General features: G+C 44.1%; 1 protein-coding gene across 1 annotated transcript; it reads left to right on the forward strand.

Annotated features, from left to right (window-relative positions):
* Nucleotides 1-27,137: 27,137 nt before the first annotated feature.
* On the forward strand, nt 27,138-39,572 carry LOC146770972 (E3 ubiquitin-protein ligase TRIM69-like). The gene is made up of 2 exons (XM_085640384.1): nt 27,138-27,228; nt 39,043-39,572. Exons 1-2 carry the CDS (start codon nt 27,138-27,140, stop codon nt 39,570-39,572), a joined length of 621 nt encoding a protein of 206 aa, XP_085496510.1.
* The last annotated feature ends 32,517 nt before the right edge of the window (nt 39,573-72,089 follow it).

Here is a 72,089-nt window from a genome sequence, read left to right on the forward strand (position 1 = left end):
TGCCATGCATTGGACGCAGAGTCGCAGACTGAATGATTTTGTCGTGTTTGTTGTGCATGAATGTATGTAATTGTGCACTGCTACTAATCAACTTTCTACAGAACACACTAAACTTAACTCAAGGTGAATTCAATTTTCCCCTTCTTGCAAATAAGAAATTTGTACTTCTCCTACAGCTTGGTGATACATTGCTTTTAATTCAATACAGGAAGGGGACTCACTCAATCTGCGCAATGAGTATGATTGACAAAACAGCGCCGTCCATCATGATGATGGCGAAATAGACGGCCTTAACTTAAGATGAGAAGTAACAGGTAATGACAATCAATGGCATGCATTGGACACCTGAATTTGAGCGATTGGTCTTTGTTTTTTCGTTGTTTGTTTGTGGTGCACAAAGTGAAGTCAAAGTGTACTAGTAATCTATCTTTCTGTACACACTAAAGACTGACTAAAGTCAATAATATTTCTACTCTTGTTGTGTAATAACAATTTTACCTCAACTGCAGGCCGATCTTCACAGTCAGACAGTAAAAGTATCAGAGATGATGATGAAGTCAGGAGGACTTTTCATGAGTGACATAAAACTGTAAAGCCTAAAGGTAAACACGTCAACAACAACCACAGCAGACCCAAATGTCTGTGTAGAAGTGGAGTGTAGCGGTGGGATGACTGTGGTGCATTGATTTACTAACTTAAACTGTAAAATGCAGTGTTTGGAATGGATAATGTGCTTTTCCTTTGTCCAACTCTTTAAAAAAAAAAAAAAGTACTCTAAAGTCTTAACGTAGGATGTGCTACTGCTAGGCACTGTGGGCCTGCTCTCTCCTGTTATTGTTGAAGGTCAATGCTGGAAACGGACTAGAGTAGAGATGATGCGTACATGCCACCTCGGAAAGTGTTAACACCATAACTTGTGCATTTATTTCAACTTTGTTTCTCAATATCCCCTTTGTTTTCCCATCTACAATTACAGGCCGGGCCTTGCCCTATACTTTGGGAAACATTACAATGCACACTTACCTTACCAATCAAACGTTCACAACAACTCATACTTACTTACGACATCGGATGGCAGGCGGACTTTGTCCGCCCGCCATCCTCACGCTAAAAAGGGTGGGGGTCCAGTAGGGACAATTAATTAGGATGATGCGCCCGGCACAGTGGCGGGCGCATCCTGTTTTTTTTACATTCTGGTTGGCGGTGCCGAAAGCAATGCTAAAAATACATGTTGTGCTGCTTTTCCAAGCACAACATGACGGGCCCCGCACGGAGCCAGTCACGTTTTGCTTTGAAAGGCAGGGGGGGTACCATAGCATAGGTAGTTACCCTCCATGGGGACCCCCAAGCATACTCTGCAATGTCTGCATGCCTTTCCGTGGTGGACGGCAATGCCGCCATACAAAGGCATTCCAAAATGCAGATTATATGGCTGGCGGTGTGTTCAGAGAGACACCACCGCCATATTGAACCCTTTTCGGCCTGGTCGACATGTGGGTGGTCTGACTCTTTTCTACATGGATGGCGGTAGGTTTGCCTCTGCGGTGTCGGCGGTGAATACTGCCGGCCCGGCGGGGGCAATATGCCCGCCATCCTAATGGGGCCCTAAGTCTCAACAGTACAGTATACATATACATACAGTACACCCTTGCAATGAGTGTACTGTCAAGTTCAACAATAGTTAAGGATTATGAATCTAACTTACCACCGCCCGCCACTGGTGCTGCCACTCCCCCTACCACTCCGTTGGTATCTGCAGCAACTGCTGCATCCTCTCCCTCCGCGTCACCTTCGCTGGCCCCGGCAATGGTGGTCGGTAGTGCGCCTAGAAAACATTACACATTTATTAGGCGTCATATACACCTCCCCCCTATTGATCAGTAGCAAGGTTGAAAAATGAGTTAATACTAACATACATCACTAGTACAAATCAGGTAGTAGTAGAGTAGAAAGTAATAGTTATATATGGTCATTCTAGCCTTTGCTTAGTTAGCCTGAGCCATGCAACCATTTTACCTTTGCGTCTTTTATTTTTGCACATGTGACGTTACCTTGCAGCTTTTTGTATAAGACACCTTTGAGCCCACATGAGCTGCCTCACACTGCTACTGTCTTGTCAACGCACTGCGTACAAGCGGTCAACAAAAACATTAACAAGCCACTTTTTTAGGAAGTACTGGTGTTCTGTCCATATTGCTTATCCATAAATGCTACACTTTTTGGCACGGCTGATAAATGCTTGCAAGTTGCAATATACTAACACGCACCATTTCATTTTTCGCATTACAGACGGAAGATTCCCTTCTACGAACCAGAGCTTTGCAGAGCTTCTGAATGATGCAACAACTACCAGTACTAGGTTCTTCTAAGGTGAAGGGTCCCTTCACTCACATCTTCATTTATAAATTTATATAAACTAAATTCCTGGGGGATGGTGGTGCTGCCTTCCACCACTGTTCAATTATCATGATTTAATTCCCAACTATAAGTAAGTGTAACAATGTTTATTGTTTTAATGTTATTGATTTTCCGGTTGGTGCTGCATTTTATAATAAAACAATGTACAGAGCTTCTCAATTTGAAATAAACATTTTGAACTTACATAGACTTGGTGGTATTTGGTGTGGACTAACTTACACGAGTGAGCACATTAAAGGAAGGGTGTGCATGTGCATTGCTTCCACGACTGAGAGGTTGGGTGTGTTATGTTCTGGGTTGTCTACTTGTTGGGTATCTTGGGGGGGAGGGTTCAGAGACCTAATAGTTATGACAAGACAGTACTATAGTCGAGCAGGGGATAGTGGTGGGTTCTGAATTTCTGATTGAGGTGTGTGAGGAAGGTCCAACCTACCATCACCAACATCCTATTTTCTTGTGCAAAGTCTGTGTATGTGCAAAATCCCTACAACAGTAGTAGTATGTCCTATAGGCTATCCTATCAAAATAGTAATAAATCTGGCTGGGCTTTTGTTGCTGTGCAAATTTTGGGTTGATTGATTGATGCTGATGTTCTGCTAGTGTTAAGACAATTACCACCACTCATTGAACAAACTAGAAAAGGTTCTAATAAAGACTGCCGTACTAGCAGCGCGTCATGTAACTGATGGGGCATCATGCATACCACTAACAAATTAGAAACTCATACAAAGTACCTAAACCTAAGTATCAATCCGCCCCTATCTATTAGTGACAGGACAAAGTAAGGAGTGGACTAGAGTCACTGTAGCATTCCGTAACTTAATTTCTCTAAAATAAACTCGTACAGAATCACGCTAAGCGAGCGCAAACGCAAAGTTGCCAACAAGTAAGATTAGTAGTAGCGCAGAAGAGCACCTGTGTCATAATCATAGAAGACTTTTAAACGTAATTAACCTGGAATGTAAGCAGCAACATTCTAGCTGGTTGGAAGAAAAAAAAGATATTCGAATATATAACACAGAGCAGACAACAGACACAAAGTAGTAATAATTAAAAAGTTACTCACCATTCCCCGGGACTTCCACTCCTAGCAGGTCCAGCAGGTCCTGCTCACGGTCCAGGATGTCGGACCACCGGTGCGTCAGCTGCGCCGGACCCCAGAGAAGCGCGACACTGCCTGGCGCACCTTCCCCCACCGCTGCTGACGATCCCGGAGGCCGTACCCGGACCCAGGCCTGCCACCTGCTGCCAGGGTTGAGGGAGGTGGCGCTGCACAAAGAAAAAGAGTGCAGCAAACTCCACCTCCCCAAATAAGGACCGTGCCTGCACCCCTTGTGGGCGCCACCTTCTGCAAGGAAGGCGATCGCGGCTCTGGCTGCGACGGCGACCAACCCTACCCTTAGACATGGTTCTGGGGTAAGAAAAGGTAATAAAATTATAGAAGTAAATGAAATAAATAATAGCAGGCAATAGAAAGAGAAAAAGCAGCTAAAACACAAAAAAAGGTGACAAAAACCAAAAATATAGAAGCAGGAAAATAGTTAGAGAAATAATAAATAAAAAAGATTAAAAAAAAGTGGGTTTAAACAAAGTATTGAAAAGATGTAGGGAGGATTCAAAATCAGGCCCCATAAACATGTAATAGAGTGAAAAACCAGATGGCCGCACCCATTGAGACAACGTGCGCAAGTTCGCGCAATATTTTCTCCCCGAGCAAGCAAAAAGCAACGTGATCAAGTAAAAGCGGTCGCGAACAGGAAATATCTACCGCGAACGGGCGCGAACATGCATTGCGCGACGCGGAACAGGAAGTAAGCATCGCGAGATGGCGGGAAAAGTGAAAACAAGATGGCCGTGCCCGTGAGCAACCGCATAGGTAAGTTGGCGACCCGCGATCACGCACAAAATACCGCGAACAGGCGGGAAAAAAACTTTTGCGTCTTCGCGATATTTCCGGCGTGTTTGCGGAGATTTTTAGCATTTTTGAGATAATTTGCGAAAGTTAATTTCGCAAATTCCGCCCACCCCTAATTGAGTCCTCTTCCGTCTGTGCTAATGCAGGAGCCATCTACAAATAGTTCATTAACTGGCTCTTTCAGGGGCTCTTCCTTTATATCGGGGTGGTGAGGTTCTGGACTTTTAAGAGTCCAGAGGTGTCAGGGAAACAACACCCAAAGACCCCTGAGTTCCTTCCTGTCTCGGTGCACAAAATAAACAGAGACGCGGGTTTCTCGATGGTGGCGTCAAAGACCAAGGTTTATTTACTGCAGGGACACAGAAGTCATAGGAACCACACAGAGGCAGAATCTACGAGACTGTTCAAATTGCATTAAGTGGGTTGCGCCTTAAATACACGAAATATGTCTTTAGGCAACATTAGACGAATATTTCTCATGCCCAACCCGGTATCCCAAACAGACAATAAATATACATCAAACAATAATTAGTCGTAGGTTTTCGGTATTCGATCAGGTCCCCTTGTCAGTTTTCCATTCTTTGCCCGATCCTCCCCATCATAAAAATCGTAACCTCACCATTGTAAAAGCCCAGAAGGAGAGGAGTAGAGCCAGGTGCAAAGGATTGAAAAGTAGGATAAGAGGTGTTTATGGATCATAAACGGGCATGGCTACCGTCTTCGGCCTCTCAGTCAGGACAATGGTCACGAGAACCAGTATAGCAGGACTGGCCTCAGGCAAGGGAGGCGGCTTGATTCTGCCTAGTCATGCAGCGTCAGCCTTTCTCGGGGCTCGAGCTTACGTGTCCTTAACAAGGTGATTCTGCCGGGGTCATCGCCCGTTCATTGACTATGTGAGGGCAAGAAACAAAATGGATGCTGTATCTAAAATGGATGACATGACTTAACAACAGAATGCCCTATTTCTCAGTGAATTCATGTTAGTTGCGCAGCGAAAACACTGTCATGTATATAATGGATCATTTGCGGTTCATTGGTACCAAAATCGTGTCAGTACTACGATACCGAATACACGGGTTCGTATTGCTACAGAACCTCAGAGGGGCTTAGTACACATCTCAGTCACATCCAAACAATCATGATCCACTTCATCTTTCACTTCTTCACAACATGGGTCTGGCAATAATGTGGCAGGATTCATCATTGTACATATAATCACTGTCACATTTTCTGCTCCCACAATCACTCTTTCATACTTAGTGATCCGACTAGGGGTAAGGTGCTGTGTTTAAGTTCTTGTTAAAAGAATCTCAACTGAATGTGGGACGTATACTTTGACTGAATGTTCCATTACAATCAATTCACTTTGCTCCAGACTCATACAAGTAGCAGCTACTGCTTTTAAGCAGCCAGGTAAAGCTGAAGCCACAGGATCCAAAGTAGCAGAAAAGTATGCTACTGGACGTCGGCTTAATCCATGTCTTTGAGTCAACACTGAAAATGCACAACTTTCTCTCTCACAACAAAACAGTGCAAATTCTTTTGTATAATCAGGCAGGCCTAAGGCTGGGGCCTTACACAGACAATCTTGAAATTTTAAGAGCGCTTCCACACACTCATCATTCCAGGAATTGGGTCCTTTGCTCTTTTCTGTGTTAACTGAATCAGGGGTTTTGCCAGCAGGGAGAACCGAATAATCGACTGCCTACAGTACCCAACTACTCCGAGAAACATTCTCATCTCCCTTTGCATCTGAGGTAGTTGCATTTCTTTGATTAATTTTATTCTTTCCAGGGTCACTTTTCTAACTCCTCTTCTATTTTGTGGCCTAAATATCTAACTTCTTGTTGACAAAACTGTAATTTTTTCCAGAGACAGCTTCTGTCCTCCATCGGCCAAATGATTCAGTAATGCAATTGTGTCAGTGACACAATCTTCTCGTGATTTTGATGCCACAAGTACGTCATCAATATACTGTACCAGGACTGAATTTCTGGGCATGACCAATGTTTGTAGAATTTTTTTCAGGATTTGAATAAAAATCGACAGGCTCTCTGTATAACCTTGGCGAACTAGGCACCATGCCAAGACACGGTCTTCGAACCTAAATGCAAATAAATTTTGGCTGTCTGGGTGCAAAGGAATGGAGAAAAAGGTTTGGCCTAACTCAATTACTGTAAACCAGCCTGCATTCCAGGGCATCTGATAGAGAATCACTGCTGGATTTGGCACTATGGGGCAACAAGGCACTACAATTTTGTTGATCTTTCTCAGATTCTGCACTATCCTGTATTTTCCGCTAGGCTTTTTAAGTACTATTATAGGCGAATTACAAGGACTACCCCTTATTTTGTTTTAAATGCCTTGTTTAATCATTCAGTCAATTTCTGGAGCAACTCCTGCTTTTACTTCTAGACTCATTTTTTACTGTAGGGTGTTTGGATAAACTGCACCCTCTTTTACCATTACCTTCACTGGATCAACATTTGACATCATCCCAATAACTTTTCCTGTAAAATCCAACACTTCTGGGTTTACTGTTGTTCTCAACTCTTCTGGTAATTCATTTTCAGTCATCAATTAATAAATTTCATTTACTTCAGTGTCTTGCTTAGCAAGCATCATCTTATATATTACATCTTCGTCAGGGGTTTGGAAAGCAACACCATCCGGTGCACTATATTGTGCAGTTCATTTTGCACAATAGATCTCTACCTAACAGATTTACTGGACTGGAGTCACAGACTACAAATTGATGCATGTTTTTAAAATTTCCGATATGCACTTCCATTGGCTTGTGAGTGGGGTTCTAATCTGCTGATTTGATACTCCAACAAATTGGATTGACTCTCCCTAGAGGAGAAGGTTTTGGATGTCTGCTGTTCTCACAGTAGACCTGGTAGCACCAGTATCCAATAGAAAGGTGATATCACTACCTTCCACTTTCCCATCAATAAATGGACCTGGCTGATCTACCAGCAAGGATGCGCCAAGTACGCACTCCTCTACCTCCCCCATCAGGCACCGTCATTGTACATAGTCTGTCTCATAAGCATTGTTCTAGAAAAATATTGTGTAACCACTGAATTTTTCTTACCACTTTCACCTTGAAATCCGGTGTTCACACTGTATCTTTGAGGGTTCACAAAGTTGGGCATAGGAGCTTGTGGCACCTGATACTGTGAAGTGACCAGCTGCCGCTGCTGATTAATAATCACCTCATTCTGCGTCTGTGGATTAAAATTTTGATTTGGCCAATTATTATTCTGAATACACTTGTTCTTCCAATGTCCAAGCTTTCCGCAAGCATGACAAGGACACTTCTTCTTCGCTTCCTCTCTATTTTTTCGTCCTCTTAATTTACCACCATTCGCCGCATTATCATTTTGATCCTGCTCTTTCACCTGACTATCACTGACTGTTCAACTTATTTTCCTGCTGTTCTGCCAATTTCACTTGTGCCCACATCATTTTCTCTTTTAGTTTTCTATGCCTTGCCTCAATGTCGTCTCCGCAATATTTAGCATATTTCAAAATTTCCTCTATTGTCTTGCACTGTCAACACAACATGTGCGGCTGAATCATCTGACTAATCTCCGGTTTCAGACCATACAAAAACCGATACACAAAATGTCCCATATCCTTATCACCAATATTCTCAAAACCACTGCACTGCTTAAACACCTGTAACAACTGCTAATAATATACATGCACAGGCTCCTTTGGCTCTCGAGTTATTCTCTCTATCTTTACCCAATCTGTCTCTTTAGGAGGAATTTTCAATTTCAGAAAAGTAATTACTTGATGATATTTCTTCATCACCTCCTCTGATGGTGCTCCTGTTTTGGAATCTCCCAGATACTCTTTATTTGGCCATTCAACTTTGATCTTAACCTCCGTCCATAATTCAGCTGGTACCACAATATCAAACAACCCATCCAGATCCTTCAACAGAACCTTTGAAACTTTCACAAACCTCTCAACCTGTTTGCACCATTCAACGGGCTTCTCTCTTAACCTGGGAAAATCGTTGGTAAATGACAAAATATCCTGTCTACTCCATGGAACATGAACATAACCACCTCCAGCAACCTCTCTCATGGGACACAATCTTTGTGCGGTTTCTGATTCTTTTAGCAAGAATGCAGATGGGGTTTCCTTTGCTTGTGCTTCCTCCTTCTTTCTTGTCCTCCTAGTTCTCCACTTGTCCATGTCTCCGCATTTTTGCAAAATATTCATTAACTCTTTAACCTGTAACTTCTTACCAGATGCATTCATATTCTCTAAATCCTTGTCAGTAAACTCCACTCGATATGGTTTCTGTAACAATTTCGATCTCCCTATATCTACTCCAATCTCTGCAGCAAGTTCTGTCAATTTCTCATGAAATAATTTTGCATTTCTGGTTATACTCCTACATATAAACATCAATTCTTCTTCATTGTAATGGTTCAACCTTTCTATTCCAACATTTCCAGCTATCATCTCTTCCAATTCCACTTTCAGTAGGTAAATATCTAAAATCTTTGGAGTTGAGCTTCGCTTTTCTATTCCCTGTGCCCACCTTTCTAAATCTTCTGGAGTGACCTTTGTTGTGCTTCTGGTTCCTGTAGGTACCATAGACCCCTTTTGTTTTGAACTGCTGGGTGTGGTTCTTTTTGAGGTTTCAAGTACGGGTTCTCTTAGTGGAAGGCTCATTAATTAAATGACTGAATCACACTGACTGGCCTGATCATCAGATATTAATATCTCCTTTCTAGGATTACTCAAAGGAGTTGTTACAGCTTGGGGTTTTGGGCAACTAATTGTATCTCCATACAATGGACATATAGTCACTGCTACCGTAAATGTTTCAGGGTTTAAATTCAATTGACTTTGTATTAATTCCTTTCTATTTTTAGTTAATGCTTCTCTTTCTTTATCTTGAAGCTTCCTATTAACTGATGTATCATGTAATATTTGTGGCATTAAAGGCGTTCCCATTACTGGTGCACTTGGGGTGACTTTACTGGGTCCTTATTGATACAGTGAAGGCTTTTTTGTTAAAATGTCCTCCAACAATTCATCATCTGACTCACCATATCCTGTTACATTCATACCTTTTGTTTCCCCCTTACACTTGCTTCCTGACTGTTCCTAAACCATTAACACTGGGTATAAACCTTCCGATACCATAGCTCTTCTCCATTGCTTCATCTGACCTTCATGTGACTCACGCAAATATCGGGGAAAAAAATACTTTATATATCCCACCTCTGCATTTCTCTTGTTCATACGATTCAGTTTCAGTGGTGTAGCAAAACTTGACGGGGCGCCCCTGCAGAATACATGGAGGGGACCCCCATTCTCCACGTCAGTTAAGAGCTCTAAGGCCAGCGACCCACCATACTGCAGGGACTCACCCCAGCCATAAAAAAAGGATTCTGGTTCCTCCATTGGTCACATCCACCCTTTCATCAGGCGATTTACATACATCAGTAAATACTGCTGCTGCGCCCTCCAGCAAAGTTACATAACACTGCCTCCAGCCGGCCCACCAAACACATTCTCCTACTTGATGACTCACCTTCAAGCGAAGACCGCTCAGTTAACCACCTCCAAACACAGACCACTGCCTTCGTGCCGGCTACTAACGCATCCATTAACTCTACTCTCACCCCTACGAAACCCGCAGTTATGCTTTTCCACCTGCCTTTAAAACCACCCCTCGGATGTCACTGTGAACCCGTGACCACCGCCCACTGCTCCCCTGTCCACCACCGACAGAAAGACTGATGGCCTGTCCCCATATAACCACTGCCTACCAGTAAAGACAAAGCCTTTCAGCTGCTGCACTCCCCAATGCCACTGTAGTAGTTTAAAACATGTTAAACAATCTCTTCAACTGACCACCCCAAAACAGTTCTTCCTGCTAGCCTCTACGGCATCAAACCTGTTCCTGCTACTTTTCATCATCTGCATGATGCACACAATAATATTAAATGTACAAAGGGTCCGAGTTTTTGTTTCCTCACACCAACATTAATTTACACTATGCACCCCACTAAGCCATACCTCCTGTCAAAGGCAAACCTGATCCCATGTGAAACACCAGTCAGCAAGTACCCCAAGGACAAACACCAGAGAGAATACGCGATTCATATAATTAAACCTATAGTGACAACGTAGCATTTCCCCACCCACTGTCAGCCCAGTGAAGTCTGCAACCGCACAGTAGCCTCAATACCGGCAACATCTAAAGCGCATTTCCACTTCCTTTCAATGGCACCTCCTGATACATATGCCTATGACTTCTGGGCGGCATCTACCGCAGACCAAAGCATTCTTTGTCTCCGTAAGACTAACTGAATGCTGTCGGTGAACGCTTCTCTTCCCCCTTTCTTACTAATAACTAATGGAGGATAATGAAAAAAAAATATAGTATTTTCTTATGCAAATAGCGTATCAAGCACTTGCTGCCCGCAGTCCTCAGCAGATCCACATGTATCAATATTCTGCTATCGCACCTTCCTGTCAACCCTATTATTATCTGGAGATGTGTTTATCCCTTCCGTGAACTGGGAAAAGCAATACCTTGCACGAAAACAAGTCCCTTTAAAACCTTTGCTACTTATCCAGGCTCGCAAAGCACTTAGGTGCATATCATCAAGGGCTGGTGACATAATTATCGCCACTTTTGCGGCTGTTTTCGGTCGAAAAGCAGCGATAATTATATCGCATTATTTCCAAGGACACGCTAGCGCTTGTTTCCTTGTTTCAGCTCCCGTTTTGTTCACGCCTCGCTTTGCATCTCTAATGAGATGCAAAGGAGGCGTGCCTGACAAAACACCATGGGAAAATATCGCTACCTCAGCTTCATGATATCATCAACGAGGGGTAGCGATATTTTAAATCCCGTTAACTATGCTTTAACGCAGGAATTTAACGCCTGTTAAATTCCTGACCAAGGCATAGCTAACATGGGAGGTGGATTATGGTGATACGACCACAGGGTCGTATCACCACGGCTATCTCCGTTTTGGGTGCAACATTGCTGGTTTTCCAGCTATGTTGGCCCCTTTCCCTGGAATATTATCGCCCTGGTGTAACGCGTTGTTAATAACGCGTTACCAGGGCGATAAATTCCTGCGATAGATGGCGATAAATAAACAAGCGCAAAGCGCGCTTTGGGTTTATTTATTGCCGTCCTAGTAAATATGCCCCTTACATGTTTTACTAACTGTCGTTTTAAAGCAAACAAGTAACTCATTCTAGGATGGGAATTTCCTTAGCTGTTTGTTTCTAGACACTGATAAGAACTATACTGAAAAGGGTTCTGCGAATCACTGCCATTAGCTCTCGGTTATGCCAGCATTGTTGGGCTTTGGAAGTTAATTCTGAGACCTAGGATGATTTTTTGGATGTCTGCCAGACACTTGTTCTTTGCTGCATGTGCACAAAGTGCAACAATACAATTTAGCTTAACAAATTGTTCAGAAATGTACCGGAAGGTAAAGAAACAGCCCATATTATTTTTACAAAGAAAAATAAACAAAAGTCCACTTTATACCCCATGACATAAAACCCGTAGCGTGCACAGCTTGTCTAAATCCACGCCACCTAATTCAGCCCTGCCAAGTACCACGCATCTGCCGATAGACTATCGCATTCCAGTGTGGGGACTCGCATCACCGCACTGAAATGCAAAATCACGCATAACAGGCATCGTGCCTCCTCGAGTACCTGTGCTGCTAATCAATGCTGGTGTAGTATTATTTCCATGTGGCCGCCATCTGTTTTCTGGTGCTTCCTGTAGGAAACTGGCTCTACATATACTACACCAAAATGAGGTATAGTGTGTATAGAGTCCAGGTGACCCCAGAGGTAGGCAGAGGTTAAAGTTAGATAGAACCTTACTCTCTATTTGTGGTAGAGTAGTCGAGCAGTAAGGCAGTATCAGAGGACAGTGTTAAGCATTTGATGTACACACTCAGTCAGTTAATGAATTCACACACTTAAGAACTGAACTCTAGGCCAATTGTTTTTGTATAAAAATATACTGTTGTTTTATTTTTTGAACAAAGCAAGCCTGGCACAGGTAAACATTAAGGGGCATATTATCAAGGTCCGGCGTTAAAATTATCGCCGCTTTATCGGCAGTGAGCTGCCGCTAAAACGGCGATAATGTGCTTGATAATATGCCACAGAGAATTCCCATAGAAGCCCATGTTGACACCAGATCATGGGCTTCTATGGGAATTCTCAAGGGCATATTATCAAGCCCATTATCGTTGCTTTAGCGGCAGTTTTCTGCCTATAAAGCGGCGATAATTTTAACGCCGGTCCTTGATAATATGCCCCTAAATACTTTACAGTAATACGTTGCTGATTGTAGAACGGTTTGAAAATGCAATAGGAATTGTACTTCATTCGAATTACAGTTGGTTGCAATACTTAGTAAATACAGTACATTGAAATGAATGGGCTTGTTCAGTAAATCACAGGTAAGTTACTTTTCACATTACTTTTCTAACTCAGTGCTGGATACCTAGATTCAGCACTGGGACATTTCCTGCAAACAGGTAAGTAAATGCGTTTTGGTTATTCATGTGACTTTTAAATATTATTTTTAGATTTCAAAACTCCACACTTAGAAACTTTTTGGAAGAAAATTGTCAATGTTATCCTATGGAGGAAAAACAGGTTATCGGTTCACAGGTAAGTTATCGACTGTGGGAGTTCAGGTTCTGGGGTTAGACTCAGGGGTCCCCCAGGGTCAGTGATGCACTCTTGTTACACTGTAAGCGGCACTAGGGCGGCCGCGTGCAGAGTGTTGAGGCTCAATGTTATCCCAAGGGGGATAGGGGGCTTCCGTTTGGTGGCTGCTGGCAAGCAGGCCACTGGGTTGTTGGAGCAAAGCTCCTAGGGTTTAGGTCAGGGCAAATGGGGAAACAAAGTAGCACAAAAGATGCACCCTCAGCGGCACTGAGGTAGCCGAGTGCAGAGTGCTGTTTCGACGTCGGGCGCCCTGTTGTTTTCAATGGAGAACCTCCAGTTTGCAAAAGCACTGCAGGCAGGAAGACGAAGGACTTCTGGGTGTGACCACCACTTCGATAGGTAAGTTGGGAAGTTAGGGGTTGGTTAGGCACCGTCGGTTTGGGCACACAAAGCTGTGGGGCGTCGGGTGCAGGGTTGCCTTTTGGGGTCGGATCTTCTTACCAGCTCCTGGCCGCGGTTAGGCGGGCCTTCTGTATTTAGACTGCAAATGTCAGCTGGAGGCTTGAGGCAGGTCAGGGGTCACCGGATCTCGGTTCAGGATCGACGGGGTGACCTCCTCGTGGTGTTTTCCCACTCGAGCATGGGCCGGGTTCGGTGGTTGCATAGTGGGCTGGATTTGCGGTCTCCTACTGCTGCCAGAGGTTGCAGTTGAACAAATCCGGTATTCACGGGAGAAGCAGTCTTTGGAAGTGAAGGCAGGCAGGTCCTCCGGGTTTTTGAGGTTGCTGGCTGCAGGACACACCGGGATTTGGCAGGAGCAAGTTCGAGGGCAGACCGGCCTGTAGGGCTGGGACCAAGTCAGTGGGCGTCTTCCTCTTGTTAGCTGGCAGCACTGCTGTTCCGTCCTTCTTCTTCTTTTCTTCTTGTCGTTTCTGGATCTGAGGAAGCAAGGGTTCAGGGTGCCCCCTAAATACTAGATTTAGGGGCTTTACAGGTAGGTAGAGGGCAGGGAACAATGGGTCCCTTCCCTAGGGTGGGTACACCCCCTATTGTGCCACCCTCCAGTGGTAGGCGGGCACAAGCCTGTCCCTGGTTGGCTGGGTCCCATCCTGGGGGAGGAGGCTTGGCACCTCGTCCCAGGATGTGTGTTGTTTCACACCCCCGAGAGCAGCAAGCTCTCGACCCGGGGTCCAGAAACATGTCTGTTGATAGCAACTTAAGCAGCCACTCAGTCGGGACACTAGAGGTGGGTTTGTTTTCAGGGGGCATCTCTGAGATGCCCTCTGTGTACATTTTTCATTAAATCCCACTCTGGCATCAGTGTGGGTTTAATGTGCTGAAAAGTTTGATACCAAAGTTCTCAGTTTTCAGTGTAGCCATTATGGTGCTGTGGGGTTTGTAATGTCAAATTCCCAGCACCACATACTCTTAATGGCAGCACTGCACTTACAATGTCTAAGAATGGACTTAGACACTATAGGGGTACAGGGCTCATGCACCTGTACCCTCACCACTGGTAGAGTGCACCCAACTAGAGGGGTGAGTGATCTATGCCAGGGCAGTGGGTTGTAGGCATGGCACACAGGGATGTGTGCCATGTCAACCCTTCACTTTGTTCTGCACCAAAACATGCAGCCTGCAAGGGCAGTGTGTGAGTGTGGGGTACAGGACCTCTAAGGGTGGCACAATAAGTGCAGGAGCCCTTAGAGGTCTTCCCTGGTCACAGTGCCCTGGGTACCTGTGGTACCGTTTACCAGGGGCTGACCTGTGTTCAGAGATGCCTATTGGGTTTGTTTTGGGGAAAGAACACAGGCCCTGGGAACCTGATTTGCAGGGACCCAGGGCACACCAAGCAAAAGTGCATCAGTAGTCTGGCAAACAGTGGGGGGGGGTTACTGCAACAGAAACCCACTTTCCTACACTTCCCCTGTCTCCTAAACGTAATGCGGTACATTTCGTTATACAATACAGCTGCCTGTGTGGTAGTCCTGTAATGAATGTTCCTTTTCTATGCCCACAACATTTTGCCGTATTTCCGTAGTATATCCATAAGTTAGGTCTCACGAGGATTTGTTGCAGGCGCGCGCCATGCACCGGCAGCCCTAAGATGTCAGCTGTTTCAAGTGCAACATATGCAAGGACTGGTTCTTGATGGGAGCTAGGGGCTTGAGAAGGACACCGGAGCTCTGGAGTGGGTTATGTGAACCGGGATAACCTCCGCCTCCCTACTGGGAGCCATGTGCAAAAACAGCCGCTCTGCATGGAGAAGCCGGGCTCTAAGATTCCAACATGATGACACCACAGCTCTTAAGTGCCCAATTTCTTTGCTGTTTTGTTGTTGGGGGAACGGAAATAACGATGAGTAAGTATTAAAGGAATAACATGCGGGAGTATGTTTCCAGGCTGATTCCTACTTGTTTTCTTCTAAACTTTCACATGGCGGTAAAAGCTACTTTCAGCAGCAGACATACCGGAATGAAAAACAAAAACGTTAATTGTGAAGGTTCCGTAACTCCTGTGACCTAGGTGTATTGGTTACTCTTACCTGTGTCGGAGCGTTGATTTCTTCAGATGCAAGATAGATATATAGCTGCACTGATTATATTATGGTTTTTGAATTTATCAGGTGCAACAGCTACCAAAGAGGGTTTCCCGACGCCTGCCTGTAAGGAACAGAAGGGAAGGAAAAGAAATTATTGGTTAAATAACTAGGTTTTTAGGCATTTACGGAAGTTGCTGTACAGAGTTTCAGTGCACAGCGACACAGGGAGAGAGTTCCATAAGGAAGGCCCCAAGCAGGCAAAAGAGCGGCCGCCCATGCGTAATCGTCAAACTCTTGGGACCGAAAATTTTGCCTGATTGGCAGAGCGGAGCGTGCGAGAGGGCAGGTAGGGATGAGCCAGAGCCCGCAAATATTGGGAGTGTTACACTGAGTAATTGCTAAATGAGTGATAAAGGTTTCCAAAAGCTTTACTGTACCCAGGTGACATTGTATTGATACCGCACAATACACTCTCTGAGTGCATAGACATAACCTCCCCTCCCCTTACTGCCATGAATTATTGCTCCTCAGAGGGTAAGCACCTCCAGTCATCTCTTGTAGTTCCACCTGTTACTGTGGTCAGTCACCTCGCAGCCATCTAACGTCTGTTGGCCCTCCCGCGTTCCTCAATGCTCCTCTTTTGACTAGAGTCCATCGAGAGGCATGCTCTAACAGTTACTATATTGCCTCATCCAGCCTCTCAAGTTCGGGCCTCTGCCTGCTGGTCACAGGCCCGTGAGGCCCAATTTACACACACACAGAAGAGGCCTCAGGTCCCCCTGCGTCCAGCAGGTGTTGTATTAATGCACCTACAGACCGTGCTCCACAGACGAGCTGACTGCACCGAGGGTCTAGGTGCCTACCGTGGCGCAGGGAGCTGTGGCCTAACTCTAGTCTGGGAGCATCAGAGGCTCCACTGCTCGTACTGCTTCAAGCTCGGATCTCCCCTCCTCACACTCCTGGCTAAATGGATGAAACACTTCGGCCCAGGGCAGTCTAGACCACATAGTACCAAAACATGTTAGATCCAATTTCCAGCCTACCTCAGACAGAAGATCACTGAGGAAGCACTAGAGGGTAGGTCACTGGGTCTTACTGTGATTTTAGCATCCCAGAAACGGACTGATTACTCATAGATGAAAGCAGCTCTTTTTGGAAGGTTTAATCTGACCACAGATTAGCATTTAAAAAAAAAATTGCAGCATTTCTACGCAGAGTAACCACACATTATGGGAGGCCGGATTGGACCTTGAATGAAGTGCCACTTTTAAAGTGCTGGAGTAAGTGTAACCTGGTGCAGGCAAACCTCTGATTTCTGCAGAGAACATCTTATGTTTTTATTTTGAATAGTTACATTAACATGTAACTGATGGAAAACTGCTTGGCGCTCGCAAGTTTGCAAAGACACCTGGCAGGCTGGTCACCGTGATGGTGCAGCAGAATACACCTCGATTAGGGCACATTTTCATACTGATTCACTCATAATTGTCAAGGTTTCAGATTGGTAAGTGTGACGTTTTCATAATTTAATTGTAATAATGGGTGACATTCACACAGTCTGACTCTGCTCAGTTTTCAGTAGCCTGCTGTTAGCGCACTTTAGTTCAGTGACTTTCTTAGAGTTTCTAGTTGCTCAAATGGGCGTAATATTTATTATTTATATGATTCCCTCCTCTTCATTGCTTGATTTTGCTCACAAGAAAGTGTCACTCATATTTGTTGAAATGTCACTCATAATTACACTGAAATTATGAAAATGTCACACATCGCAATCTGAAACCTTGGCAGCTATGCTAAGTCTACCACACACAGCACATTTGGACATCTCATAATTCCATGACACACAATTCTATTATAAATAATTTAACCCTACAACATTCCATACCACATAATTACAATCCTAGAAATTACAAAACACATATTTACACTTCACTCCATACCACAAAATTCCACATCATATAATAACATTCCACACAATTTAATACCACTCCAAACCACATAATTACACTTCACACAACACAATTCAACTACACATAATTCCACTTCAAACTATATAATTATACTTCACACAACATATTTACACTCCACTCCAAAAAACATAATTGCCTTCCACAAAATACAACTCTGCAACATGCTGCATAATTCCACTCCGCACAATTATATACCACACCATGCCACATAATTCCACACGTCACACAATTCCACAATTCATCCCCACACAATTCATCACACAACATAATTACACTTCACATAATACCACTCATCACCACATAATTTACCTCCACATAATTATGCTCTACTCCATATTGTATAAATACACTCCACATAAATCCAGTCTATGCCACGTGGCAACATTCCACATAACTACACTTCACACCATGCCTTATAATACCACTCAATATCATTTTCACTCAACAGTGCACACGTCCATGTCACACAAATTCAACTATACACATTTCCATTCCACACCATATAATTCAACAACAAACTACATAATTCAAACCAACAACACAATTACACAACACACCACATGCATCCAATTTACACCACAAAATTCCACATCATGCTACAATATTTAACAGCACACCACATAAGTAAACTCCACTACATACCACTCCACAACACAAAATACCATTTCAGATAATCTCACTCCAAGACACACAATCCCACTCCATGACACACAATCACACGCCACATAATTCCAGTACACTAAACACCACACAATTACTATCCACATAATTACACTGCACATCATGCCACATTATTTCACTACACAGGTCCAATCCACACAACACAATTCCACAACTAACAATTCCAATCCAAACCATATATGACTTGAATATATGCAAATGCATATATTGCAATACCATATATTGCAAATGCTTGTTTACCTTCAGTGCGTCCCAGCAGATCCTGTTCATGGAGGAAGCTGCAATCCTTCTCCTGCTCTGTCAGCTCTGTGCTGCCTCAGAGGAGCAGAGCCCTGCTGTGGAGAATGCTGTCTCTGGGGCCCCCACCCCCATCCTTGTTGGGGTCTGGCTTTGACTGAAGAGAAACAATGTAAGTTGATTCCTTGTTTCTCCTCAGTCCTGGGTCAGCGCGTGCAGGCTGCTATAGAGGCACCTTTAGAGAGAGAGAGGCTTGTTTAGGAGCAATCCTCTCTCTCACAGCTCTCACCAAAGAGCTGAGGGGGCACCCTTCACTCACTGAAGACTGGGGGCCCCCCGCACCGCGGGGGCTGCGGGGCTATTTGTTACGCCCCTGTTCAGTCTCCCATTCTTCTAAAGCCTCATAATGGGTTAATCTAGGTCTTAGTTCCAAATCATTCATCCTCATCCTCAAATTCTGAAGAATTCTCCTATTAAACGTACCATTTTCAGGAAAAGCTAGAACTCCATCACCTTTTGTATATTCTATCCAATATTCCAACCATACACAAATATGATATCCTCTTTCCATCATCATAAATGAGTCAGGCGTTTTTGGTGGTGGAATAGGAATTCCCGCTCCAGTCACTCAAAACAGGCTTATCTTTCTTAAAAAAATTCTTAATTTTCTTTATTAACAACATTTTTCTCTTTTTTCCATACATTCTAGATGCATGATATATGAAACAATAATCCGCAAACCCTTGAACTCTTCTATCAGGGCGACTCACACCAGCAGTCAAATCTGAGCTCAACATACTAATTTTCGTCGACCAATCCTAGAGCAGCTTCTATTCAATCAACCAATCAGACTCAGGCTCACGCTCGTGGTCTGACCAATGTCAGCGCGGCCTTTTGTGACGTCAGTTTTGCTCCTTACTTATGACCCCTCCTTTACAATCTGCTTCTGTCTCACGGTCGCTGTTTCAACCAATCCCGGCACGGCTCTCTGTGATGTGAGCACTACTCCGGCGACTGACCCTCCCTTCACAAGGTAATTCAAAAACCAATTTTCTTTTACTTTTCTTGAATTAAAAATCCATTAGTAATGACATATAAACATTTGCTATTCTGCCTGTTCCGGTAAACAAAGGACAGATTTCCGACCTATTCTGGAGCCTCAGAATTGCTCCTCTTCTACTGCAAGTAAAAACCTCTGTTAACCCTTCATTGAAGCTCGAGAGAACCTTCTACTCCTTCAGTGTTACCCTTTTTAGGAAATAAGACCAAAGTTTCACCAGCGAACCTTTTGCTATCACTCACTCTTTACTTTTATACGAAATAGTCCCTGGTTTAATACTGGCAGCCCTGCGTAGCTTCTCAGCATTATTCCAACAGACATGTAACCTTCTGCAGTATGGCTTCTGTCACCACCCGCTATATATTTCCCGGGAATTCTGGACAACATAAACAAAGACGCTAACTCTTTTGTTAAACATAAATCAATAATCAATATTCAATACTCATCACCAAACTAGTCAATAATAACCATAACTCTGCTACCAGATAACTGATCCAGCGGCGTGCCAGCAACAGATACTCCAATACCATATACTCACCGCGGCCCATAAACACACTTACAATTGAGTAAACTGCTGGAGTCTATGATTTTCACAATTCAAGATTAGTTATTCCTTATTCCTAACTAACCTTTCACTGATCAAAAAGTTCAAAATTAATTAACTACATGTTCCCAGTGGTCAATAATGCCGACGCGTTTCGAGTCCCATTATTATTGTTGGGATTCTCTTCAGGGCTTAGACTGGATACAATCTAAAAGGAATCTATTTCTAACCTCTCCTAGGATTAAATAACATATGTACAATTAGAATTCAGGTACCTGTTTGTGTGTTTTCTTTCTTTCATGTAAGAACAATGTCTTAGTTCCAGAGAGATCCAAGGTCTCTCTATCTCTAATACAAATCAAACATTCATGAGTTTACACTCCATTTGAAGAGCATGGACTAGCGCTTGTATTGTGTCAGCCAAACAACTTGCTTTGTGAATGCTTCGGATACTACACTGGTTAATGGTGGAGTCTCGTGACGAGTAGTTGGAGTAATTTGATTGTCTTTTCGCCGGGAAGCAATCCCTTAACATTGAGTTCTGGAAACAGTGAAACAAATCGTTCTCAATCTAGTGGAATGATAGAACACTCTTCATCCGTCTATGGTTCCACTCACTTCCTGACTTACTTCAAGGAGCACTTGTCTTCACTCGTTTCTGATCTCGGCTTCTAATAGTTTTTGCAATTACCTCCAGTTCTCGGGTGGTTTTGTACTCGTACAGGTGATATTGCATTCTGGGTTTTTGAGTCCATAGACTGTGAATACACCTATCAACAATGTCTTTTTTAGGGAGCAGCGCTAGGTTCTGCCTACTTCTGCAATCTCATTCAGGCCGTTAACGGTACTATTGAATCTTGCTATTAAATAAGCTTCTTTTTGCAATAGCATTGCTTCTGTGTCACCTTTTCTGGGGTTCGATTTGATGACGCATAGGACAGTTCATTTGAAATCTTTCTCACTGTGATTTTTTCAGTAAAATGGTTCACAATTGGGGCAGTCATTACTTAGTTTTTGATTCTGCAGCGGTGTTGTACAATCCGTTGTTTAATCTTTTGATTTGTCTCGCCCATATAAATTTTGTCACGAGGGCAGATTATGGCATAAACCAAGTTTTTGGTTTTGCAATTAGAGAAATGTTTCCGGGACCATTTTAAATTGTAGTGTGAAAATTCCGTTCCTTCTACTGCTGTGTCGCACACCGAACAGTTTCCACATTTATGATGGCCTACGCTGGGTTTAAGGTTCCATTGTGACCGCAGGTTCTGTTGTTTTTTCGTGGAGGAAGCAGTCTCAGCCCGTACAATGTGCTGACCAATGCTGGTATTCTTCTTCACGGCAAACAATGGTGGTTGTAGTTGGTATTCCAGATTCCACATGAGGTGCCAGTTCTTTTCATCTGTAAACATTCCCTTGGAGTGCACCATGCGCGTTTCATTGTGTATTTCAATAATTCTTTAGGGTAACCTTGGTCTCTCAACTGGTCGAAAAAGGCATTGGTGTGTATTGCAAAGTCTTCTTTACGGAACCAATTCCTTCTGGTCCTTAATAGTTGTCTTTAAGGTTCCTGGGGTGGGAACTCCTGTAGTGCAGAATAGTATTTTTGTCTGTCGGTTTCTTGTCTGAAGTCGGTATTAGTGAATAATGGTTCAGTTTTACTTCCACATCAAGGAAGGTTATACTGCTTTTAATTTTTTTAAAGGAAAATTGGATATTGGGATAATTTTGTCTATCGTAGGAAACTGTATCAAATGTCTACTACCTACTAGGCTCAGTAATATTCCCTTGTGGTTTAGCAGCACCGTGATCTTCATGAGGAATTTATTTGTAAAATCAGCTCCAAGGGTGCTGCTCGTTTAGAATAACAGGACTGGCCCAATGTTTGTAAATCATGTTTTTTGTACAACTGTCATGTTTTCATGTTTGATATGTGAACTATAGTGTATGTTTAATGTCGGGAAATATAAGGCTTTACCCTTGTCCTGACAAGTTATATTCTTGACAAAAACTAAATGAACAAGTAAATTTATGTTTCAGACCATATGATTTGTTGAATGGTCCTACTCTGTTAGAAAACGTTAACAGCAATTAAAAAGTGACGGTTAGTTTATTTTTGTTTTTGAATCTTGTTAGGCCCTTTCTAGCTGGTTTGGGCCAATCCCTATATTTATGACAACTTTCTAAAAGTGGCATTTTCAGAATTGAAATTTATAATGCAACTTTACCATAAGTTGTGATTTTAAATTGTGATTCAAGAGACAATGTAGCATAACAGCCTGAGCTACCAACTTTGGAGTTGGGGAACCAGGTGTAGTCTCGGCTCAACATCCTGTGATTCTGGGCAAAACAATTAATATCCCTGTGCTTACCAAAAATGAATGTGTCCTTGTGTAACGTAACTGGTGCTCATGTAAATCACTCGAATACCTTAGGGTCAGGTTTGTGCTATAAAAATCTTTAAAAAAAGAGACACCAGACTTTGGGGTCTTATCTCTTCTCAATTAGAAATAACACTTGTAAAATGAAATAAGGCAATCCTAATGTCAACCTGTGGGAGAGAAAGGCCATGCCGCAGTGAAAATAAGTTTAAGTGTTCAGAACTTCTAAAACTTAAAACTATCTGTCCAGCTTTTTAAATACACTGCACTCTGCCAATGGGGCTTTCCCGAACTTACCCTATGGGTGAATTATATGTAATAAAAAGGAACGTTTTGGCCTGGGCAGGGGGTTATCCTGCAAGGTCAGCATGCCAGTTTAGACTGCACACACAGGCTCTGCAATGGCAGGCCTAAGACATGTTTGAAGGGCTGCTGTAGTGGGTAGTATAATCAGTGCTGCAGGCCAACTGGTAGCATTTATTTTACAAGCCCTGGGCACATGTAGTGCACTTTACTGGGGACTTATAGGTAAATTAAATATGCCAATTGTGTATATGATAATGGTACCATGCTGTAGGGAAAGAACTTAAGCAATTTAGCACTGGTTAGCAGTGGTAAAGTGCACAGAGTCCTAACTCCAGCAAAAATGAAGTCAGCAGCAAAAACAGGAGCTCTGAAGGCAGACAGTTAGGGGAAACCATGCCAAGGATTCCAGGTCTAACAAGCACATTTTGTCTAATTGTACCGAAGAGAAATTGTATCAACATTTGGTGGATTCTAAGTTGTATTCTCCCAGAGAGCTAGGGAAGGCAGCTGACAGGTGGGGTAGAACCAGGGTGTAAAGATACCTATGGTGGGAGTGACCACAATAAGGGTGCTCAGACCTACCAGCAGGGGAAGGGGGCGAGAAACAACAACGATAAAAAGAAGGGGTTTCTAATGGCCCCCAACATTCGTCTCAGGCGAATGCCCCCAGAACTCTCCCCTGTCTAATGGTAGTGATCCAGCGGCGTACCAACAACAGGTACTCCAATACCATATACTCACCGGGGCCCATAAACACACTTACAATTGAGTAAACCGCTGGAGTCAAAGTTTATGATTTTCACAATTTATAATTAGCTATTCCTTATTCCTAACTAACCTTTCACTGATCAAAAAGTTCTTTCCTCTGGTCGATGGACCATTAGTTGAACTAGTTGATGGTGAAAATTACCACTGCATCTATCTTATTCATTTAAACTAAATAATCACTGACTTGGGACATTTTAAAACCTTTATCTAAAGTAAATTCATGTGAACCATCTCAAATACACAGTGCAGTCACCATCATTCTTAGGAGACAATATTTCAATGAATTAATCATCAGACTCATACTTTGGACTCACACAACGATAAATGCACAGAAAGGGAGAGGACAGAGAGAAAATAGCATCTGCAAATAACGTGAAAATATAATTACCAAGAATGGGGTGAAGACCAACCCCCTGGCCAAAGGGCTGGTAAGGGTCCCCCGGGAAGGATCAGGAGACAAAGACTTCAGGACAGGATTTAGGACAGGATAGATGACCTCTCTAATAGAGACGGTTGCGTAGCACCCCTCTCTGGCACTCTCTTCCTTCTCGAGGTTCTTCTGCAAACTTCTTATCTATCCCAATTAAATTAGGATAGAAGGTTCTGCATTCGTCTTCTTCATCAGTATCTCACAGCGTCTCTCCCAGCAACAGCATCTCCCGCTCACAAACAGCATCTCGTGCTCAGCATATCTTCATCTCTTGTGCTCACTAACTAACTAAAGCTATCTCAATTATACCTTTTGTTCTTCATGTACCACCCACTAAAGTTTCAATATCGTAATAATTCGAAATCTAATTGGTCAGGAACGGGGGGACGATCATCACACCATGCTTACATATCACTTTATTCCATTAGACAATTGTTCACAAACCCATCCCCTTAATTGTTATTCATGCTTTATTTTCCCACCCGCATTCACATTTCATCTGCAACATTTGGTAAAAATCTAACATGTAGGTCCATTCGGTTGAACTTTTCACCGTCCTTTCTCAGGCTGGGACACTTTACGACCTTGACTGTTATTCAAACTCTGTGTCATCCTTCCGGGTTCACTCTCAGTAGTCATGCGCAGTCATCACATGGCTCAGCCTATTTCAGTTATGCACGAGAGGCCCAAATGCGCACTAGTGATAAAGTCAGAAAAACAAGTGTTACATTAAAAAATAAATGGTTTTACTATATACCACCCATCTATACTCTATTCCCCTTTATTTATTAATACTTTCCCCACATTAGCATCAGTAAAATATCTTGTTTTTGCTTCAGCTAAGCAGGTGCCTTGCACGCGAGTCTTTAAGGCTCCATTTTAGTGCCTTCTGATCATGCTCAAGAATTTCTCTCCAAGCATTATTTCGTCACGTTGCATAGATGCAGTTGATGCATGCGCGGTAAAGATTTCCTCATTAAAAGCTGTTTTGTCCTTCGTTCGAGTTATTAGTGTTAGCAAACTCATAGGTAAGAGTCACTAGCCCACGTGTTCATGTGGTGCACATTAGTTTTACACAAAAAGTAATTAATAACATGTTAGTGAGTTAAATGGGTGGATTGCTTATGAGCAAGTCTTTTTTCTACGTGTCCTTGCTCCATCAGTAGGGATTACCAAGGTAAGAATTTATATCCTACAAAGGCATCTGGAACATGCTTTGACTGTCACCAGTCAGGGCAAAAGAGAGGAGATCCAGCATGCTCCCAAAAGCACCCCGTGGTGGACAATCCAAAGAATTTGCTAGCATAGGTGTGGGGATGGAAGTGTACTCTGGAGAGTCCAGAGGATGTACTGAAGCTACTTTAGTTTTCATGGGGGGTTGAAGCCCTGGCTGTCTTACCTCCAAGCCTGAAGAAGTATAGAAAAGGCCAAAGGTCAATGGGACTGAAGTAGAAGATCCGAAGGATACAGGTGCCAGTGTCATTATGGTGGAATCCAAACTGGTTTCCCCGGACCACATGATACCTGGTGTTAGTCACCAGGTGACCAGTGCTGACAAAGAGACTTAGCTCCATTCAATTACCTTGGTAAGCGTAGAGTGGAGAGGGATTACTGCTTCAAAGAAGGTAGTTGTGTCCCCTGACATCCCAGTGGAGTGTCTGTTGGGAAATGATCTTGAGACTTCTGCATGGACAGAATTCGAAAGGAAGGTGCATGCAGAAATGCTGAGTCTCCCGGAGCATGGGCAGCACGTCAGGGAAGTCATGGAAACTTAGGTCCTGCAACAGTGACCCTAGGGACCCAGAACAAGAGAAATGGCAAGAAGTCTGCTAAGGCGGCTTCAAAGAGGTCACAGGACCAGGTGGAGAGTTCACCTGAGGTAGATGCCCTGGTGACTGAGAAGGGAACTGAAGCTGAAGGAGCCTGGCATAACCTGGCAGAGCTTCTTAGTGCAGGGGACAGTTCAGAGAGGACCTATGCTAAGGGCAAAAGTGTAGCCCTGCTCTTGAAGGCCCTAGGCAGCAAGCTGCAAGGCAAGGAAAAGTAGATGTCAGTTGCACCCACGGGATGTACTGTGAAGATAAGTTTATCTACACTGCCACCAGGGACCCCAAACCAGGGGCAGCCAGGAGAATGTTAGTCCCCCAAGTGTACAGAGACTTTATTCTGACCTTAGCTCATAACATCCCTGTAGATGGACATCTGGGGCAAACAAAAACCTGGGACTGGTTTGTTGCCAATTTGTATTGGCCCCAGATGTGTGAAAAAGTGAAGGAGTTGTGTCAAGCCAAAGACAATACAGGGGGACAACCAAAGGCTCCCTTATTACCATTTCTAGTGGTTGGGGCTCCCTTTGAGAGGGTACGGTTGGACATTGCTGGCCCCTTTGGCTCTCCAACTGCATATGGGAACAGATTAATTCTCGTGGTAGTGGACCATGAGACTAGGTACCCAGAGACTATTCCCCTCAAGACTGCCCCTGACTCTGCAACATCAAATGCCTTACTTGATATTTTTACCACAATGGGGTTTCCTAAAGAGGTAGTTTCAGATAGATGACCAAACTTGATGTCTGCATACCCAAAGGCTATATGGAATGAATGTAGTGTGATGTATAAGTTCAACACATCCTATCGCCCCCAAGCAAATGGTTTATTTGGAAGGTTCAACAAAACATTAAAGGGCATGATAATGGGACTCCTGAAATTCTCAGAAGGAAATGGGATGTCCTGTTACCCTGTCTCTTATTTGGCTACAAAGAGGTGCCACAGAAGGCAGCTGGATTTAGCCCCTTTGAACTTTATTCAATCAATCAATCAATCAATCATCACGCAATCAATCAATCAGGTTTCTAATAGAGTGCAACTACTCACCCATTAGGGTCTCAAGGCTCTGTGGAGCAAGAAGGGGAAAGGGGGTGGGGAGATCTGTGGTTCAGTCAAAGAGCCAGGCACTGAAGTCCTTCCTCAATGGTGATTGCCCGAGATGTAGAGGCAGGGAGTTAAAGGTCTTCGCAACAAGGTAGGAGAAGGATCTTCCTCCAGCTGGCCAGGAATGCCAAACTTCTGTTTGTCCATCCTGTAAGAGGTCCATTGAGTCTAGTTAAGGAATGCTGGGAGGAGTATCACAAAGAGCCCTTGTAAGAAATTGTGGACTATATACTTGGCCTGCGTTCACTTATGGTTGAATACATGAAGAGGGCACGCAAACATCTGAAGGTCACTCAGGAGCTTCTCAAGCTCAGGTATGACGAACCATCAGCACTGGTTGATAATGAAGAAGGTCAGTTGGTGTGGATGTTGGACCCTGTGGCTCCTAGAGCCCTCTAGGACAAGTAGCCTAGGTGCTACTCTATTTTGTAGAAGAAAGGTGAAGTCACCTTCTTGGTAGACTAAGGTACCCAAAGACATGGCTGACATTACCATGCTGATGGTCACTAATGGTGGTCAGGAGTTGGAAACTGAGCCTCTCCGTGACTTACTATCAAACAACCCGGAAGATGGCTCAGTGGAGGGTGTTTTCTTGTCAGACTCCCTTACTGACCAAAAGCAGACTGACTGTAGGCAAGTAATAAAGTAGTTTCCTGAGCTCTTCTCCTTGACCCCTGGTCAGACAGCATGGTGTGTACATGATGTGGACACTGGTGTCTGTCTCCCTGCCGTCTCCCTGCCACACATATGATATAGAGACTGTCTGACCATGCCAAGAGTTGCATCAAAGCTGAACTAAGCAAGATGATAGAGCTGGGGATGATAGAACCTTCTGACAGACCCTAGACTAGCCCAGTAGCACTGTTCCCCAAACATCACTCAAAGGGTGGAGAACCAGAGATGAAGTTTTGTGTGGATTTTAGGGGGTTGAATCCAGTGACTAAACCAGATGCACAACCCATCCCAGGAAACTGATGATCTCAATGACCCCTCCTAGGCTACCTTGTAGGTAGAGGACAAATGCAACGTCTCCAATCAAGATTCATACCATTCTGGAGAGAGAGGCTCTCAAGACAAAGTCCCAAGTCTGGGCTTTCTTTGGCTTGACTGGGTACACTACCAACGGAAGTTTGTGGAGGAGTATGGCACCATTCACTCAACCTGCCTCCAAAAATCAGCATAAGAAGTGCATTAGTATTAAGGGTGGGCATAGTTGGCAAAGTACTACTACACGGAATTCCACAAAGTTGAACAAAAAGTGAATTACGCAACTTCACTCCGTCTGACTCCTAAATAATAAAACAGAGACCTCATATACTTTTGGTAAAATAACACGCATCTCTGTCTTTAAATACTAAAATGCATATAGTCATTTCACAAAAGTGATAATGAAAATTTAGCAAGCAGTGAGAGAGGTGATGATTTTGGGATCCTCCCTAACCTAGGGAGAGAACCAAGCAGATGCTTTGAAAACAAAGAGCACATCTTGCTGAACGATTCGGTGGTGGTCCCATCCTCCTAGGACCACCCCAAGCACAGTTATGGGCAAACATACAATCCCAACCAAAGGCCCTGCAAAGCATTATGGGACAAGATCAGCAGTGGGCAGTGAATATTTTAGTATCCAATATCAAAATAATTCTACGAAGAGTTGCAGTTCAACTAGTCGTTGCTAGGTGTCCCTCACGAGTCAAATGCAAAAGAATTGAAACCCTTTCATGAAGCTGCAGTTCCACTAGTCGTTACTAGGTGTCCCTCATGAGTCGAATGCAAAAGCGTTTGACTTGAGGGACACCTAGCAACGACTAGTTGAACTGCAGCTCTTTGTAGAATTGATAGTATTAGCTCTCAGCTCAGCCTGAGAGCTGCTGCCCCTTGAGGAATGTTTTGATATTGGATACTATAATATTCACAACCCACTGCGAATCTCGTCCCATAATGCTTTGCAGGGCCTTTGATGGGATTATATTTTTGCCCATAACTGTGCTTGGGGTGGTCCTAAGAGGATGGGACCACCACTGTATCATTCAGCATGATGTGCTCTTTGTGTTCCAGGCATCTGCTTGGTCCTCCCCCTAGGTTAGGGGGGACCCCAAAAACATCACCTCTCTCATTGCCTGATATTTTTTATTCTCAAAGTTCACTTTTGCGAATTGGTTATATGCTTTTTAGCATGTAAAGGTGCTTTATCAAAGCATTTGTGGGTGCAGTTTAGTAGCTGACTCCGATACGTGGAGAAATGGAGTTTTTGCCTGAATTCCGTGTTTTTAATGGAATGCGTAGTTAACAAATCTCCGCAAACTCTGCTAGCAGAGCGAAGTTAATTGCCCAGGGTTAATCAGGATGCCAATAGGCCTTTGACACCCTGAAAGAGGCTATGTGGTCAGCGCTTGTCCTGAAGGCACCCGACTATGGAAAGGAGTTCATTGTCCAAACAGACCCTTCTGCACATGAAATTAGGGCAGTGTGGTCACAAAGAAATTATGAGGGCCAGGTTCAACCAGTTGGCAATATCAGCAGGTGACTTCTCGCTAAAAAACAGCGTTGGAATGCGATTGAGAGGGAAGCCTTTGTTGTTGTCTCATCTCTGAAGAAGCTGAGACCCTACCTGTATGGGACTTACTTCAACGTTCAAACTATCCATATGCCTCTTAGATGGCTGATGCAGATGAGAATAGAGAACCCAAAATTGTTGAGGTGGCCCATTTTCCAACACCGTATGGGCTTTACAGTGGAACACAGCCCTGGGACTGGCCATGCCAATGCAGATGGCCTTTCCAGGTTTTTATACTTAGAAGATATGAATTACCAGTGAATAGGTTAGTTGCTCATCACCTTTCGTCTGGTGGGGGTTATGTAGGAACGTTCCCTTTTGTGTCTTCACTCCCACACGTTTTGCCCCAATGCTGATGGTTATGACTCTGAGAGAGCACTGGAACCTGCTGCCCAGGCCCCAGGGCCAGTGCTCTCTCCCTAAACATGAAGTAGCAACTTGGTACTCCCAGTAGGCAAGGACTTTAATCCCCTAATAAGTCCCTAGAAATGTTTTACCACGGGTAACAAGGGTACCCAGGGCACAGGTGCTGAAGGGGTCACCAGGGCCTGAACACTATATGTGCCACGCTGATTGACCCAGGTTAACAGATGTACCAGGCCTGTCATTGCAGACTGCAGGAACAGTGCAAATTGCTCCAACTTGATTTTGCTCCCACCATGAGTGTCAAGGTCAAAACACTGTCTTTAATATATGTCAGTCACCTAAGGTAGGTCTCAAAAGCCCAGGCTGCAGGGTGCAGTCTAGTAAAGGTGTGGACACATAAATGCAAGTTTATATGTCCCTATTGTAGTCCTTTCCATTAAATAAAGTGATCAGCAGTAGATAGGATAACATGACCTGGTGTCCGGGCACACTGGAGGTCGCCAGCTCCATTATGGTACAGTCAAATAGGGTCATGTGTGGTATCAAATAACATGCCTCCTCACACCTGACATGATTTTACTGTCAGGACGTATGTGGCTTGCACCCAGGTTACTACTTTAGAAGTTGCCCACCCATTTGCAGCTACCTTTCTTGTGCTCTGGCTGGCAGTCTGCAGCTGCCATACAGGAATCTGAGCTCCTGCCTGGTAGTGTGAATGCTCCCAGGAGTCAGAAAAAAAGGCCTGGTTGGGAAGGAGGTGTCATGTGTTTCCTGCGTGGCCCATTGTAGTTTTCCCTATGTTAGCCTAAATGTGCATGTTGTAGGCCGCATTTTCACTTGCACATGTTACTGTGTAAACACACTTGCTTTGTGCCAGACTCTACTTTCACATGGAACCTGCTATGTCTTCATGTTCTGTTCTTTTCCTGATATTTAGAACATCCTAGACAAGGTCAAACAACAATGCCCCTTGTTATTCTCTCAGGTCAGGCACCAGCACCATCACATAGCATGAGAGTGCAGCTACTGTTTATGAGCATATATGTCTTGTCATATAACAGAGTAAGAAAACACTCATGGAGCGAGAGTTCAGAGATAGGATCACTACGTCATCTGAGATGTAGAACGTTCATCTGTGTATGCTAAGGTATGGGGTTCGCTACTAATCCCAGAGATCTTTGATATATAATCATTTAGCTAAAGTAGGACAAGGGGGGATTAGGTTACTCTGTCTTATATCATGACAGGGCTTTTTCAAGCATATGGTTCAATAGCCATGCTAATCAGGCCTGGGCACAGTTCACGAGTTTTGCTGCACGAAACTCCACGAAGTGACTAAAAAAACTCTACTGAGTTCTGCAAGTAGCGGAGTGCAGTGTGAACTGCCATTCGCACTGATCTTCCTGCCGTTCGAGTAGAAGTTCTACCCCAGTGTCAGCTCATGCTCTTGAACTTACCGTTGGTGAGCACGAGCAGTGAGTTTTCTACACTCCTCAAGCTCCATGGAGCGTGAAGTGTAGAAAACTCTGCAAACTCTGCGAACGGAGTGGAGTTCACCACCCAGGCCTATATGGTGTTTCTGATATGTAATTGTTTTTTAATCGAGGCACAAATACTGCATTTTAAGACACAATAGTTTGAATAAACACTGAAAACTTCCTTTGTGTCTTGTATTTATCTTACTGTGTTTGGGTACGAGTGAGAGATCGAAAGGGTGTATCCTGTTACCGTGATCCATGAGAGGGTCAAGAGGATCGAGAGGGTTGTGTTCTGGGGTGCCAATTCACTTGTTTCTCTAGTAAGGTTAGTAGAGCAAGTGGGACACTATAGCTACTCAGGCACTGGCTCATTGGTACTGAGGTGTTATGGTGACTCAGTCCCTACATGCCAATGTTCTATGGTCCCAAACTTAGTGCTCATTCTGGGCAGAATCCCTGCTATCGAGGTAATGCCTCCCTTCCTGACAGGATGGCTAGTGAAGTGGCCCATCAATGCGGAGAGCTTCAAAGCATGCACTGCCTCTAATATGCACACAGGTTGACTCCGAAAGAAGGAATCTTCCCTCCCCCTGTCCCCAGGTGCATTTGCACACAGGCTGATGGGAAGATTAGTTAGTCAAAGGGTGTACACCACCAGAAGGCTAGCCAGACCGCTAGGTAGGGTTCCTGATCTGTACAGCCAAGGAAGGTTTATGCCATTTTATGAAATGGCAGGATAGAGGATTCCTGGGTTGTAAAAGTGACATACATCCTTGGATGTGGTCACCCTAGGGGTGGAGTAGCCCATTGGCCACTTGCACCCACACCCCTAACGCCTCTAAATCTAATATTTAAGGGACATCTCTGACACCAGAGACTTACAAATCTGTGAAGATTGCAATGAAAGGCAAAGAAGAGACAGGAGGATATGCTGCTCTGGCCTTAGCACTAGGGAAAATACAAGACTGCAACTCGTCCTGAAACAAAGACTACCTCCTCCAGACAGAGGGACCCCTTTGAGAGTCAAAGGTACCTCCAGACTCCCCTAGACTTGTGGCACAAGTCCCCTGTAAACACAGGTAGAACACTTTCCTGGAACCAAACAATCGCTGGATATCGGGCCCCCAGAAGAACTGCCCAAAAGAACATGATCCAATGGTTTGTGGGAAACATAGTCCTAACCTCCAGGAAATTGAGGGTGACTACGTTCTCCCCGGACCTCCGGACGCTGAAGTACTGATTTGCTTACCTTTCCACTACCAAGGCTTTTTGGTGAACCGTCTGTTTGCCACTCCCTTTACTCGTCACTGCAATACGAGGGAACGGTGCAACACCTTCAACTGACCACAACAGTAACCTCGCAGTTGACCTTTTGCACAAATTTTCTCGCTAGCGCAGTGAAGTAATGAAGATGCAGGAAACAGATGACAGGAACAAGGTAAGCTTTGTAGGTTCTTTATTGTAGGAGATATGCAAGAGACCCCATCCTTCAACTCCTAACAGCAACTGACTTTCTGTATTCAAGAGGTAACATTCTCCTTCAGATGCATTCCACACTAGAATGCATCAACCCAGCATGACATAGCCAGGTGACATATACACACTCTAGAATGCCACATTGCCTTCCTCTTTTCACTTAGAACTCTACACGCTGTCTGAAGTATAAACCCTGCTCTCCCAGGGCTTTTGCTTAAGCACTAAGGACAGCCAGGACAACTCTGCACTCAGGCTTCTGAGGCCCGGTAAAATTGAACTGACTGTAGTCGCTTGGTATTGGGACCTCACCTTAACACTCAGTGGGTTCTACATAACTCGACCTGCAAGCGACCGATTGTCACTAATACAGTTTGCCTGGAAAAAATCCATTACAATGCAGGCATTTAAACACAATGCTTTTACAACGCAGCCATTACAACGCTGACCAGCACCTTCCCCGAGCTTGCATTGTAAAAATCACATTGTAAAAGCATGCGTTGTGATAGATTGCATTGTAATGTTATACATACCTTTTTCCCATTGACTGCAATGGCAAAGTTTACAGCATCGAATTGGGCTGATTTATGATTTCTTCTAAACTCCATAACTCAGGTTCAATGCATCTAATTGTGTTCATTTTCATGTCTAAATTCTTATAAAAGTCTTTTTTTTTTATAAATTGAGCCATGTCAATTACTTATCTTCCATGTTGGTACTCTAAAATGCTAAACACATGTTCCTCTGGAAAAGCCTGACTGCTCTCTGCCGCACTACCAGGAGTGAGCAAAGGATTTATTATTATGAATCCAAGGAGCATCTTTTGGGCATCTTCAGCATCACCACATAATACTCCAGTTTCCTACAACTACTGCAAGGCCTAACCTCCCCTAGGATAACATTGGAGTTATCTTATTACATTTGACAAGCTGTATTTGCAAATGAGAACAGGTTACTGGATCATGTTTGATGTCTTTGGAAATGAAATGAAAACTCCGAAGTTATGATAAGGTCAGATTTTAAATTACAATTTTGAAAAATGTAACTTTTATAAATTTTGCATTTTCCGGTCTTAGCCATTTATTTCTGTAGCCTGGATGTCCCTAACAGTTGGGTTTTGGTTATTCCTCCTAGACTGCCACATACAAAAGAGAGCTTAAGTGTGCCTGGATGGGCCATCACTTGTTGTATAGGAGGGCAGAGCTGGTCCCAGCCCAACTTACACTTGAATTGGCTATGTCCTGCCTCCACACAAAATAATGCATACCCCCTGTAGATAGTCATGAGCCAAGGAAGTAAAAGCATGATGCCTGGGGACTTCAAAGGGAATCCTTTGGAAGCTTCTGCCCCACTTTCAAAGGCACAAGTGCATATAAATATTAGACCTTAGACACCAACTCTTCAATACACTTCTGGACCTGTGGATCCTCTGCCAGGAAGAAGGACTGCTGTACGGCTGAAAGGACTGCCATTCCGCTGAAATGCTGCTCTGAATGATTTCTGGCTTGCTGTGCTGACCTGCCGCCTGCTGTCCTCTTGCCTGGGTGGAGAGGACTGGACCTGCATCTCTTGAACCCAGAAACCATAGTGACTCCTCAGGCTGGTTGGCTGGGCGCCTGATCTGAAGTCTCAGGGACACAACATACTTCCAACACCCTTGCACCTGCAACTAGACACTGCCTTCTGTGAGTCTGCCTTTCCAAGTGGTGCCATCCCAGTCCTGGACCCTTGGAAGTGGGCCTAAGGTGCTCTGTAAGCCTCTGTGGATCTAGGAGAACTGAGGCATCTCTTCTTCTGCACTGTCAACCCTGAGCAGAACCGATGCATCGCCGCAACTAAATGGATAGGAACCGTTGCAAAGACCTGCATCTCAGCCCGTCTTATGCATTGGAAACGTTAGTGCGTGATGCATCCTAGGTACAGGCCATCGCATCTCTTATCAACAGCAGCTGCAATGAGAATGCCAGACTCCATATCGCAGCTCCTCGGAACCGATGCATCAGCTCAATTGTGCGATGCACCCTCGATTCTTGACTTTTCATCACAAGCCCTTGTTGTTGGGATCCAAACGACAAGCCAAGACATCACACCTGAGTTTCTCCACATCTCGGATCCAATGCATTGCTTCTGCTGCCCGGCACATCTTCAGCGTGGATACCCGCAATGCTCCGCAAATCAGGATTTAAGGTACTCAGGTACTGTCATTGTTCACTGCTGCAAGTCCTACCCTCCAGTAGGATAACATTGGAGTTAACCTATTACATTTAATAAGCTGTAATTTCCAAATGGGAACAGGTTAGTGGTTTATGTTTGGTGTCTTTGAAATCGTAATGAAAAATCCTAACTTTTGGTAAAGTTAGATTTTAAATTACAATTTTGAAAATGGCACTTTTATAAAGTTGCATTTTCCTGTCTTAGCCATTTACTGCCTGTAGCTTGTTCTGGATCGCATGAGTATGTGTAGCTGACAGTGGGCCTGGAGTATCCATCCTGGATAGCCACACACAAGAGAGAGCTTAAGTATACCTGGATGAGCCATCACTGGCGAGTCGAGAAGGAAGCAGGACCCAGCCCTATTTACACTTCAATAGACTATGTGCTGCCTCCACAAAAAAGAATGAATACCCCCTGTAGATAGTCAAGAGCCAGGGAGGTGAAGGCATGATGCCTGGGGACCTCACAGGGAAACGTCTAGAAGCTTATCCCCCAAGTTCAAAGGCATAGTTAGGAAGAACTAAACTAGCTTCTAATTAAAAAGAGTGTTGATTTCAAAGCCTTATGTGTAGCTCACAAAGCTCTTAACTCAAAGGGGTCTGAGTACCTCAAGAGAAGATTTTGTGGGTGTGCACCAAATAGACATTTACGGTTGTCTGGGTCCTGAAAGGTGGTGGTGCCAAGAGTCTGCAGAGCCTCCAGTTTTTGTCTACTCTACTTCCCAGTTCGGGAACCAGATGCCTCAATTTTTGTGAGGTCCGTCCAGTCTAGAGACCTTTAGAAATAAACTAAAGACATGGCTTTTCACTTTCTCACTAAAGTTCCTAACTTGTGCTGTCGGATAGCAGACACTAGCATCAAGAGGCCTTCCGGTATTCATCATGTTCGAAAAAAGCAATCTCATGTATCACTGTTGACACGTGGATAGGAACCGTTGCTAAGACCAACATCACTTGGAAGCCTGTCTTCACATCGGTACTGCTACTGCTCAGTGCTTCCTTGACACAGGCCCTCACATCTCTTGTCGATGTCAGCCACAATGATGATGACAGACTCTGTATCACAGCCTCGTAGGTCCTCAAAACCGACACATTGCCTCGACAGTGCAATGCATCCTCGACGCCTGACTCAGCATCGCAAGCCCTTGTTGACAGGATCCTCGACAACTCTACAGGACCTGGCACCCCAGCCTCTCGTACTCAATGCATTGCTTCTTTTGTGTGTCACACCTTCAACGCATTGAGTCCTGTACCTTATTGTTGGATAAATGCAATCAGAAGCCGGGGTCTACATGCAAACGACAAGCCAAGACATCACACCTGAGTTTCTCCATATCTCGGATCCAATGCATTGCTTCTGCTGCCCGGCGCATCTTCAGCGTGGATACCCGCAATGCTCCGCAAATCAGGATTTAAGGTACTCAGGTACTGTCATTGTTCACTGCTGCAAGTCCTACCCTCCAGTAGGATAACATTGGAGTTAACCTATTACATTTAATAAGCTGTAATTTCCAAATGGGAACAGGTAGTGGTTTATGTTTGGTGTCTTTGAAATCGTAATGAAAAATCCTAACTTTTGGTAAAGTTAGATTTTAAATTACAATTTTGAAAATGCCACTTTTATAAAGTTGCATTTTCCTGTCGTAGCCATTTACTGCCTGTAGCTTGTTCTGGATCACATGAGTGTGTGTAGCTGACAGTTGGGCCTGGTGTATTCATCCTGGATAGCCACACACAAGGGAGAGCTTAAGTGTACCTGGATGAGCCATCACTGGCGAGATGCGAGAAGGAAGCAGGACCCAGCCCTATTTACACTTCAATAGACTATGTGCTGCCTCCACAAAAAAGAATGAATACCCCCTGTAGATAGTCAAGAGCCAGGGAGGTGAAGGCATGATGCCTGGGGACTTCACAGGGAAACTTCTGGAAGCATATCCCCCAAGTTCAAAGGCATAGTTAGGAAGAACTACACTAGCTTCTAATTAAAAAGAGTGATGGTTTCAAAGCCTTATGTGTAGCTCACAAAGCTCTTAACTCAAAGGGCTCTGAGTACCTCAAGAGAAGATTTTGTGGGTGTGCACCAAATAGACATTTACGGTTGTCTGGGTCCTGAAAGGTGGTGGTGCCAAGAGTCTGCAGAGCCTCCAGTTTTTGTCTACTCTACTTCACAGTTCGGGAACCAGATGCCTCAATTTTTGTGAGGTCCGTCCAGTCTAGAGACCTTTAGAAATAAACTAAAGACATGGCTTTTCACTTTCTCACTAAAGTTCCTAACTTGTGCTGTCAGATAGCAGACACTAGCATCAAGAGGCCTTCGGGTATTCATCATGTTCGAAAAAAGCAATCTCATGTATCACTGTTGACACGTGGATAGGAACCGTTGCTAAGACCAACATCACTTGGAAGCCTGTCTTCACATCGGTACTGCTACTGCTCAGTGCTTTCTTGACACAGGCCCTCACATCTCTTGTCGATGTCAGCCTCAATGACGATGACAGACTCTGTATCACAGCCTCGTAGGTCCTCAAAACCGACACATTGCCTCGAAAGCGCAATGCATCCTCGACGCCTGACTCAGCATCGCAAGCCCTTGTTGACAGGATCCTCGACAACTCTACAGGACCTGGCACCCCAGCCTCTCGTACTCAATGCATTGCTTCTTTTGTGTGGCACACCTTCAACGCATTGAGTCCTGTACCTTATTGTTGGATAGATGCAATCAGAAGCCGGGGTCTACATGGAGCCCTGTCCCTTATTGTTGGATGGATGTAATAGGAAGCTAGTGTATGCATGTAGTCCTGTACCCTATTGTTGCATGGATGCCATAGGAAGCTAGTGTCTGCATGTAGTCCTGTACCCTATTGTTGCATGGATGTCATAGGAAGACAGTGTCTGCATGTAGTCTTGTACCTTATTGTTCGATGGATGTAATGGGAAGCCGGTGTCTGCATGAAGTCCTGTCGCTTATTGTTGATTGGATGTAATAGAAGTCACTTTTGCGTAGATGGTTGTAATTGGGAGCCTGTCTTGGATGCAGCCCTGCCCTTTGGTTCAGGAGGTTTTGTGTGGAGCACAATGAGTATTTGACTTGATTTGTTACTCCTACAGGAACCAAGAGATACCTTTCAGTCATGGATTTACAAGGGTGTGTTTCTGTTGAATCTAGACATAGTGACACTCCTGTTTCAGTCTTTTCTCCTCCTCTCGATCTTTTCTAGTGTAGAAAATAAAGAGCTACCTCAGGTCTGACCCACCTAGAGGTCATGTGATAACATTGGTGAGAAAATTTGTTTCTGAACAAAAATATAGCAAACATGATCAGAGTGAACTGGAGATAATCTTCCTTATAGAATGTCTGAAGGCATTTCCAGGTTTTCTTGTCATCGTAAAAGGTAGTATTTTTCGATTCAGAGGTTTCTAATGCTTTGGGTTTATTTATACTGTCTTAAAAAAATAAGTGAGGTGGACAGACAGGAGAATGCACAGATGGACGATGGGTGGTGTATACAAGGTAAAAGGGTTGACAGAAGGAAGTCGATGGGCTTAAAAGGGTGGAGATAGATCAGAAAGAAAGGCCTGAGAGCTGGACAGACAGGAGATGGTGGATGATGGAGAGATCAGAGGATGGACAGCAGAAGAAAGCTCCTGGGGTCAGAAGGGTTGAGAGGGATAAGAAGGACGAGAGAGCTGGACAGACAGGACCATGCGCAGATGGACAATGGGGGATGATGGGGAGATGGGAGGATGGATGACAGACGGACCTGAGAGATGGACAGACAGGAGGATGCGCAGATGGACAATGGGGGATGATGGAAGGATAGATGACAGACGGACCTCAGAACTGGACAGACAGAAGGATGTACAGATGAACAATGGAGGATGATGGAGAGATGGAAGGATAGATGACAGACGTACATGAGAGCTGGACAGACAGGAGGATGCACAGATGAACAATGGGGGATGATAGACATATGGAAAGATGGGTGACAGAAAGAAGCTGCTGGGCTCAGTGGTGTGAAGACTGATAAGAAAGGAGGTCCTCCAGACAGCTCATCAGAGTGACCTTGTCTTTTTCTCCTCAGAATCCATCTTCCTGGATCCGGACACAGCTCATCCTGCACTCAGCATCTCTGCGGATGGAAAGAGCGTCACAAGGCTTCCTGTTGAACAAAAGTTTTTCAAGAATGAAGAGAGATTTCGGCACCCTTCTTGTGTTTTTGGAACTGTAGGATTCACCTCTGGGAATCATTACTGGGAGCTGATGGTGCCCAAACGTAGACTTAAAACATTTTATATGTTCTCGTGGTATGTGGGGGTGGCCAGGCAGTCTGTTACTAGGAATGCCTATGCACCAACAGTTCATCCAGAAATTGGCTTCTGGGTTTTGGCACGCTTTGAATATTTTACTAAAATTCACTCCATGCCTGCCCACCTTTCGGGAATTATTCCATCAGTAAGACACATTGGAGTGTACCTGGACTTCGAGGGAGGGCTGGTGTCCTTCTTCAATGCTGAGACCCAGGAACACCTCTTCACCTACACTGATACCTTCACAGAGAAGGTCTTTCCTGTGGTTTGTAGCTACATGTCCTCAGCCATAGAGCTGAGTTAAACAGTGGAGGAGCAGGCCTGTAGATGTGTGTCTTTGATCATTTCTAGATTTCACTTCCTTAGTGGAAGAGCTGCTGTAAATCATGCTCAGAACTGATTTAGCTATTTCAAGGCAGTCATTTCTATTTATAAATATGCTGGATTTGAATTATTCATGTGTTTTGGTACATGCCACAAGTTGCTACAACATATATACAAAAGTAACAGACATTTGTTTCTGCCACTTCAATGCTTAAAACAAATGATGTGCTAGTTTACAGATAGTGCAAGTCTGTTGTCATTGCTCACACATCAGCACTCATACTGTCAGGCCCATTCAGCCCATGGATCACTTCATTTCTGTTAGACGTTGAGACTTAAGGTAGAATATAGCTCATTGGGTCAAGTGCTTGCTGCAGAAATCACTTTGTAACCTGCAGGCCACAGCGGCTTTCATGTTTTGTGTAAGAAGAAACTTCTATTTTGTTCAGAAATAACACCCCTTTCTCATTTTGTCAGTAGTGGTAGTTTAGCTATGCTTGATCTGTCCGCAGCCTTTGACACCTTCAAGACTGGTTTCATGCTGGGCTGAGGCCTTAAGCCTGCTGGAGTCGTTTTAGTGAACTGAACTCTCACAGTCAGCTGCACAGACTTTAGAGCTAAACCTTTCCAAATTCCTTGTAGAGTCCCGCAGGGTTCTTCCCTCTACTCTATTTAACCTGTGTGTCTCCTCTCATGCAAAACTCGTGTACTCCTTCGGTTCCCACGTGTTGTCCTATGCAGATGACACCCAAATCATCGTGTTCATCACTGATGATTGGGAAGGCAAGACAGAAGGTTTAGGTCCTGTATGGATGAAGTCAGCATTTTGATGAGGGAGAACTGGCTAAACAAAAACTGGGAGAAGACTGAGATTGTGGTTTTTGGCATGGAAAATTTGATCTGGACAGACTGTTAGTGGCCGAAAACCTGCGGCACTCTACCTGTTGCAGTGGCCACGACAAAACATCTGGGGTGATCTTTGGCAATACTTTGGCATTTGATACCCAGGTCCATAGAACGGTGAGTTTGTGTTCTTGTTTTTGGATCATTAAGACCTGGAAGAAAATGTTTCCCTTTCTTCCTGGTGAGCTAAGGGTGTCAGTATCCATTGCTCTTATTACACCTCACCTTGATTATTTTAATGAACTTTATTCAATGCCAATCAGTATTCGTTGAATAAGCTTCAGGTCGTCCAAAATGCAGATGATGTTCGGTTGGTCTTGGATCTGCCTGAAAAAACCTCAGTCAGGGAGGGCTGCAGGACTCTCAGGTGGCTTTAAAAATCCTGGGCATTGTACATAAGGCTTGCCATCAACAGGACTCATGTGATCTTAGGACCACCTTCACCTGGTCTGCTCCTACTAGACCTCCAAGATCAGCAGGACCGAGAAAGGTGATAGTGCCTAGGTTCTGGAAAGCGAGATGGAGAACTAGCTTTCATGGTCATAGCCACCAAGTTGTGGAAATATTAGGAGACTGGAATTACACTCTATTTTTCATTTTCAGGTGAAAAGAAAACCCAGTTATCTGTATAATTTCATTGTCTTGGGCGACCTTCTGATGTTTTTATACATCCTCTTTACTATTATTGTCCCCTCCCTCTGGTTCCTTACTTGGTGATAGCAGTTCGATGCCTATTGGTTTTATGCACTTTATAAAGTCTGATTCAAAATTCAAGTAGTACTATATACAATATCACACCTTTAGTCACTTGATAGTTCAATTTAGTGAGTAAAGCACGTTAAGTACTAAAATCCTCACACTATTCCAATAGATGTGACTTCCTATTCAACTCAGATCGTTCCACCCACCTCTGTGCAGCCTCTGGATTTGACGCCTTTGAGCCCATTGCGTATATTCCATATTTTTATCCTTAGTTAGAGACAACCATAACTGTTTGGAAGAGTTTACACCATCAGCTATGGTGTTGTGACTGTGATGACACTTAGATCATCTGTATCTGGTGGCCCCCAGTTTGCATAGTTGGGAATGGTGGTTCTATGAATAATGTTCAAAATAACATATAAGAACAAAATTCATAAAGAAAAGACTGACTCAAAAAGAGAATTTGAGAGCAGTAAATTAGAGTAAACTATGAAGCTTTATTAAAATATAAAGGTACAGGAGACGTGGCTAAGATGGCGGCGGAGTGAGACGCGTTTCTCTGTCTCTCTGGCGCCGCCCGATTATCGCTTTCACTATCTGGCCTTCTGATACCCATCTGAGCCTGCCATGGTGCCCTACTGTGAGTGCCGCTTACCTGATGACCCCAGCGGTCCTATTTCTGGGGAGAGGCGATGATACGTGGATTTTGTGGGACCGTCTGGCCCCGGCCTTGCTGCGGCCCGGCAGCCCTGCTGACCTGGATTGACGGCCGCGATCGGCGGTGTAGAGTGGCGGTGGGTGCAGCGGAGGTGCCCGGAGGCAGTCTGGAGGCGTTCTGGCGGCAATGACTGGGGCTTGCCCCTTGGATGGACCGGAGTTGGCGCGGAGAAGGTATTGCGGCCTGCTCCCCTGCCACCATTTGCATTCCTGGCAGACCCAGCCCGGCGGCTTCCGGCCCTGCAGCCTCTCGGCGGGGATCCGCTTCCTTTGCAAAACCCGGTGCCTTCAGCGGTCCTCTTTCTGTGGAAAGGCGACACTCCATGAGTTTTGCGGGGCCATCCGGTCCCTGCCTTGCTGCGACCCGGCGGCCCTACTGACCTGGACTAACGGCTGCGCTCGATGGCGGTGGGCTCCAGAGGTGCCATAGCGCTGTACCCATCCCTCCGGGTTCGTGGGCCCTGCTGGTCTGGTGACTTTGTGGGTGACACGTTTTGCTGACATGTCGTCCACCAAACATAGGCGAGACAAGACGCTGAAAGACACTTTGCAGAGGTCCACGGGCCCGTCCTCATCCCAATCGGCTCCACACTCGCCGCCGCCTGAGGATAGTGACCAGCCAGCCACTGAGGCGTTTATGCTTGACTTATTCTCTGCCATTAAGGAAGATATTCTGGAGCTTCGCTCTCAGCTCTCCTCTGATCTGCGTGAAGTGCGGCGCGACGTGGACGCCCTTGGGGAGCGCGGTGTTACTGTGGAAGAGTATGATTTGGGGCCTGAGGATGATTTGCATCAGCTCCAGCAGGATGTCATCCGTCTCACGGAGCAAAACCTTGATCTGCAAGCCCACGTCGAGGACCTCGAAAACCGCTCTCGACGGAATAACATCAGAATCCGGGCTGTGCCATGGAAAGGAGAAGGGAATGATCTCCGGGACTATGTTCTCCAACTCTTTCGGCAGATTTTGGGGGAGTGGGCAGAGCGGGAAATTCAGATAGACCGTGTGCACCGTGTTGGCTTACCGAGGGGTGCTAAGGCTCCCCCGCCGAACATACTGGTGTGCGTGCACAACTTCCAACTTAAGGAGTAAATCCTTCAGAAGGCCCGTGATCTCAACCCGGTGCAGTTTCGGGGCCACCAAACGGCCCTCTTTTCAGGACTTAGCTGCTTCCACCCTGGTGAAACGTCGGGAGTTTAAACCCATCACTAATCATCTTCGTGATAAAAACATCCCATATTCGTGGGGTCACCCATTCCGTCTTATCTTCAAATATCAGGGCAAACTCCTCCAGCTTCGTTCTTTGGCTACCGCTTATGAAGTCCTGGGGTTGGACCGGCCCTCTTCCCCGGATGGGGTAGCTGGCGCTCCCTTGCAGCAGCGCAGGCGCTCAGATGGCTGGCAGCGGGTGGGGCGATCCCCTCAGTCCTCGAGACCCAACGTGTCCACTAGTCTTATGGAGAGGGAGGCGGCTGTCACGTCAGTGGCACAGGTGATGGACAACAACAGCGTTCCATGAGCTATGTATGACTGGCATCAGGTGGGCTCTTTCTCGGCGCCGGAGGGGAGAGGACCTTGGTTGAGTGTTCTTACCATCAACTACCCTTTGGCGGTTGGATGTATATCGCCTTCAGTGATGAGGTGTAATTTTCCATGGTGCCATGTTCCCCCCATCATTTGATCTTTGTGACAGACTGTTGTCCTTTCCCAGGGCTCCTGTGTCCTGTTTATTTGCTTTGTCTTTTCTGTGTTTGTTGTGTTCTTTAGGTTTGGAGGAGGGGGTGGGGTTGTTTTTGGGAATGTGTTGGGGCTCCGCATCAGTTCTCTCTTGGGTTTGGGAGATGTATGTCCTGGGATTGCTGCCCTCCTGCCCACCTCATCGCTCTGGTTTTCTGCGATTAGGTCCTCGCTTCCCCCCCTGAACTCTGTGGGCAGGAGCCTAAAGGTGGTGAGTCTGAATGTTAGGGGCTTAAATAATTCTGTTAAGCGCTCCGCTATCCTGTCCCTCTTAGAGGGCGTGGAGGCGACGTGTGTCTGCTGCAGGAGACTCATCTCCTCTCTAAGGACACTAAGAGGATGAGAGACAAGCGCTTCCCTCTTCAGGTGTGGTCTTCGGGCGTGGCTAAAAAGCATGGGGTCGCAATCCTTTTTAGTGCGCGCGCTCAGTGTAAAGTTGTCTCCCAGGTTGCTGAGATCAAGGGGAGACTCCTTGCGATCCGTGTCCAATGGGGGGACACGTACTTCACTATAGGATTGTTGTGTGCCCCGAATGAGCATCAGGAACCCTTCCAGAGAACAGCCTTTTTTGAGGTTCTGGCCTCCCCAGATACCCTGATCTTGGTGGGTGGGGACCTTAATGTGGTGATGGATATGTGTATGGATAGGTCTGAGCAGCGGACCCATCGTACGGGCGCCCTATCGCAGGGGGGGAGGCAGTGGCAGAGTGATGGCGGTTTACATGATGTCTGGCGCGTACAGCACCCCACTGAACGAGACTATACTTACTATTCTGCAGCGCATAAAACTTATGCCCGCCTTGACCACTTCTTCGCCTCCACATCCCTTTTGACCAGCTTATCAGATGCGATTATCATTCCCCGCTCTCTTTCCGACCATGCCCTCATGTCGGTGCAGCTCAACTCTCCTGATGCGCGACCCCCATCTCCCGGTTGGCGTCTGTGTGATTCTTTGCTACACTCGGAATCAGTAGTTACTCGTACACGGGACACGATCGTTGCTTACCTGGCAGATAATGATCAAGGGGGTATGTCTTTAGCAGCAGTTTGGGAGGCCCTCAAGCTGGTAGTACGGGGAGAGTTCATTGCGCTAACGGCTGCGTTCACGCGTCTGCGTAAGGCTACTTGTGCAGAGCTGGAGAAGGAGTTGGGGCCTTGGAGTCTAGCCACATAAGAACGAGTGCTCCTAGGGTGTGGAGGAAACTTGAAACAAAACGGCGCATGCTGAAGCATTTAGACCTCGATAGGGCCGAACATGTACTTCTGTGCTTGCGCCATAAATTTTACCTATGTGGGGATAAAGGGGGGCATCTGTTAGCCCATAGTCTGCGTGCGAGCACAGAGCGTACAGAGATACAGTCCATTAGGGACTCCCACGCGGTTGAGCATACCACCGACGCCCTTATTGTGGATTCTTTCCGCCACTTTTATCAGCGCTTGTATAATAGGGAGGAGACCGGATCAGCGGGGAGGGAGGCTTACCTCACATCCTGCCGCATTACGCCGTTGTTTGCATCCTCGGCTGACGCCTTGGAGTCCGCCATCCGCATTGAGGAAGTCATATCTGCGATAGCCCGTCTCAAGATCGCCAAATCGCCTGGGCCGGATGGCTTTTCCGCTTTGTTTTTCAAAACCTTTTGCTCCGCTTTTAACGCGTCTTTTCAACTCTTTTCTGTATACTGTGGAGGTAACTCCCTCTATCTCGGAAGCCGCGATTACGGTCATAATTTAGCATGGGAAGGATCCGAGGGATTGTAGCTCGTATCGGCCAATTTCCCTCTTAAATATAGCCACAGCCCTCTGATGGATGGTATCATAGACCCCGATCTATCAGGCTTTATTCCTACACGTCAGGGCACGGACAACACCAAGCGCATTCTCCATCTCATTGACCTGGTTCACCTGTCTCGGGCTCAGGCTTGTCTACTTTCCATTGACGCCGAGAAGGCCTTTGATCGAGTGGACTGGGATTATCTGTTTGCTGTTTTGCGAGCTTTTGGTTTCGGTGAGAACTTTATCCGCTGGTTGCAATATCTTTACGCAGCCCCTAAGGCATCGGTGAGAGTGAATGGGTGTAGGTCTTCCATCTTCCCCATCTCCAGGGGGACGAGGCAGGGGTGCCCCCTGTCTCCGCTATTATTCGCGCTCTATATGGAGCCCTTTGCCCAGTGAATACGCTCGAATCCGGATATTGAGGGAATTAAGTTTGGCGCCGACATACATAAAATCAGTCTATATGCAGACGATGTTATTCTCTCCCTTACCCACCCGCGCACAACCCTGCGGTATTTGGCGAGGGAGCTTCATGATAGCAGGGTTTAAAGTAAATTTTTCGAAATCGCATGTTCTTAATCTTTATATCCTTGGGGAAGAGATTTGTGACTTGCAGCAGGAATTTGCCTTCCAATGGGTGCATTCTGACATTTCATATCTGGGTATCCAGTTGACTCCTTCCATTGCTAAAACTGTCATCCTCAATTACAAGCTGTTGGTGGATCAAATTGCTAGGTCGCTATCCGACTGTTCTCGCCTTAATCTGGCCTGGTATGGGAGGCTCGCAGCGATAAAAATGACTGTGCTGCCGCGTGTCCTTTATTTGTTTCAGATTCTCCCGCCGCAGCTGCTGCCCAGTACTCTCCGGAGGTTGCAGGAGCTTCTTAATAAGTTTTTGTGGCATAATAAGAGGCCGAGACAAGCCTTATCCCTTGTTACCTCGCCGAAGGCCACGGGGGACTGGGCTTTCTGGTCTTGAGTGCGTATTACCAAGCCTCTTGCCTACGATATGTCACAGAGTGGAATCGACCATTGTCCAGCAAGCACTGGAATTTTATGGACCGGACGGTCGCTGGCTGTAATATATGGCGTGAGCTCTGGCTTCTGTGGAAGCATAGGGCATGGGGCCTCTACTCATCACCAGTGACTTCCCCGACTCTCAAATCGTGGGATCAGTTGGGTGGCTCTAGGGGTTGGACCACGTTTCCATCCCCTATGACCGCTATCTGACTTTCCGCTTGGATGTGCGTCTCCTGTCTTTCAGCGATGGCGAGAGGAGGGGTGTAAGAGAGTGGGCTCCCTCTTTGATTCGGACGGCGTGATCCCCTTCGCCCAACTGCGCAAAGACTATTTTTACTTGCCGAAATCTGACGCCTTCCATTACTCGCAGCTAGCACACTGGGTGACCCTACCCTCTAACTTCACCTTGATGTTCCGTCCCTTGACCACTTTTGAGTGCTGGTTGGTATGTAAGAAGGATGACCGGAAACTCATATCGGAACTGTACACAATGATAATGGCGCGTCCTAAGCAGCAGCGGTCGAAGGCGCAGGTTAGGTGGGAGACTGAGTTGGGGCGCCCTCTAACGCACAAGGAATGGGAGCATATTTTCTACCGTGCCCATCACACAGCATCTGACACGGCGGGAGCGGAATCTGCTTATAAGGTGGCGGCATACTGGTACTATACTCCGGCGCGCATTCAGTCTTGGGACCCTACTAAATCTGGCCTTTGCTGGCGGGGGTGTGGTCACCCTGGCACCCTAGTCCATTTGCTGTGGCATTGCCCAAAACTGGTGCGGTATTGGGCGGTGATCCTGGATGATCTTGATGAGGCGTTTCAGATCACATTTCCACGGGAGCCTGCGCACACGCTGTTGGGTCAACCTCACCCCAGGTCCTTTCCCTTGCGCTCGTTGCGGAGTAGACAACTTGCGGTGGCGTTGCTTGCGGCACGGCAGGTTCTTTTGGCGCAGTGGGGCACTCCGGCTGTGCCAGACCCGAGGGACTGGCTACGGAGGCTATGGCACCTTCTCTCGATGGAGCACCTATCGCTCAGTGTTGATGGGAAGGGGTCAGAATACGCTAAGCTCTGGAGTCCTTTCTTGCAGCTTCTGTCAAAGGAATTGATGGAAGTCACGTGCCCCAAATATTTGTAAATTCTTCATCTTATCCCTTTGGAACCGACAGGGGCCACTGGGGCAGTTTGACACATCTTTGATTAGGACTGTTGACCCCGGGGGTTTCGGCGTGGAGGATCGAGACTGATGCGGAGAGGGTGGGATTTTGGGGGGTTGAGGGTTGGGGGTTTGTCTATTTGTATTGTTTCAATTTTTTATAAAAGTGATACATGAGCAATTGCCTTGCAGGTCTGTTCTACACTAAATCATTTTCTTGCGGGGTCGCCCTCTGGGCTGTAGACCTGTGCGCTGTGTACTGACCATTCCGTTTCGCTCTGCCGGCTGATGGTTGTTGGCAGTTGGGCTGTGTACTTTGGATGCATATCAGATAATAAAAATGATTGATTCTAAAATATAAAGGTACAATATAGAAGTAAAATATAGCCCGTTCAATAAAGCGTCAAAAATGATTTGCCATGGAGGCTCGAAGCTTTTAAAATAGATGCAGCAACAAGGAAAATCTAAAAGAGACTTAGGCCCAGATTGATAATACTTTCACGCAGCGCCGCGAGCCACCGTGCTGCGCTGAGTGAAAGGGAAAGTGCAGGAATGCGCCATATTTTACATAATGCAACGCATTCCTGTCCTCTCCTTGCACTGGCGCACTTTTGGCTGCAAAGCTCCAATGTAGGCATCCTTGCGTCATGGCGCTAGGGTGCCTGCATTGTAGTGATACAGTGGGAAAACTGCTACACGTGCAAATAACAAATAAACCGACTTTGACACCTTTTGAAGAAACTATGATAGACGTGCACAAATTATATGTTAGAGAAAATCTCAAGAAATATTAGGTACTGCATCATAAAAGCATGTAGAAGAGTGTATACTAGACACAAATAATAAATAAAATAACATATGTTCAATTTCACTAAATTGCAATGGTATATTCTTTTGATGCATTATCGAAAAGTGATTACTCACGTGTTATGCAGATTTTATTAACCATTCTTATTAAAGAATTAATGTATGTGAAGAATTTGTGAAAATAAAGTAGTCTAGATGACATATTATGTGCTAATGGCGAGTTTCATTCTAAAACTCAATTTTTGCTTATGTGAGAACTGCACCAAGAATGAAAAGAGAAAATGGTGCTGCACCTATGTATTAAAAGCTAATGCTTTGAAACTTTCAGAGAATGATCTTCATATATGTACTAATGTAAATCACCTGATAATTGAACATGCAGTAATACATCAGTTACACATGCTATTTACAATGACAGTAACCTTCTTTCTAAGTGCAAATAAGCTGAAAACAAAGATTGAATCTTTTATTTCTCCATGAAAATGTTTGTTTCCATACTTTATATTCTTTGCTTGTATTGGCCTATATTGAATGCAGTCCTGCCTGTTTGCAGCATGTTCTTTGTTCTGCTCTACTTCGTTCTTAGGAAAATGTTTTCTAAGATTGCCAAGTGAATTGAAACTATGTTTTATTTCAAGAGTTCCCACTCACATACAAGAACTATTTGACTCAAATTCAATTACTTAAGAAAAACCTGCCTGAGAAACTGTCCTCTTGAACTTGCTCACGTGCCTTTACTAAAGGATCTTTGTTTAACAGTATACCCCTACCGGATTGCCTGACAACTTACGTCTTCTGAACCGCCTATGTTTCTGCAATATATGCCTTCTTTATGTTGCATGACAAGTCACCCTATACAAACTGACCAATGGACTGAGCGGTCTGACCAAGTGAGGTGACCAAGGAGGCGTCACGCTAGAACTTGTGGATTATATTCGACACGGGTTTGACGTAAACAGAAGAACTTTCTTCCTCCTTTCTTGGGAGAGCTTTCATTCCTGCGGATTTTCCTTTGCTGATCTATTCTTTGGATCCAGATGTGCCTTTGTGGACTCCGGACTGACGCACACGCTGTCTGCACCTTGGTGGTCTCTTTCCCTCGTGGGAGACTCCTTTGAGCTTGTATAGCTCATGCTCCCTCCTGAACTTTCCAGAGCTTTGGTCATTTTATGCCAAATTTGACTTAATTAAGCTATTGTGCATTTTGAATCATGAATAAGTACTAATGCCTTCTTAAATCTTGATAAAAGTTAACTAAATCAGACTGTCTCTGTCTTACTATGGTTTATTTTCATTTGATTGTGCGTTCCAATTGATTTATTGACGACTGGAAGGCATCACATTAGAGAAATCTCTGGATATCGAGTACTAATGTTGTTGTTCTGTATATATTTAACTGCAGTACTGGTTTGTATGATATTGGCCCATCTAAATTTCTTCAGGGGATTTGGTCTCCCAGACCTAATCCTTTATTTGTATCTTGTAGTCTTGAGAGTAGTATATATGAATCTAATTATCAGTTTGAAGAGCAGTTATCTAATTGCTGGCCCTCATTGGATGGCTGATTGAGCCCCCATATCACACCCCTCTCGGCACAAAGCAAGGTCCATTGGAGGACCAAGAGATGACAAAAAGGGCCCAAAATGCTAGAACAGTAATTCTGGTAGCGTGTCAGATATTTTTCTGTCGAATGTAGTGAGGATAAGAGGGGGTTTCTACTAAGATCCATAATTTGAGATCCCTAAAGCAAATGTTTGCCCATATTGCCCAAATCCAAAGCTACATGTTCTGTTGAAGGTGCCAGCACTGGAGGATTGAGGCGAAGACGATTTAAAATAGTGGTGTGAGTATCAACAGGGTTTCGCATTACAAATGCTTATGCTAAATTGCAGTGAAGAGATTTGGATGTGTGAGGTTATGGGAAGTGGTTAGAGTCCATGGTTGGATGATGCACTTTATGCAAAGAAGTTAAAGTTGTTGTCAGGTCCAAGGTGCCCTAAGATCCCTGGATAGATACATACATGTACAGGCGATCTCAGTGTGGAATACGCTGAGAAAGTTGTCTGCTGTGTTTTAAAGGTGCTGTTTGTGAGAAGTCATCAACAGTACCACTAAGTGACAGAAATGTTCTTTTGTGCACCATGTACCTCCAGTAAGCGCCACAGAGCTGCGTTGCAGAGAGGTGTAAAAAGGGACGTAGCTTCTGAACACCTTTCTGCAAAGCAGCTACCTGGCGCATACTGGAGGTACCTGGTGGCCTAGTTGGCCCCCAGGGACCCTCAGGATTCAAGGGGACTTAATCCCCTAACTTAAAATGCACCACAGGGTGCATTTGCACACTTGTCACATCAGGCCCCGCCCCTCCCTGCACCACTGTGCAAACGCGTCTCATGGCCCGTTTTAAGTAGCGGGATTAAGTCCCCTTGAATCCTGACAGACTACCATTTTCGAAACCATCGAAACACCAATACCAGTTACTACATACATACTCAGTGATTCTTTGGTTTAAACACATCCACTCATTAACCCATACAATCACACATACATATAGTCACTCATCAATACAATACTGTCATATGCACTCATACACCTATACATACACTCACACACCGCCACTCATCCATGGAGTTACTCACATACCTAGTCAGTCATGCAAAGAATCATTAATACTCCCATTTCCTTACCTATACAGTTATACACACACCACCTCACTTATTCAAACATATACTAACACATACTTACTCTCTTATACAATCACTGATACAAGTACACACTCATCCATGCAGTCACTCTCACAATCACTGACTCTCATGGATAGTCATTTATATACTCCAACTCTCACATACACTGCCTTTTACATATGTAGTTACTTGCACATGTACCACTGAGATATCTGTTCACTCACCAACACACCCATATACACACTCAACCACCCATACAGCTGTTTCCACATGCAAACTTGAACCCATACACCCAGTGAATCAACCACTCAGACATCTATGCACACAGTCACATACCTCCCACCCACCCACACACACACTCAGTCTCCCATACAAATACTCAGGCAACCAATCAAAAACCCATATAGACACTCATGTAGATAATGACCAAACCATGCAGCAGCTTACACAACAACAGACAGACTGATACAGACATTCACACAGTTTTGTCACTAACCCATGCATTCAGTAAAACACATACAGTCAGTCACGCACCTACTAAATCCTTCATCCAGACACCTATACACCCACTGATTCTTCAATACACCTTGGCACACATATATATATATATATATATATTATCTACTGGCAGTTGCCAGTAGATAGTTATAGTTAGGACCGAGTTTCCATAGGAAATCTCGAAATTCTATTTTAAATAACTTTGGCGCCGGTTGACGAATCCTCACGAAATGTTCAAAACTAATGGGGCGCTCCGTTCAGCTCCTGCCCTGAAAGTCTCGGGGTGATTCGTCAAGCGGGGGCCGAGAAAAAGGGGGAATTACGGGAAATTTGGCAGAGAGGTAGCCATAAGGTCAATGAAGTGCCTTTTGCAGGTTTGGTGTAAATCTGTTCAGTATTTCCAGAGAAAATAGCATTTAAAAGCATATATATATCTGTACGCGCGCACCGTGCGCGCTGGGTGCGCGCACCCTGCCGTGCGCGAGCGCAATTCTGATTGGTTGTTAGATCTTAGTAAACATTCGAATCGGTCGAAACCAGGAAGTGTCGGCAGCCATTTTGTCTCTCGCACTCTGAGGGGGTGAAAAACAAAGGTGGAGAACGTGAAAAGGGGGCAGGGTGGACAGTTCCTGATCCCCTAGCCGTGGTCAGGGGGTCCCAGAAGGACCCCCAAGGGCCAAAAAAAAATGTAATTTTTTTTCGAAAAATCGCGGAGTTCGCGTAGCATGCGCGCACGGTAGAAACGGAAACAATTCTGCGAAGTTCGCGCAGAGTGCACGCACGGCACGAACTGCGAAGCGCACCGCGCGCGCACGGCACGAACTGCTTAAAGTGGGAGCGCGGTGCGCAAAGCGCACCGTTTGGCCACCGCGAGCGCACGGGGCGCGAAGCGCACAGAGCACGCACGGCACGAACTGCGTAAAGTGGAAAAGTTTAAAAAAAAAAAAATATTAATAAATACATAACTTAGCATTTAAAAAAACTTACAAATTCACTGAAAAAACCATAGGTTTCACACACGGTATAGTTAGGAATTAGCATTTAAAAAACCTTGCAAAGTCACTTAAAAAACCATAGGTTTCACACATGTTATAGTTAGCTGGGCATTTCCCTCGTAAAAAAACAATGAAATTCCCCCGTTATAGTTAGTGCAGGCAACTATAACTCACGCGACCGCAATCCGCTGCTGATGACGTCAGATATTACATCACTGATGACATATGTGTCTTTCTGGAAAAAAAAAATGTAATATATGTATAGCTAAAAATAAATGGAAGAAGACATGGGTAAATAAATGTGTAAATACAGTGATGTAATATCTGACGTCATCAGCAGCGGATTGCGGTCGCGTGAGTTATAGTTGCCTGCACTAACTATAACGGGGGAACTTTTTACACCTCTCTGCAACGCAGCTCTGTGGCGCTTACTGGAGGTACCTAGTGGTCTAGTTGGACCCTAGGGACCCTCAGGATTCAAGGGGACTTAATCTCCCAACTTAAAATGGCTAAAGGGTGTGTTTACACAGTGGGGAAGGGAGGGGACTGGGCATGAGGTGACGTGTTCAAACACGCCCTGTGGTGCGTTTTAAGAGGTAGTTTTAATCCCCTGCCCTATTATATACTAGGGGCTTACAGAGGAGGTCATGCTAATCACAGGGGGACCCCAACGCATAGTGTGCCCTGGTGTATGTAGGTGTTTTCACTGTATTCTGAGTGTCTTTTAACATAGCACTCGCTCTAGGACTGCTTAGGCAGACTCAGTTACCACCAGTATCCGTCTGAAAAAGTTGAGGGTACAGGATGATTTTGCAACAAGGCTTCTTTCTGCTCTTCTGTTTGTTCTTTCTGCACGTTATATTTCTTCCTGCACTTTTCTTCGTCTTAGAGGACTTTGTTGCTTCTTTCTGCATTTCTTTTTTTTCTTTCTGTGCGTTTTTCCTTCTTTCTTCACATGTCCTATCTCTGTAGGCATAGTTAGAAATTAGCATTTAAAAAACCTTTGAAATTCACTGAAAAAACCATAGGTTTCAGGCACGTTATAGCTAGGAATTAGCATTTAAAAAACCTTAGAAATTCACTGAAAAATCCATAGGTTTCAGGGGCGATATAGTTAGCTGGACTTTTCACTCGTACAAAACCATAGAAATTCCCCCGTTATAGTTAGTTCAGCTAACTATAACTCGCGCGCCCGTAATGCACTGCTGATGACGTCACATATTACATCACTCATGACATGGTCAGTGACATCACTCATGACATCACTCATGACATCATCCTTGTGATAGAGTGGCAGGCCTCCTCTCCCCCTAATATAACCTTTCATACACACATTCAAAAATACAAATTAAAATTTTCAAAACAATTGACATACCAATACCAGTTACAACAACCTATTCAGTAATTGTAAGATCCACATACACATCCACTCATTCACCAACAGTCCTATACAGTCACTCATACATGCACTCACTCATCAAATGTATTCCTATACATTCTGTTACACAACGCCACTCATCCATAAAGTTACTCACACACGTAGTCACTCATGCTAATAAAGAATCAAACATCTGTTTACCTGCATATTCAGTTATACACACACCACCACACTTACTTCTACTTCTACAGAAACTTACACATACTTAGTCTTTTAAACAATCACTTATAGAAACACATACTTATTCATACAGGAACTCTTTCAATCTCTCACTCTCACATATACTCACTTATATACACCAATAGTCACATATACTAGTTTTAAACATATGTAGTTACTCATAGTGACACTTTTGAGACAGTCATTCACTCACTAACACACCGATGCACACACTCATCCACCCATACAGTCCTGCACACATGCTATCTTCAACACATACAAACAGTGAGTCACTCATTCATGCACCTATGCACTACGTAATACCCCCCACCGAACCATACAGACATCAGACACTCATACTGATACTCAAAAAATCAACTAATCACTCATGTAGCTACTCACCAACCCATGCAGCCACTTATACACAAAGTGAGAGACTGATACAGATATTTACATATTTAAACATTACTCACTAAGATACACTTAATCAGTCAGTAATACAATCAATTTTTCAAAAACAAATCATCCATTTAGACATTTATATACCCATTTATTCTTCCATCGACCTTGAGATATACATATATAAAACATATATAATTTTCAGAAAAACACACATTCACTGGATGATGTCATCAGTGATGTCATTTGAGATGTCATCAGTGATGTCATGAGTGATGTCACTGCAGTTCCCTTACCACTTCCACAGTAGTGAATGATTTTTGGTAAACTTCTAGGTAAAATGGTTGTTGTCTAGAATCACACAATGAGTCTGTGTGCATTTGGGAGTCACTGTGAGAGAAGCATTTGTTAACATTGTGTATTTGCTGACAGATAACAGTTTTAAAACCGGTCATGTTGTCAAGTTTTAGTAGCATTAGAAGCCAGTCTTTGCTTATGCTTTGATTAAATGAGTCAGGCTTTGACACAAAAGTGCTGTCGTGAAATATGTAGATTGTGTGCAGTTCCCTTACCACTTCCACTGTAGTGAATGAGTTTTGGTAAACTGCTAGGGATAGTGTTGTTTGTCTAGAATCACACTGTGTGTCTGTGTGCATTTGGGAAACACTGTGAGAGAAGTGTTTGGTAACATTGTGTATTTGCTGACGGATAACTGTTTTAAAACATGTCATGTTGTCAAGTTTTAGTAGCATTAGAAGATAGTTATGGCTTATGCTTTCATTAAATGAGTCAGGCATTGACAGTAAATTGCAGTCATGAAATATGTAGATTGTGTGCAGTTCCCTTATCACTTGCACTGTAGTGAATACATTTTGGTAAACTCCTAGGGATAGTGGTGCTTGTCTAGAATCACACTGTGAGTTAGTGTGCATTTGGGTAAGGATTGTGAGAGAAGCATTTGGTAACATCGTGTATTTGCTGACAGATAACTGTTTTGAAACCGGTCATTTTGTCAAGTTTTAGTCGCAATAGAAGCCAGTCTTTGCTTATGGTTTGATTAAATGAGTCAGGCTTTGATCCAAAAGTGCAGTCCTGAAATATGAAGATTGTGTGCAGTTCCCTTACCACTTCCACAGTAGTGAATGATTTTGGTAAACTTCTAGGTAAAGTGGTTGTTGTCTAGAATCACACTGTGAGTCTGTGTGCATTTGGGAAGCATTGTGAGAGAAGCATTTGGTAACATCGTGTATTTTTTAGCAGATAACTCTTTTAAAATCGGTCATGCTGTCAAGTTTTAGTAGCATTAGAAGCTAGTCTTTGCTTATGCATTGATAAAATTAGTCAGTGTTTGACACTAAGTTGTAGTACCATGTACTATTCTGTTCACTGTGGCAGAACTGAAAATGTAAAAGTGTTACCTAAGCACTGTCCTAGAAGTAGTCTGATTCTTTAGTTAGTTTCTAAGTACCAAATAGATTGCTTCAAATGTCTATGCAGTATGCATGTAGTGTTCTAACATACTATACACTTGTCTTTTACACCTTCAATTCCCTAGTCAGTCTCCATACACTGCCAGGAAACACACTGTCACTTCCTTTGCAGTCCTCTAGAGACCCATTTAACAGCATGTACTAATCCATTCACTGTGCCAAAATCCAAACACTTATAAATTCACCAAGACAATCTCTTTCCAGTAATGTAATGATTCAGTTACTGCCTAAGTATTCATGCACTGAGCCATGTCTTAGCACATGGAGTTCTTCAAACCCCTATCCACTATGCAGGCAGTCCTCTAACTACCTACACACTTGTCTTTCACACCTTCAATTCCCCAGTCAGTATCCATACACTTCCAGCAAACACCCTGTCACTCCCGTTGCGCTCTTCTAGTGATCCATTCAGCATCAAGTACTTTTCCATTCACTGCGCCAAACCCTAATAAATTCACCCCGGCACTCTCCTTGCAGTACTCTAATCATTCAGTCAGTACCCAAATACTCATCCAGTGACCCAGGCCTTATGATATGGACTGCTTCAAACCCCTATCCACTATGCATGCAGTCCTCTAACCACCTACACCATTGTCTTTCACACCTTCAATTGCCTAGTCAGTATCCATACACTTCCAGGAAACACCCTGTCACTCCCTTTGCAGTCTTCTAGTGACCCATTCAGCATCATGTACTAATCCATTCACTGTGCCAAAACCCAAACACTTATAAATTCACCAAGATACTATCTTTGCAGTACTCTAATCATTCAGTCAGTGCCTAAGTATTCATGCTCTGAGCCAGGCCTTAGCACATGGACTGCTTCAAACCCCTATCCACTATGTATGCAGTCTTCTAACCACCTAGACACTTGTCTTTCACACTTTCAATTTCCTAGTCAGTATCCATACAGTCCAGCAAACATCTTGTCACTGCCTTTGCACTCCTCTAGTGACCCATTTAGTACCAAGTACTAATCCATTCCCTGTGCGAAAAGCCTAGCACTTATAAATTCATCTAGGCACTCTCTTTGCAGTACTCTAATCATTCAGTCAGTGCCTAAGTAGTCATGCAGTGAGCCAGGTCTTAGCACATGGACTGCTTTAAATTCCTATGTAGTATGGATGCAGTCCTCTAATCACCTAAACAGTTGTGTTTCACACCTTCAATTTCCTAGTTAGTATTCATACTCTTCTAGCAAACACCCTATGACTCACCCAGTGTGTCTCCTTATAGTACTGTAACCATTTAGTCAGTTAGCATGTTGAGTTTTAGTGAGGTAGGCTTTAGGGCATGAACTGCTTCAAAGTAGCATGCATTATGCGTGTAGTGTTTTAACCATTGTCATACTTGTGGTTCAGGGACATAGTTTCTTAGTCAGTATTTATATAAAATGTGTTTGTACAGTAATGGAATAGTATAATTTTGAAAATTATTAATATACATTTATTTGTGATTCTTTTTTATAGATACAGAATAGGAGTGTTTCTCATCTGATTGCACTCTTCTCGTGCATGATTGTTCGGATGAAGGGTCCTTGGATGTTTCATCATACTTGCCGTGCCGTACGAGTATATTTTGTTAGGATCCCGTCTTGACAGAACTCTTTTGCAAATCTTGCACGTGATCAAGGTGGCATTGGTCTTTGTTTGCCCCATGGGAAAATTAAAAAAAATCCTCACCACTGTTGAAAAACGTTGTGGGCGTGGTGCCTTCTGCAAAAAAATGTCCTCACATTCGGTAAATATTTTAAAGCGGCAACATATACTGTTTTTGTAAGTTAAAATGTTGTTAGCTGTATGCATTTTATATATCTGTGATTTGTTTCTTATGGTATTTTGTTGAGAATAGCATGCTGTTTTTTTTTTAACAATCTTTCTAATTTTCAAGGTCTGTCGTCGACATCCATGGTCCCCACAGGAGTGTTCTGCCATGTTGTTTTATATTATTGTTGTTACATTTTGTTTATTAGTTTATCGTTTATATATTTGTTATTATAAAAAATAAAGTTTGAATAAAAAATGAATAACGTTTTTGGTTGTTCTCTTAACTGCTGTGTGACTCTTTCTTGTTCTTATTGCTGTTATTTGATGGAGTCCACCATGGTGTTAAATTTTGGGGCATTTATTGCTGGAATACTGGTGATATCTGCAATTTGCACCAATTTCTGAATAGTGTGTTAGATTTATCTGAACTTTACTTCAGTTAAAGTGCTGATAATGAAATGGAGACTAGCCGTTCCCGTGCAAAAAGACACGAGGTGCACCTTTCCGATTTATTCTAAATACTAAAATCCTGTATTGAATTGCACTGAGGTATGGGCTGCACTTACAGTGTACACACAAAATCTATTAAGAAATCTCATTGTATTTATATTGATTGGTAATAGTGCATCAGGTGCTGGATCTTGACGAGATACACTGCTCAGTTCGTATATTGTTTAGCACACGAAAAAAATCACATCACAACTTTCACACTAATTGCAATGTGAAACAAATTCCGGCAATAAGACACGTTAGCACCAGGGATTTTACACCTGCTTTCTGCTGGTGTTAAGCAGGACAACTACCTGCACCATGAAAGGGAACTCAGCCAAGAGCCAAACCAGAACACCCACAGGTACCATAGAGTCAATGAGCATGATACAGGGATACCCATGAGGGCCAGAAGACTCATCTCAACAACTCCAGAACCGCCAATGCCCCCCAAACCCACATCTAAGTAAGTGTGTCCCTGTGGTCATTGTCTTAGCATTATAGGCACGACCCCTGCAACATCACAGTGTGCTGTCACCTCAGCGTTGGCAGTGAGCCTGAATGTGTAGCTACGCATGCATCCTCCTGCATACACAACTGGCGTGTGGTGGTCTGGGGTTCACAGGTCAGTGCAGGGGTGTGCCTATCCGGCAAGGGGAACGGGGTGTTTTTGACATGTCCGTGTACAGGAAGTGCGGTAAGTGTGTCTCTGTGTTCTGGTGTGGCCTGCTACAAGAGCCGCAGCAGTTGATGTTGTAAAGTGGCATGTACCACCTCCAAACAGCACTGTGATTTTGTAGTTGGAATGGAGCAGGTCATGAGCAAATAGGCATTACAATGGTGTGCCATACGAGTGCACAAGATACAACAGCGCACTGTACAAATGTGTGTGGTCTCGTGGGAGGGAGAAGCAGCCGTTTGGCAACATAACACACAGTGAACTCGACCATGTGCCACATGCGGGGCATCTCATCCATGATGACCATGGTTGCAGACATCTCACAACACCAATGTCTGTCCTTTGTTCACATCCTGTATGAATGCAGCGTGGTTTTCACTTCTATGCTCGTTCAGTGGTATGATGTAAATACAAGCTCATCATGCAGACCACTTTGCGTTGAAAGGGTGTTCTATAAGTGTTGTTGTGCATGATTGCACTTAATACTCATAGAACAAGACACATGTCTAGATTTATCAGAAATCATAAATCTCGATATGTGTGTGAATGGTGCACCATTCTAAAATTGGTGTAGGAAAGCACAAGAAGGAGAATTGTTTTCATTTCTACACATTTTTATATCTTCAATGCATGCTGAAATGTTCAGCATACATTGAAGGTGAAAAATGTATTTTCTCTTTGTTTTTGTGCAGGAAGGTGTGTCTTCCTGCAGAAAAACAAAGAGTACATGATACAGATATCCTTGCACTATGGTGCAAGGGTGCCTGTGTAACCACATGGCTGCAGTTTAAGCAGCCGTGCAGAGAGAAGCATAGATTTGCAACATATTTATGTACATATGTTGCACCCCTGTGCTTCGGAAGAACTACAGCACACTGCAGTTAAAGAGGTTACTGTGTGATGCTGCAGCACTTCCTCATAGTTCTGCACTTATACATTCACCATACTCTACTAATGCATTAATTCAGTCAAATACGTACTACACATACATTCATTTAAACTTTCACACAGTAACAAAGAAATTTAGCTTTTTTTTTAAACCAGGAAAGTTAGTTCTTACAATAACTTTTTTTTTTCTTCTTTCTTCTTTTATAATTTTTTTGTGGTTTTCTGAACAATGTTGTGATTTTTTTGGTTTTTCGGAAAAAAAAAACAAAAAACAAAACAGGAGAAACCAAACAATGAACTTCAGGGAACAGTAAACAAAAAAAAAAAAATAGCAAATATGGCTTTCTTGCCGGCGGCAGATCAGATCGATCGACTGCTCACCATAGCACAAAGTCTTATTGCACTTAGTGCAGAGCACTTTTAAAAATTTAAATTGAGGACGGATGTCCAAGGTTTGGTCTGATGGATGCACTCTTGACGTGCTCGGCTGCGATGAGGTGGATGGCGCAGGAGCAGGAGTGTCTCTCATCCGTCGGCACTCTTCTTTTGCAAGATTGTTTGGATGAAGGGTCCTCATGTGCTTCATCATACTTGATGTGCCGCAAGAGTATTTCTTGTTAGGATCCCCTCTCGATAAGACTCTTTTGCAAATCTTACATGTGACCAAGGTGACATTGGTCTTATTCTGTCCTACGGGAAAATTAAAAAATGTCCACACCACTGAAGAAAAACGTTTTTTGTGTGGTTCCTCCGGCAAAAATTCATCCTCAGAGGTTTGAGGTGATGCAGGTGATGCCTGCTGCCCTGAAGCCATTTTTGGTTGAAAAAAGTTAAAGCTAAGTGTAAACTAAGTCTAAAAAATCTTCTTCTCTCCAAAGAGATGGTTCTCCAAAGAAGCTCAAAGAAGAATGATTGAAATGGGTGTGGTCTTTCAGTAGTTAGAACAGGAAGTGTAAGGAACCAATGAAATCTCTTTTTTTGCAGGTCACATGGGATCCGCGCATCGTGCGCATACGCAGCACGCACCCAGCGCGCATCCGCGAAATTGAATAAAAAAAATTGTAGGATTAGATGTAAAAATGTATTAGTTTTAAGACTAGTTTAGAGTTTGTCTTGAATTAATATGCACATGAAATACATATATATATGTGTTTTTAAATGTTAAATATTTCGCGGGATTCGTGCACCTACCGCGTCATGGACGCATATGACGCATCGCGGAAGCGAGTAAACGTCGCGTTACGTACATCTAACGTGTCGGGTATAGGCTGTGAGTCGCGTACCGGTCGCAAAGCGATCGCGCACTGAACACGTACCCAACGCATACCTTGCGCGGATGCTATCACGTAGGGATCGAGAACGGTGCGCTTAGGGTGCGTGGATCCAAAAACATTGAAAATATATATATAAAAAATAAAGTTTTACACATATAGTTAAAAAAATATTTTGAAAAATATAAAAAACTATGTTTGAAATACTCATTAAGTTCAAATAATATTTTTTAATTTTTAAAAGAATTAATTGAAAAAATACGTTAAAAAAATTGTTATATAAAAGTATTTAAAAAAAACATAATTAATGAAATTAACACACTGAATTCGTAAAATATAGAAATCCAATCAAAATCATTAAACATGATATAGATAGCAATTAGCATTTAAAAAACCTTTGAAATTCACTGAAAAATAATAGGTTTCATGCACGTTTTAGTTAGGAATTGGCATTTAAAAAACCTTTGAATTTCACTCAAAAAACCAAAGGTTTCAGGGGCGTTATAGTTAGAAATTGGCATTTAAAAAACCTTAGAAATTCACTGAAAAAACCATAGGTTTCAGGTGCTTTATAGTTAGCTGGACATTTCCCTCGTACAAATACCTAGAAATTCCCCTGTTATAGTTAGTTCAGCTAACTATAACTCGCGCCCCCGCAATGCACTGCTGATGACGTCACATATTACATCACTCATGACATTGTCAGTGACATCACTCATGACATCACTGATGACATCTCAAATGACATCACTGATGACATCACTGATGACGTCATCCATGTGAAAAATTACCGCATCTTCTCACACCCTAATATAACCTTTGATACACCGACTCAAAATTTCAGACGTCCATTATCACAGCCATAGATACTCCAATACCAATAACTACATACCCACTTATTAATTCTTAGGTCTACATACACCTCCACTCATTCACCTGTACAGTCACTCATACTTACAGTCACTCCGTACAAGACTATCATATGTATTTATACTTCTACATAGACACTCACACACCAGCAATCATCCATAGAGGTACTCTCACACCTAGTCAGTAATGCAAATAATCACACTCCCATTTACTCACCTATGCAGTTATACACACTCAAGTTCACTTACTCATAAATAGTACCACATTCTTACGCTCTTTTACAATCATTGATACAAGCACACACTCATCCATACAGCTACTCTCACAATCACACACTCTCGCATATACCCTCTTATATACTCTTACATGCATATATACTGCCTTTCACATACGTAGTTAGTCACACATGTTCCACTGAGATATACATTCAATCCCTAGCACACCCATACATACAGTCACTCAACCATACAGTTCATCACAGATGCACTCTTAAAACCATGCACCCATAGAATCACCCACTCACACATCTATGCACAGAGTCACACACACCCTACCCACACAAACACTCAGACACCCATACAGATGTGGTACTGTAAAATTTGGAACCATGTCGAAGGCATAGGCCTACCTTGCCGATTTTGGTATCAGCGAACCGCAAATGGCGAAAGCGGTATACATGAGTGTTTTCGTCATGTTTCATCGATGAATTCACTGTATATACGATGATACGTGTTGAACCTTCGGGTTCCATTTTAGATCGGTAGCAATTTTGTGATTGCCCTCACATAGGCCGTATACAAAGGCCATGCAAAGGTTTTAAGGACACGTACACCTTCTGTGACTTCTTCGTGACCCGTGCAAGCTGACTCCGCTGCCCGGGGTCAATCCTGTCCGGTCAGTTCCTTCGGCCGCGGCCAAATAAGATTAGCATCAGAGCTTGACACACCATAAAGTCCACTCATCCTACATACTTCCTGACCTATCTCTTTCACATCTGACTCTGTTTCCTAATTTATGACTTGTTTTACGAGGAGGAGTTGCTCGCCTTTATTGGGGTTTGCCGATATCTGATGAGGGTTCTGAGCCTTGCTGGGTAAATAATTATAGGCCAGATGAACTGAAATGTGGGAATGTCATCATGACTCTGCTTTTTCTTTGTTGTAAAATATGTGAATGACCAGTTGTAAAGTAAGGGTGGTGTTGCCCGAGGTGTAATATTCTGTATTAAAGAGAAGATTGGTTTTTGGGTTGGGCAGTCTCCTGAGAACATACACTGTGTTGTACTTCTCGGACACCTGTGATTGGTCTACAGCCAATAAACTCGATATTTGACTTCACCTAGAAGACTCTGTGTTTCTGTAGTCTGAAACAGGAAGAACTCGAAGTCTTCGGGTGTGCACCCTGGCACCGCTGGATTGGTTCCGAAAAACCCAGTACTTCAGTTGGCGCCCAACGTGGGGCGATTTCAGCGGTACCGGTCCAAGCCAGAGGTTCGTGAGGAGCTTCGTGTGAAAATTCTGGAGGAAGGCCGCCACTTCATCGACCCCTGCATGTCGACGTGGTCCGAAAGTCTTTACTGCGAGGTTCTCCGCGTCCCGACGGCTACGAAGGACTGCTGCCCTGACTTTCGCCCTGTTTTGGACCCTCGATGCTTTGGTAGAGCGAACGGATTAAGAGAGTCATTCGGATGATGTCATCGATACCTCAGTTAAGTATAAGTGGAGCGTCTCCCATTTGTTTGTTTGGTATCCCTTCGGGATCGCTTTGATTTGGAACTTGCAAGTGCCAAAGCCGAAGGATTCGTGTATTCGCGAGACTATCGTATTCGATAATCCTTTGACGTTTGAAACTAGACTAGTGAGCGATGATGCCTGGTTCTAGTGTATTTGGGAATTTGTTTTGTTTGGGTTGGAATAGGGATTCCCGGTTAGAGGATTCGTGTCCGGTTCCTCCGGTTGGGACTCCAACTTATGAGCTTTATGTGAAGCATGGCGTGGGCCCCATTACGTATAATGAGGTATGGGTCCGGTACACCAGGAAGGATGGTGTTTTAAAATGGCCCCAAAATGGTAGTTTTGAAACAGAGATTTTGGATAACCAGGAAGTTAAATTGTTTAAGAAGAAAGCCCGGCCGGCGATGTTTGATTCTTTCTGCCTATGGCGAAAGGAAGCCAAACAGAAAGAGATTAAATTAGCAAAGAAAAATAAAAGAGAGAAAGGTATGTCAATGATGCAAGCAGCCTTGCAGTTCAAGGATGATGAAGAAGAACAAATGAATGAGCAGTTTCACAGGCAACGTAAATTAGTGACAGACAAATGTTATCCAGTTTTGTCGCCTCTTCAGCAAGATGCGTTAAAAGATAAGGAGAAAGATCCTCTAATGTCACATTTGTTGAGTTTGCCACCCCCGTATGCGCAGAGTGCTACAGCACCTCCGCAACCTTTAAATGTGCAGCCTCCAGTTAATTTGCCACAAGTTCTCCCGCAGACGCCAGTACCACCTCATTTGGCTCCTATCCCTACTGCGCAGCCCTCTCAAGGGCCGCCCGTTTCGTTACCTGTCTCTTCTGTGCTCCCTGCGACTTTACCTGGTACATCAACTGCCTCTCTTGGCGCTCTTCCTGATACTACTTCTGTACCGGTATCTGCACCCGTTTATCTCCCTTCTGTCTTTCCTCCTGTTCTTGCTTCAACTTCTCCTTCTACACGACAGCGAATAACTAGTGCAGTCGCTAGTCTGATGTCGCCTCTCTTTGGGTCATCTGGTGCAACCCCTGATTCACAACGTAAGCAGTTGCGTTGTCAGCTGTCTGATTCGGTTGAGAAGGAAGTATTAAACCGTATGGCGCATAAATGGATTGTCCATCCTTCAAGATATGAGGTGGAGTCTGTTGTAAATGTTTTTCATCAGTGGGAAGAACCAAAACAGAGATATGTTTTTGAGAAAATTTGTGAATTCCTTTGTGAGGAATTGGAAGATCATGGTTTAGACTCAATCCCGCAGGAGTTGTGTCATGTACGGTTCAATTTTGCACAAGGTATGATTGTAGGCCCAGATGTAGACAAAGCAGTTGCGACATTGTTGTCTTTCAGAAATGATGCTTGTCCTCAATCATTGTTCAATCAGGAGTTCCCTGTAGGGAAGAAGGTAAGAGCACGTCAATACCCAATGAGAGAAGTTCCTCCGGTATGGAAAGATGCTGTTGTGGCTGATGCCGCTCAAGGTATTGTTGGTGTCTCAGCACATTTTCAGCGTGTTTGGGTACATGTTCCATGGAAACGAGCTGAAGTAATAGCGCCTAAGCAGACATTGCCCGACCCCCGTAAAAATCCTGCAGGTTATTATAAGGAACTATCACAGACTGCAGAATCGTGTATCATGAATCTAGCTGACATAGATATGTTGTCCGGAAACGTTGTTCCGCAGCCTTTGTGGGGAAGATTCGCAATAAAGATCATGCACCAGAGTTAGGTGATACATGGGCTAATATCATTGCTGCAGACACTAGACAAGTTGGTGGTGCTAAGCCCGAACCTTTAGTTGCATAACTCCCTGGTAGAACTATTACCTACATGAAAACTTTAATGCCCGCGATGCGTGTGAATTGGGATACATTATCAGCATGCAAGCAGAAAAAAGATGAATCAGTCTCTGATTTCTTCACTAGGTTTGAGGAAACATTTATTGACCATAGTGGACAAGATATGAGTACGGAAGGTGGTCAAAGGTTATCTGTTGATAAATTTGTGCATAACCTACTTCCAGAGTTGTGTAAGAAATTGAAAGACTCGGAAAGCTCTTGGGCTGTTTCCTCTTCTGCACAAATACTGGCTACTGCACAGTATTATGAGAATAGGGATAAGGATGAGAAGGATAGAGTAGACAAGAAAACGAAAGAATTGAAGACAAAGGTTCTGTTACAGCAGGCTTATCCGCCACGTGGAAGTCAGAATAACTATAAGCAAGGTCAGGGTAGTTATCAGCAACCTCAACAGTTTCAGAACAACTCACAAATGTTCGGGTATTCCCAACCACGTGTTCCTATAGGCCCCAATCAGTGTTCGTATTGTAAGGAAGAAGGTCATTTTAAATATAGCTGTCCCAGATTGTTGCAGCGTACGAATAATGCTTATGGCGTAAGAGGTAGAGGTGGTCAGCAGGCTCCTAGAGGTAGAGGACGAGGGAATGCTCCCCAGAAGGCGCGTCCTCTTCCGCCACAAAATACGTTGAATAGTTTTGATCAACAAGCTAATGGAAATAATGCGACGGCTCAGTACTATAATAATGACTATTATGCAGAAGATGGGAATGTAGCGAGTAATGATTACTAGGACAGCCATAGACAAAGAGAGGGAGTAGTTTCAGTGCCAGTGGATCAGAGTGGACCGTATGTAAAGGTGACTACAATGGGTGTGTCAGAATCTTTCCTGTTGGACACTGGTGCTGCGAAGAGTTCAATTATGCATTCAAAACTCCCTGGCGAGCCTTTGTCTGGCAACATGAAGGTTTCAGTAGGTTTTTCTGGCCCCCCTGTTACGAACCCTATTTCTAGTCCTATGTCCCTTTCTGTTGGCCCTTGTGAGTTAAAAGCACCCTTGATTCTTAACACAGGTTGTGGTGAAAACCTGTTAGGATTGGATTTGTTGAAGAGATTACATGCAACATTGTATTGTTCTCCCTCGGGAGTACAACTTAGATTAGGTAGAGAAGTGATTTCTCCAATGTATTTGTCAAAGGACAAACTGCCAGCTGAATTGTCGTCTCTTCCTAAAAACCTCTGGGCTACTGGTCCTAATGATGTGGGACTCTTGGAAATACCACCATATGTGGTTACTTTGAAAGAAAATGTTAAAATGCCACGTATTCCCCAGTATAAAATCTCTAATGAAGGTAAAGAAGCGTTGTTAGCGATCATCTACGATTTGATTGAAAAGGATGTAATTGAAGAGACAAGAGGCAACATCTGCAATAGTCCTGTTTTGCCTGTTTTGAAACGTACTGACCCTTCTCAGCCACCTGTTTACAGGTTCGTGATCGATCTTAGAGAGGTGAATAAGATAGTTGTGCCACAGTTTCCAGTTGTCCCTGATATAACTGCCTTGTTGACTATGATTCCAGCTTCTGCTGCTTGGTTCTCAGTAATTGACTTAAAGAATGCTTTCTTTAGTATCCCAATTGCCGAAGAAAGCAGGGATATTTTTGGTTTTAGTTTAGGAGGCCGAAGCTTCCGCTTCAAACGCGCTCCACAGGGCTACTGTGAAAGTCCATCAATATATAGTCAAGCTTTGAAAGCACAGCTTGATGCGCTTGTTTTACTTGATGGTGCTACCCTGGTTCAGTATGTTGATGACTTATTGATAGCCGCAGATACTAAGGAAATTTGTAAAGAAGCGACCTTGTCATTGTTGCGTCATTTATCTGATTTGAATCACAAAGTATCACTTTCTAAAATGCAGTATTGTCGACAAGAAGTGACCTACTTAGGTCATCTCTTATCGAAGGAGGGAAGGAAAATGACCCCAGAAAGAATTCAAGCAATTTCAAAATTGAGTGTGCCTAAAACACAAAGAGAAGTGCGTGCTTTCTTGGGTATTACGTCCTACTGCAGGCAGTGGATACCAAGTTTTTCGTTGCTGGCTAAACCTTTGATAGCATTAACCTGTAAAGACATACCAAATCCCGTCCCCTGGTCTGAAGATTGTCAGAAAAGTTTTTGGGAATTGCGTAAAGCATTATGTTCGGGTCCTGTGTTGGGTACTCCCGACTATAGTAAACCTTTTACATTGTATGTTCATGAGAAGGAAGGTTGTGCATTGTCAGTGTTGACACAGTCTTTTGGAGACAAGCAGCGTCCATGCGCGTATTTTTCGTCGACTTTGGATCCGGTAGCTAAGGCATTACCGAGTTGCTTGAGAGCAACAGCGGCAGCAGCTGTTTCTATTCAACAGTCTGCTGGGTTAGTGATGAACAATACGTTTATCGTGATGGTTCCACATGCAGTGGACACATTGTTAAACAGGACTAAAACACAGCACTTAACTAGTGCTCGACTGTCGAGTTATGAGTTAACATTGTTAGCGAGTCATGTGCATATAAAGAGGTGCAACACATTGAATCCAGCTACATTATTGCAGATTGCGACAGACACAGATGGTGAGATTGAACAGCATGATTGTCTGTACAGAACAGAAGAAGAAACAAAAGGGAGAGTGGATCTTAAAGATACTCCCCTGGTTGAGTGTGATGGTACCTTATGGGTGGATGGTTTGTGCTTCAAGCTTCCGAATGGTGATACGACTGCAGCATATGCTATCACGACTTTGCACACGATTGTTGAAACTGCACGTATACCACATAATTCGGCTCAGGCAGCAGAATTATTTGCACTCACAAGAGCATGTGTGTTGTCGAGATGAATGAAAGTGAACATATATACTGATAGCCAATACGCCTTTGGCGTTGCCCATAGTTTTGGACGCTTATGGAAAGAACGTGGTTTCCTAACTTCGCATGGAGCTAAAATTCAGAATGGTCAGTTGGTGAATGAACTTCTTGAATCTCTTACTTTGCCGTTGCAAGTCGCGATTGTGAAATGCAGTGCCCATTAGAAAGTCACGGATGATGTTGGTTGTGGTAATGCGTTGGCAGATGAAGTCGCAAAAGAGACTGCGAGGGATATGATGAGTCGAATGTATGTTGCGGGTCCGGCGAGATGGGTTCCAGATAGAGGTATGTGTGAAGATACGATAGAGAATGTGAAGTCCCTTCAAGCTGAAGCCACGGAGAAAGAATTGAGTACGTGGTGAGAAAGTAAGGGAAAATTGGATGAGAATGGTTGTTGGGTTGATTTGTCAGAACACCGGCGATGGTTACTGCCTGATGCATATGTACTTGCAGTGGTGACAATGGCCCATGGAAGGGCTCATATCAGTGTGAAAGGAATTTGCAAGTTGTTAGCTCCAGTATGGCAGAATGTTGGGATTCCAAAGTGTGCAGAGAATGTGGTCAAGAATTGTATGATATGTCTGAAATACAATCCTGGTAGGGGAACCCCAACTCCAGCTGGTCATTTTGCGCCTCCAACGTATCCGTTCGAGGTTTTGCAGCTAGATTTCATTCACATGGAAAGGTGTAACAACTTGAAATATGTACTTGTTGTTGTTTGCGCTTTTTCAAAGTGGATAGAAGCATATCCCCTGAAAGACAACACTGCCTTATCCACAGCTAAAGTCCTCGTCAAAGAGTTTTTCCCTAGGTTTGGAATGCCGAGAATGGTGTGGAGTGATAATGGGAGTGAGTTTGTGGGTCGAGTGATGAAGATTGTATGTGAGGGATTGGGCATAAGGCAGAAGTTCCACGCTGCAAATCATCCCCAATCAGCTGGACTAGTAGAGTGCTATAACGGCACTCTAAAGCTTAAAATGGCTAAGATTCAGGCGAGTTCTGGTCTTAAATGGCCTGACGCTCTGCCCTTAGCACTCCTATCCACAAGAATGACTGTCCATTCGAGAGTGGGACTTAGTCCCTATGAAATTGTCTTCGGCCGCCCGGCAAACATTTGGGGTGTGCCAAGACCGACAAAATTCAGTGAAATTGAATATCCAGTACTGCTTGATTATCTATATGAATTGATGGCTAAATTGCGTGTCTTACACCAACAGGTTCACGATACTCTGCCTCAGGTCTCTGAAGCTACAGGGCACCCTATCAGTCCAGGCTAGGGGTGGGCGGAATTTGCGGAATTGCATTACGCAAATCTCCGCGAAACGTTAAAAAATCTCCGCGAACACGCAGAAATTCCGCGAACACGCGGAATTGCTTGTTCGCGATGCTTTTTTCCTGTTCACAATTGCTGTTTGCGTGCTCGGGGAGAAATATCTCGCGAACACGCATTTTGAGAACGCGAACAAGCAAAAATCGAAATCGCGGAAAGCAGACTTTTGAGCAATTTCGCGTTCTCCTCGGAACGCGAAATTACGCAAATTACGCAAATTCTGCGAGCGGAACGGAATTTACCGCCCAGGCCTAGTCCAGGCACCTGGGTGCTAATCAAAAACTTCCAACGGAAAACAAACGATGAGCCTCGCTGGACTGGCCCTCACCTCGTCCTTCTCTCGACAAGATCAGCCGTCCGTGTGAAGGGAAAGAAGAACTGGATCCACGGCGTCCACTGCAAAAGGATTCCTTTGCCTTTACCTTACGACCGATGGGTCCAGGAGGGAATTGCTGACTCTGAGACTGAGACTGTACCTCGTTTTGTGCCATCAGTGATGCTCGTATAAAGGGAACAATCTACGAACAGCAAAGTGATGATATTTTGCAAGAGGCTGTGCTACCGTCAATTTGATTAGACACTACTGAGCCTGAGCTTTTATTTCAAGATCAAACAGTACTTGGAAGAGACAGATACAACTTGAGGTCAAAGACTAAGGACAAATAAAATTATCCTCATTTCCTATTTTTGACACCGCAGCTCTTCCATCTGAAGAACTATTTTGATTTTTGTTTTTCGAACCACCATCCGGGTTCCGCTGTAGGGTCGCAGTGTTAAGACTTTGGAGTACAAACCGGAGACGTTAGGTCAACGGTTCTGGTTGGTCTAGGGCGTTCCTTGGACCGACAGACGTATTCCTTAGCAGAAGACACCCAACCGCCGCGAACAGCACGATTAGAGGATGGAGTTTTTCGAGATGGAGAGACCTGCTGAGGAAATAAAATTCAAGAGCAAAATATGTAAAATAATGAATAGTAAACGTTTTGTAATATTATGCCTGTCTGTGCTATTTAGTATGATGGTATTTTCTGTAGGTTATATATTGTTATTTTTCAAAGTGTCATTTGCACCCACTGTACAACCCATACTCCTCCTACTGTTTCTTCTCACTCTTTTCACCCTCTACCTGAACATGAACAAGCTAGACGTTCTGAGTTCATAAATAATTCATTTATTCAGCTTTTGCACCAACACCAACTAGTTATGAATACAACGAAATGTTGGGTGTGTGGTTTGATGCCGCATATCATTGATAAGGGTATTCCATATCTAGTGCTGCCATATAGCTATAATGGATCATCATGGGCATTCCAGACTATGTTTCTTTTTGCGCTTGAGACCTATCCCCCGCGACCACCGCGTTCCATCAGACCTAGCACAAACAATAAAGCTTTGATGAGAGGAGTTGCAGATATGAGCAGAGATATCAAAGCATATTCATGTATTCCTAAGGATGAATTGCGACCTTAGATTGGGTGGAACGCGACGGGGTATAGCATTAGTCTAGGCGAGAAACAACATAGAAATTCATCCCCGATTTGGATCGTACCCCACATGGGTCGGTTTTGTTTACGAGGCAATTGTCAGAATCCAAGAGCTCAACTAGGGAAGAGTAACTGTACTGAAACGTATACTTTTCCATCACAGTTTTCCCCTGCATTTTTGGCTGCCAAGGGTACATATTTTGTGTGTAATGATCAAGCATATACATGGTTGCCCCCTGATTTCTCGGGCACATGTTATATAGCGAACTTGTTACCGCCGACATTTACTGCCGCCTCTGATTATCACAAGACCAGAATTGTGAGAGGTGTTATTAGTCAAGAGGATACTGCCGGTCAGGAAGTGGGAGACTTCTTTTTGGGTTTCCTGCCGTTTTGGGGACCGATGGTCAACAGTAGGAACCTGAGACAACTGATCCGTGTAGTTGAATCCACTGTTAATGTGATGGCTGGTGCCCTTGGTAACTTGACAGCTGAGCTCCAAGAAGGATAGCCTCATGACGTTGCAGAACCGTATGGTTCTAGATGTTATACTTGCAGACCGCGGTGGGGTATGTAAGGTTATCCAATCAAGTTGTTGTATTTTCATACCAGATAACGCTCCGACAGTCTATCAGGCCATCTCCAAACTACATAAAATTTCTGAATCTATTCACATAGATAAAGGAGATTGGTCGATGATGGGGTGGTTCTGGGAACTGGTATCAGCTTGGGGACGGAAAATCCGAATAGTCATTGGAATGATCCTAGCTATTCTTTTCCTATTCTGTCTATGTATACAGTGT

The sequence above is a fragment of the Triturus cristatus genome, unplaced genomic scaffold (genome assembly GCF_964204655.1).
Source record: "Triturus cristatus unplaced genomic scaffold, aTriCri1.1 SCAFFOLD_216, whole genome shotgun sequence".
Classification (NCBI taxonomy): domain Eukaryota; kingdom Metazoa; phylum Chordata; class Amphibia; order Caudata; family Salamandridae; genus Triturus; species Triturus cristatus.

Coding starts and splice junctions, on each gene's coding strand:
- LOC146770972 (XM_085640384.1), top strand. CDS start 27,138: ATGAAGAGGGCACGCAAACATCTGAAGGTCACTCAGGAGCTTCTCAAG. Junction 27,229..39,042: donor ACTGGTTGATAATGAAGAAG/GTCAGTTGGTGT, acceptor TTTTCTCCTCAG/AATCCATCTTCCTGGATCCG.